The 72,089-nt window shown below is 48.5% G+C and overlaps 2 protein-coding genes across 2 annotated transcripts in view; one reads left to right on the forward strand and one right to left on the reverse strand.

Annotated features, from left to right (window-relative positions):
* Positions 1–4,868, forward strand: part of LOC141126738 (FH2 domain-containing protein 1-like) — a 94,154-nt gene extending 89,286 nt beyond the window's left edge. The window contains exon 12 of the mRNA XM_073612702.1: positions 3,352–4,868. Within this exon, the coding sequence (XP_073468803.1) occupies positions 3,352–4,113 (762 nt within the window). The 3' untranslated portion in view covers positions 4,114–4,868. The remainder of the gene's footprint in view (positions 1–3,351) is intronic.
* An 18,128-nt stretch (positions 4,869–22,996) lies between these two features.
* Positions 22,997–54,402, reverse strand: TRIM3 (tripartite motif containing 3). The gene is given in 13 exon segments (XM_073612701.1): positions 22,997–23,449; positions 24,949–25,010; positions 25,013–25,088; positions 34,235–34,305; positions 36,288–36,468; positions 36,574–36,741; positions 36,829–36,932; positions 38,097–38,820; positions 40,436–40,616; positions 41,508–41,659; positions 41,750–41,984; positions 51,780–51,924; positions 54,296–54,402. Coding segments are annotated over 12 exon segments (2,220 nt in total). The 5' UTR covers positions 51,893–51,924; positions 54,296–54,402; the 3' UTR covers positions 22,997–23,296.
* Positions 54,403–72,089: the final 17,687 nt, after the last annotated feature.

A 72,089-nucleotide genomic window follows, 5' to 3' on the forward strand; every position in this document is an offset into this window, starting at 1 on the left:
CCTATGGTTTTAAAGGGCCAAATCCCATTTTATCTGGGGAGAGATCCTCTACCAGGTGTGTGGGAGTATCTTGGACCATCAGGTGTCAGTGGCCCAGGTGTGCAAGACCACCATTTGGTCTTTGGTTAATACAGTTACAGGGTTTTTACCAGGTAGATGTAAAAAACTTGGAGGATACTGCCTTTTGGCCTCAGCGTATTACAAACAGCAGAGTAGGTCCTTCTCTGGTGGCAGTTTCTGTGCTGGTGTCTACCTCCCCTCAAGGGTATTGCTTTGGGATGTCCCGAATGGTAGTTATTATTATAATAACCGGTTCTGTGTCCTGTGAATTGCCATTGGGGCATTTAAAAAATGAGACCCCATTCTTAATACCATTTTATCAAACACTCCAGCTGTGGATTTTTTTTTAAGAATAGAAAGAAGAAAAAAAAAAATGGATTTTTCCTTCAGCTTACCTGTAAAATACCTTTCTTGGAGTACATCACGGGACACAGAGGTCCCTCCTCTCTTGTCTGGGAAATGTATTACTTGCTACAAAACTGAGATACTTCCTATGCAGGATGGATTATATTGGAGGACTTCTTGTTTGATTGAGCTACCAGTGTCCATTCACCTATAAGTGGCATATAACCCAAACAGTTATAATAACTGCCTCTGTGTCCTGTGATGTACTCCAAGAAAAAGAATTTTACAGGTAAGCTGTAGGATAACTGCTTCAACTCTTCTGGGAAGGCTGTCCACAAGGTTTAGGAGTGTGTCTATGGGAATGTTTAACCATTCTTCCAGAAGCGCATTTGTGAGGTCAGGCACTGATGTTGGACAAGAAGGCCTGGCTCGCAGTCTCTGCTCTAATTCATCCCAAAAGTGTTCTATGGGGTTGAGGTCAGGACTCTGTTCAGGCCAGTCAAGTTCCTCCACCCCAAACTCGCTCATCCATGTCTTTATGGACCTTGCTTTGTGCACTGGCCCAAATCATTTGGTGGAGGGAAGATTATGGTGTTGGGTTGTTTTTTCAGGGGTTGGGCTTGGCTCTTTAGTTCCAGTGAAAGGAACTCCTTAAAGGGGTTGTAAAGTTATTTTTTTTTTTTTTTTTAAAAATAACAAACATGTTATACTTACCTTCACTGTGCAGCTCGTTCTGCACAGAGTGGCCCCGAACCTGCTCTTCTGGGGTCCCTCGGCGGCTGTTTCAGCTCCTCCCCGCAAGCATTTACCACCTTAATGCGAGCTCCCTCGCACGGTGGTGAGTGCTTGCGGGCGCGCTCCCGTGATACAGCCGGCGGCTATAGCCGCTCGCTGTATCACTCGGCCCCGCCCCCCGGCGCGCCGCGTCATCGGATGTGATTGACAGCAGCGCGAGCCAATGGCTGCGCTGCTTTCAATCCATCCACTGCAGCCAATCAGCGACCAGGCTGAGCTGCAATGAAGATGACGAGCACGAGCAGCGAAGATTCGAGGCGTCAGGTAAGTAAAACGGGGGGGCTGGGGGCGGCGGTACTGTCAAAAGTTTTTTCACCTTAATGCATAGAATGCATTAAGGTGAAAAAAATTTTTACCTTTACAACCCCTTTAAGGCGTCAGAATACCAAGACATTTTGGACAATGTCATGCTCCCAACTTTGTGGGAACAGTTTGGGGATGGCCCCTTCCTGTTCCAACATGACTGCGCATCAGTGTACAAAGCAAGGTCCATAAAGACATGGACTTAGCAAGGGTGGTGGGAAAATCTACTTTAAGTGCAAAAATTCACATTATCGTAGTAACTAAAATTAAATAATAAACTAAATAAAAATTAAGTCTAACAATCTAAAAAATAAAAAATTCCAAAGTGCTATAATGGTGGGAAACTCCCAACTAAAAAGTTGTTGCACTTGAAGTTAATCTGTAATGGCAGAATGGCAGTTAATATTAATGGCAAATATCTATAGGAGGGATTTTCATTTTATACAGTATGTCTTATTTTCAGTTTGATTTGTATATGTGAAGTTGCAGAGACCGGTATTGTGGTAAAAATGAAGTCTATTGAGATTTCCATACATTAAAGTATTCTACCATTATTGTTAAGTCATTGATTAGTAAGTTAGCGCTGCACTTTTTAAAACACTTCTTTGTGGTGTGGGAACACGTAACAGTGCTCAGCAGCAGGCCTTTTACTGACACTTTTTAAATTTATACTAAAGATCGGCATGTGGAATTATTAAACATCAACCGATTTCAGTTGTCCCCCACCAGGCCGGCTCCCCTATGGACAATGTGCCTGGCTGCTGAGTTCATCTCCCCATCCCTGCACTGATGGACACTCATAGGCGGCACTGGTTGGAAGCACTTGTTACTGACTGGCACTGACAGGTGGCACTGATTGGAAGCACTAACTGGCACTCATTGGCACTGACAGGTGGCACTGATTGGAAGCACTGACAGGAGGGAGTTTCGCACTGAGCAGATTGTGCCGCTTGTAAGAGCCGCTTAGTGTGTGACACTGTCATGTAATGTAACTGCATGCAGGGAGAAAGACCAACTGTCAAAATTCAGAAGTGATGTCGGGGGTAGACAAATCCAGAAAATGTATCTCATGTTGACTAAAAGTGTGGGTCAGCTTGATATTCAGATGGTTATTAAGAAATTCCATAAAATGATGGAGAGAGGTAAGATCCCCACTCCAAATAGTACATCTTCAAAATAACTTTTGTAAAAGGATAGAGCAGGCCACGGTTTACCATAAATTACATCATGTTCCCACCTTGCCTGTTGCTTGTGCACCTTTTTTCTATCGCACTTTATTTTTTTTTTTCCCTTTCACTCAATCTTCTATTAATATGTTTGGATTCAGAACTCTGTGAACAGCCAGCTTCTTTAGCAATGACCTTTTGTGACTTGCCCTCCTTTGTGGAGGGTGTCAATGACTGTCTTCTGGACAACTGTCAAGTCTGCAGTTTTCCCCATGATTGTGTAACCTACTGAACCAGACTGAGAGACCATTTAAGGGCTCAGGAAACTATTTTACAGTTGTTTTGCGTTAACTAGCTGATTAGAGTGCAACACCATGAGTCTACAATATTCAACTTTTTCACAATATTCAAATTTTCTGAGATATTGCATTTTAGGTTTTCATTAGCTGTAAGCCATAATCATTAAAAGAAAGAAATGCTTGAACTATATCGCTGAGTTTCACTTTTTGAATTGAATTACTGAAATTATCTTTTTGATAATAGTCGAATCTAATCTTTTGAGATGCACCTGTAATTTCTTCCTCCTTTCCCCCCTTTTTTTTTTTTTTTTTTTTTTTTTTCTCCGATTTGGAGAAAAAATATACAGGATAATTTTAGTAAATAATATCTTCTGTTTGTGCAGGACAACAAGGAAAGGGAGAAGGCAGAACACCGTAAGGAACGCCTGGAGAAACGACGTTCTATTGCCAGCTGTTCATTACAAGATAAAGACCTTCAGGATGTAGAATTGGAGTTTTTACTTCTTCGACTTCCCCGCAGAAGACGTCCTAGTAGAGGACCACGCCCTCTCCCTCGTAGCCACTCCACTGAGGTTCTTAATTCCTCCCCAACCAAATCTCCAGCTTCCACCGCAGCCAAAGTTTCAGAGCCAATTGGAGAAGAGGATTCTCCTGTGCCTGAGAAGCCACAACAAGGGCTAAGGAGGCCAAGGGAGGACAGCACAGGGAGTGATGGACAACAGGATACTCCTGGGAAAATGAACAGGAGGCACACATTGGCATGCCTTCCATACAGGGGTGAATTAGATATGCATTCGATGTTTGTTACCTCTCCCAGTGGACGTTCCCAGGAGTTCTCTCGCTATGATGCGGAGTCAGACAACCTTTCTGTCTCAACTCCAAGTACCCCAACCACCAGCACTTCCCTCAGCCAAATCCTGAGGTCTTCAAATACTGACACTCCTGTGCGGAAGGACTCTTCTCCTACATCAGGCTCCCCAAATTCATTACGATTAGGAGGACTATTTCAAAGAAGAGGAAGTTTGAAAAGTTCAGAATCTCTAATAATGCAAGGAGTGGACATCTCCCCGCGAGGGGGCAATGAAGCCTCTGCCCTTGCCACCTTTTTCAGACGGGTTGACAATGCTCTGCGCTCCCCTAAATGAAGACAAACTCTATTCAGAAGGTTTTAAAGTTTAATTGGAAATGTGTGCATCTGGGTTGATAATTTCTGATAACCTCTGGAAAGACTATATCTCCTGGGTTGTAAACCCTCCAAATGTTGGATGTGGCAGTCGGCTGAGAAGGCTGGTGGAGATGGTCTCCACAGAGGGAGGGGCACACAATGTAGCTGTCGTGTGTTTGTTTTTTTTTTTTTTTAAATCTTGTAAATTTCATAATGGTGCATATCTCCTATACAAGGAGCTAGGCATTTGACACTCACCAGTAGAGAAGACCTGGACCCAGGTAGTGTCAGAGTGGGGCTGTAAGGAAGGGTGGGTTAGAGCAGTGGTCAACTCCTGTCCTCGGGGCCCACTAACAGGCCAGGTTTGCAAGATAACTGAAATACATCACAGGTGATATCATTTGCTGCTCAGTGATTGCAGTATAGTCTGCATCTCCCCAAGGTAATACATAAAACCTGGCCTGTTAATGGGCCCTGAGGACAGGGTTGATGACCACTGGGTTAGTGGACTGATGCCCTGATAGCAGCACTTTGTATGGAGCCTGGGATGTTACTGGAAAAGATATGAAGAAGCAGCATTTTATCTGTGATAGAAATTCTTTAATGGGCCAAGCCAGATTGTTCTGCTTTAATCTTACTGTTCCCATCATGCACTTAACTAGCGTCAAAATGTTTGTTTTAATGTGCAGACAGGATGGCTTGTTAATGGATTTAATAAAGGGGATTTACACTGGAGTGATCGTACAATCGCTGTATACTGCAGGTGATGGTAGAACCTGATGACCCTTGCCTTCTGGTGCATTAAAGAGGAGCACCAGGCTCCTTCAGAAAAAATACAATTACTGTAGCTGCTGACTTTTAAGGGAAACGGGAAGTGAAGACTTGGGGTCTCACAGCCTGTTTCTTACTGTGCATGTTGCACTGTGTCTTGTGAATGGTCCTGTAATCTTCTGGGACCTGTGTGTCTCAGAAGACTGTGGGGAAAGGAGGAGGGAGGGTGACCTTCCCTTTTGGGTGGAGCTCCACTTTTTTTTAAGTATTTTCAGTCTTGCAGCCAAGAGGGGAGCGATGTGTATTGAGGCCAAAAAAGCTCCTTTACTACAAGGAGCTATAGTCGTACGTCAGTAAAACATCTGGATCCATATAGAACAAGAGGTATTTCATATTAAAACAGATCTCCACTCAAAAGTGGAAGCTCCACTTGTTTGCTTCCTCCCCCGCCTCTGCTGCCATATTTGGCACCTTTTTTTTTTTTGGGGGGGGAGAGTGGGTACCTGTTTTTTGCTGCAGCGAGGTCCCCTGGAAGTTTGGCCCCTGTCCTCCTTCCACTGCCCTTGGGCCATTCAGAAAGAGCAATGCGATTTGCACAAATGCGCAGCAGGGAACCAGCTGTGAAGCTGCAAGGCTTCACTGCTGATTTCCCTTCCAAGGAATGGTGGTGGCAGCACCCGAGAGCCGACTGAAAAAACAGCTGGGGTTCCGATCTCACGGGATCCCTGGACAGGTAAGTGTCTATATATTAAAAGTAAGCAGCTACAGTATTTGTAGCTACTGCCTTTTCACTTTTTTTCTTTGAAGCATTATTATTATTTATTATTATATAATTTTTTTTTTTTTTTTTTAATAGATGCTGTTGACAGTTTTTAGTATATCTCCACTATGTTACATCTGAATGCCTTTGTTGACACAATTAATTTTTTTTTTTTTTTTTTTTTAAACTATGTTGAAGTTTTCACAAGGTATCAGTACAGATGGTTGAGATAAATAGTATACTACATTGATAATGTATGCTATGTTACTCATTAAGCAATCTGTATCAGTTGCATCTACGAATACATAACTACTTTGTGTTAAGTTTCAATGAATTACAGTGCTACTTCCATTCCCCGGCACCCAAAACTGGGCACTCACTGTGCCATGGGACTAGAGGCAGCCCTATCAACTGTCAATATCCAGATTACTTGTATAACCTTGTATAAATCCATGGTTCCCAGTTAAGGCAAAACGTTGAGGTAGTAAGGTTGGCTTTGGCGAAGGAGGCCTCCATTTGGAAGTGATTGTTCAGCAGAATGATAAGATCTGATCCTGTGGGAGGATGTGGCGATTTTCCATTTTTTCGCTAGAGCTAAATGAGCTGTGATTAGAATGTGAGTTGCCAATACTCTGACATTTTTCGGCCAATTGGGGATGTTGAGACCCAAAAGAAGGTCCAGCGGGGATACCGGTAAAGGGATTTTGCATAGCTTTGAGATGAGGGCAGAGACTTCTTTCCAGTATCTGGATGTTAGGGCAGTCCCACCATATGTGCTGCAGGGTACCCTTTCCTGTGCAGTTTCTCCAGCATTGAGATGAAGTAGATGTTTGCCAATCTGGCTGGGGTGAAGTACCACTTATGGAACAGCTTTTTCCCAATGGGAGATACAGCGTGCTGCTCGAAGAGGAAGGGTCAAGGCTTTGTGCCATAGTGGGGGCTGTGGTGGAGAGTCCATGAAGGTTGACCAGAAGTTGATGGACGAAGAGGTGTGGTCTGCGGAGGTCATTGTCAATAGCTTATATACCCACGCAATACCTTTTTAACTGCTGGGTTAGGGGTGTTGTAGAGTTTCAAAATACCCTCTAGTGGGGAGTCACAATCTATGATATCCAGAGTGGAGAGGATAGATCGCAGGCGTAGATATAAGAAAAATGTATTGCCAGGCAGGTCAAATGTTTGTTGCAGTTGAGAGAATGGGTGGGGTACTGAAATGGACATAAGTTGTCCCAGGTTGGCGAGTCCTTTTTCTATCCATGTTTTGAGGGGTAAGTTAGGTGAGATCAGTTCCAGTGCTTGGATGTGGAGTTTGGAGAGGATAGAATTGGGTATGCCATTGGATTTCTGTGTAATGGCCGACCACACTCGTAACGCTGCATTTACAGATTGTAGGAAGTGACGATGAGGTTTCGAGGTGAGTACCGCAGCCATCAGAGTGTGCTTTCGGATTTGCATTAAGAGCTACGGCTTCAATTTGGGTCCATGTCTTGGTTGAGGTGGATGACCACCATTCTCGTAATTGATCCAGTACCACTGCTTTGTAGTATGCTTGGATGTTGGGGGCTCCCATCCCTCCATTTTGTACAGGGGATAAAAGAATGTTCTTTTTGAGTCTGGGTTGTTTATGTTGCCAAATATGTGCGTTGATTATTCCTTGTAATTGCGCTAATTGTTTGGGTAGCAAAGGTAAAGGGAGTGTACGAAACGTATACAGAATATATGGCATTAGATACATTTTGGCTTGAGCTATTCTACCAGCCCAAGAGATAGTAGTATAGTTACTCATATCTTTGGAGATGCGCAGAAGCTTCTCTTGTAGTGCGGCATAGTTTACTTACTGTGACTTACTCGGGAAAGTTAGTTGAATTCCAAAGTACGGGAGTGATGAGCTCTTGGACCATGCGAAAGGTGTGTTTTTCGAGATGTGGCATGTAGTTTGAGGGTCAATCACCAGGTTCAGCATGGTGGATTTATCGTGGTTTATTTTGTAAAGAGACTGAACTGAAGTGTTCTAGTGTTTTTTGGACACTGGGAAGAGAGGATTGGGGATTTCTTAGGGTGATAACATCATCCGCGTAGAGACCTATTTTATGTTCAACATCTCCTACTTTGATGCCCGAAATTGCTGGTGTGGATCTGATGGTTTGCGCAAGAGGTTCCATTACCATGGCAAAAATCAAGGGGGGAAAGTGGGCACTCTTGCCTTGTACCATTAGTGATAAGAAAGGGGTCTGATGTTATTCCTGATGTCCAGACTCGGGCATTGGGGGAGGAATAAAGGTTGAGTATAGCCTTGAGGACGTTCCCTCTTGGTCCAAATTTGTACATTACTTTTTCCATGTAGTTCCAATGCACCCTGTCAAACGCCTTCTCTGCATCCAGTGAAAGGAAGAGAGAAGGTGTTTGACAGTGCTCTACCCACTGTATTAAATCGATGAGGCGTCTAGTGCCATCTGATGCTCGTCTGCCGGGTACAAATACGACTTGGTCAGGATGTATTATTAAGGGGAAAATTTTGGATAGGCGTTGAGCTAGGAGTTTCGCATAAAGTTTGGTATCAGTGTTTTAAGAGTGATATCGGGTGGTAATTGGCTGGGTTATCAGAGGGTTTGCCTGGTTTGGGTATGGTGACTATTAGGGCTTCTAGGGCTTCCTTGGGGATTTTGCTTGTAAGGGTATACTGGTTAAGAGTGTTGCATAGGTGTGGGGTAATAAAGTCAGAGAAGTGTTTTATAGTACTCGTTTGGGAAGCCATCGGGGCCTGGGGCCTTGTGGAGAGGCAATTGTTTTTAATGGCTGTACAAACTTCCTCAGGAGAGAAGGGCGTAGAAATTGATTCTAATTGTTTGGTGGATATAGAGGGAAGGTGAATAGACGAGAGAAACACAGCGATATCTTCTATTTTTGGATTGGTTGCTTGGTCTAAGTAAGATTGTAAAGTTTGGCGTAAAATGCACTGAACTCATATTTTTTTTTGTATCTTAGATTGTTGAGATTTAGGGAAAGTATGTTGAATGGTGTTTGTTTGTTGGCGTGTTCTAATGCTGTAATTTGTTGTAATTTTTTCTGTGGTGGCCGCATGTTGCTTTTTAGCTTGTGCTCCGTATTTTATAAAGAGGCCACGTGAGAAAGCTTTATGCGCATGCCAAACAATAGATTGGTCATCAAGCGAATGCACATTATCATGTTATCAAAGTAGGTCTCAATCTCGGATCGAAGCTCTCCTTCAAATGATGGGTTGGTATGGAAGGATGTGTTTAGTCTCCAAATGTTGTGACGTGTAGTCTTTTTGCCATTGAATAACGTAATGGATATTGGCGCGTGGTCAGACCAAGTGATTGTACCTATGCGCGCTTCAGTGATCGATTGAAGGAGAAATTTATCTGTTAGGAACATGTCGATCCGAGAGCAAGACTGCTGTGGGCTGGAGAAAAAGGTGTAATCTTGCTCTATATTATGGGTACATCTCCAGGGGTCGTAGAGGTCTTCATTGTGTAGTAGAGAGGACAAGGCGGAGGGTCTTTGGTTGGATTGGACGTGTCTAGGGAGTTGTCAACGATTTAGTTGACGTCCCCACACAGTATCACTGGGTTGGTTCTATACGGGGCCAATTTGGAGGTCGGGGTGTTGTAAAATTTCTTTTGGCCAGTGTTAGCGGCGTAGAGGTTGACTAGGGTGAGACGTTGGTTCTCAATCGTTGTGGAGAGAATCAGGTACCTACCATCGTCGTCTACCTCACAATGATGTAACTGAAAGGAGACGGAGGAGCTTATTGCGATCATTACTCCCCTTTTTTTGGTGGGGCACTGGCAAAAAAGCAGTGTGGGTAGCGTTTGTGTGAGCATTTTAGGGTGTTGTCTTTGGCAAAATGCCTTTCTTGTACACAAAATATGTCAGCGCAATGGGACAGTGCCTTTTTCCACAGGAGGTTGCGCTTAAAGGGGGAGTTTAGGCCTTTTACATTTAATGAGGTGATTTTGACGGCCATGATAGTGGAGAGTGCCCTGGGATGGTGATGAAAGGAGCGAGATTCCACACACACTCTCATTTCCCAAAGTTGCAGAAGAAATGTCTGCATATATACAGTTTTATCAAAAGTGTCACGTGTGTATTCTTTTAAGTGAAATATGTATGGCAGTTATTACCACTCCTGTGGGTTAAAGTGACTGGTGATTTAAACATGAGAAGCATAATGAGTGCAATAAATCGCATCCAAGGTGTCTAGTGCTATATTCCCTCAAAAGGAAAAAACAGTATTAACCACTGCTAAGAGCATGAAGCGGTCTGTGTCTAAACACTAGAAAACACAAAGTTGCAATAAATACATCACACGTGACATGCAAAAAATTCTAAAGTGTCTAGTGCTAAATAAATAAATATTAAAATGTTGTTCTACAAACGTTGCAAATAACAAAGTGACAAGTGCCCTATGAAGAGGTCACTCTGAAAAGTGCTAAACACACGTGCCATGCAAATGGTTCTATGATAGTAAACAGTTCATATGGGTAAGTCCCCGGTGCACTATAAGTGAAAAAAGGCGTCCTTTGTGGGATTCCTCAAAGCATACAACAGGTGTTAATCCAGTGCTGGTGTCTCGCGTTGTGATTGTGCAGAGACTCACCAGCTGTATATCCCCTGCAGGGGTAACGAGTAGTCACAGTATGTGCCACTGTGCAGCAGTGCTTGGCAAGACCAGGACCAGGATGATATCATAAGGACATAAGAAGAAAGGATTCCATAGTGTGAAACCGTTTAAAACCACTATTTATTAGGTCAGATAAAAAGGGTACTCACATTGTAATGGAAAAAATGAGCGGTGTACAATGCTTACAAAGATGTTCCTAAGCGTCAGCTTTGCAGGGAGATGTCAGCAAGGCGTTCAGTCAAAGGCCACGCCCTACGTACGTTTCCTCACTCGGACTTCTACGGGAGCCTTTGGTTACCACTTTTTATATCTACAGAGGAGGTCTAGGGCTAGAATTACTGCCAATTATCTGATGTTTGCGGCGATACCTCACATGTGTGGGACGATTGTTTAGCTGCAGGCATCATTCTGGTACAACCACTTGAAGTCAAATGATGCATCAGGTATGTGATTTGGTGGCAAATGGTTAAAGAGGTGATGCTCAGTTAGAGCGTCTGCACACATCCGCCTGAGTAGTAACATCACCAATAAAAAAAAAAAAAAATGTATATATTTTTTTATATATATATATAATATTTTTTTTTTTATTGGTGATGTTACTACTCAGGCAGAGGTGTGGGGTGAGGATGTTTGCAGACGCTCTCAAACTGAGAATCACCTCTTTAACCATTTGCCGCCAAATCACATACCTGGTGCATCATTTGACTTCAAGTGGTTGTACCAGAATGATACAAAAAAGGATAAATGGCGCTAGAACATACAAACATGCATATAAAGAGTCCAAAGTAAATGTGAAGCACAGCCAAAGGTGAGCACAGCCAAACCACACACACGTGAAAGGGATCGGTGTGGAGAAGCACTGCAGCAAGGAGCTGTTGCCTAGTTACTGACTCCATAGCTCCCATAAAAGGACACCTGTTGTATCAGCCTATCAGATCTGAAGAAAATGTGGAAGCATTGAAACGCGTCATCCAACACGTCCATACGTCACTTCCGCTTTGTTGGTTCCTGGACTAAGTGCCTTGCGTTCCACGCTTGTCTTCCGGTTCCTGTCTACTGCGACGGCTCTGGCTCTCCATGTCCGCTTAGACACTGGTTGTCTTTGCGGACACCTCCATCGTTTTGCAGCCCAGCACCCAGCGATGACCCCGGTGACTACTTGCACATCCTAACGTGGACAGCGCTTCCAGGAGAACCTGCACCATGCACTTTGCCCACATCTGAGGAGGACGTCCCTGGACCCATTACTTGTCCTTGCCTTAACCTATTTCATCTTTGTGAGTAGCCATTTGGCTGTTTGTCCATTTATAATTATCTCATTAAAGTTTCATGATACTGCACTTAGATTGGCGCTTCTTGCTGTTTTTTACATTGTACCAGAATGATGCCTGCAGCTAAACAATCATTTAGTTATTTTCTTTTTTTTCTAGAAAATTGCTTAGAACCCACAACCTATAGATAGTCACACTGTATTTGCGCAGCAGTCGTTTTGGGAAAAAAATACATTTTTAATGAATTTTTTAAAAAATAGTAAAGTTAGCCCAATTTTTTTTTTTTTTTTTTAATAATGTGAAAGATTTTACGCCGTGAGAATCGTGATCTTTTTATTCTAAGCAAAAAAAATTGTGATTCTCATTTTGGCCAGAATCGTGCAGCTCTACTATACAGGAGCTCACTTTTGTGATGTCTTTCTTGGACCCACTGGCTTGTTCTAGTGAGTATTGGTGTTTGTGGTGTGCAATAGAGATGGTCAGCAGTAAAGAGACACTTGGTGGTGTGATATGGGTTTTATTTGCAGTGAGCTGTTCAGTCGTGTCTTTCCATATAACATTTTATAATACAGTGGTGCATTAATCAGCTGCCTAAGTTTGTCATCTCCCTGAATCTTATCTGCCAATCATTCCATGACACCTCCTCACACACCCATCAGCACTTCCCATCATCAACTCATACTACCTTTATAATAATCCAGCAAGTCTGTGATGCTGGGCTGACCAGAGTCATCAAAGCTCACCCAACGTAAGACCAATTTTTTTGCCTCCAAATCAACTATCGGCCAAGAAAAAAAAAAAAAAAAAAGTATTTATTGTGTATCGACTGTGAAACCGACATGAGCTGTGTCCAGGTCTTCATGGCCATGAGAGGTGTCCCAGCACCCATTTGACCTATATCTAGTATAAACGGGCCCCTGTGCAATGGCCTAAGAACAGGCACCTTGTACGTAAATCTCACAGAGGGCCTCTCTGCTCATTGGAGAAGAGGCCACAGGCAGAACCTGATGGAAGCCCCAATATATATTTAAGCTACATATCATTTGTACTTATAAGGCTGCTGTTGTGGCCATGTGCCAGGCATCTGGTAGCACCATGACACTGACAGGGCAGACTATGACTTGATTTTTGAAGTTCTTTATGACTGTCATATGTATGGCATTGTTCATCATTTGACAAGTTGGTGATCTGCCAATAGTAGATTCATGCTGGATGTGCCACCGTTTTATCTGCTGCCTGCTTGTCCAGGTCAGAGAAACAAAGGATAAAGACAGTGCTTGAACATTCAAAAGCAAGTCATGCCCCTGATTATTTCTCTTTTTTTTTTTTTTCCCCCTCCTGACAGGTTTCCTTTTTAGGCTTAATGCCCATGGATGCCTAAAAATGCTGTATTTTTTGTTTTAACTGATCTAAATGTAGCTTCTTGTTTTTAATGGGCCTGTACACACAGCCGTGTAAACTGGAGCTATAGATCAATGGGGGGAGTTGTATTGCTGCACAGTAATTTTATGTACATTCCAACTATTTTTTTTTTTTTTCCCAATAGCCAGAAATGTCTCTTCTGTGTCCCCTTTCTGATTTGACTTTATATTGTCACTTGGTTTTCTCTGACTTCATGGCTAAGCAGTGGCCAATAAGGGTGCAGTGTTTGGCACTTCACCATCAAGTCAAAGATGGTCTGCTACCCAGTAACACAATTTAAACTAAATCCGAGAGGGGCACTAAATATATTTTGTTCAGCCTATGTAAAGAAAACCTGTCAGTAGAGAAATACAAGATGTTCTAGTGCTGAGCCCCTTTAGAAAATGCTAGTGCCTTGCTTGTCTATGGCACCAATACCTCCCAACTGACCTGGAACTAACAAGCAGATCCGAATAGTCATAACTCCAAATCTACACTTCTAGAAGAAGACAGCAATAGAAGCGTTCTTGATGGCAGGTTGTTTTTAATGCAACCCGCTTTATCAATATGTCCCAGCAAAGGCATGCCTATGCAAGATGAATGCAAATACTCAACTTTTCTGCAGCACTGACTGTCGTCCTGATAGTGAGAAGTGATCCCCAGAAGTCTGATGGGAAACTGACACTTGCTGGACAGAAGATCTCCTGATTCTCGCATGGACCTCCACATCACTACTGTATCACGTAGTAGTTAGTAAGCAGAGGAAGTAAGACTACAAACTACTACACTGCAGCAAGAGCTGCGGGGAAACCATGAGATTGGAGAGCGACACTTGCAGGATTGCCAATCTTCTGGGTTGCCTGTAGATTCCTTCCTCTGACTACCAACTGCTACCTTGTTACAGCAGTGACAGAGGTCAATGGGAAGAACCCAGAAGATGGGCAAACCTGCAAGTGTTGCTTTCCCATCTAGTGGGTCCACAGCTTTTTTTTTTTTTTTTTTTTTTTTTTTTTCCTTCTTCCTTCTCCTTCCAACCTGGTAAAAACCAGTGAGATACATTTCCAATCTCAAAAGTCACCTAGCAGTTCTCAATGGTTTCTCCCTTTAAACTGCACCTACTACAGAGCACAGCAGTGATGTGGATGTCAACAAAATAAATCGATGAGAGCCGGGGTTGTCTGTCTCCTGGGTCCCCAACCCCCACCCACCTTGGTGGTTTCTCTCTCCAACTTTCATCTACTACAGAGTACAGTAGTGACATGAAGGTTAGCAAGAAGAATAAGTGAGAGCTGTGGGGGACCAGGAGATAGCCAACCCTGCAAGTGTCATTTTACATGTCACTACTGTACTCTGTAGTAGATGAAAGTTGGGGGGGGGGGTGGTAAAAACCCAGGCAACCCTGCCGGTGTCATTTTACATTCTCCTGGTTCCCCACAGCTCTCACGTGTTGTTCTTACTGACCTCCACGTCACTGTTCTATCTTATGGTAGATGAAAGTCGAAGGGAGAAGCAACAGGGTATTGCGGGGGACCTAGGAGATTGTAAAATAACACTTACAGGGTTACCTACCTTCTGGCTTTCTCCCTCCGACCTACTACAGGATATAACAGTGACATGGGAGGTTTAGAAGAACCAGTGAAAGCTATAGGGGGCCCTGGAAATGATCAGTCCTGCAAGTGTCTGATGCCAATAAACTTCAGGACACACCATTTTTATTTTTGGCATTGGGGGGGGGGGGCCCTCCAGATCCATACTAGACTCTAAGGGTCTGGGGTGGACCCCCATGCCGTTTTTTTTCTAAGGCAATTTTTTTAATTTAACATGCAGCTGTCAGTGGGGAACCCCGCTGACAGCTGATGACTCATCAGTTGTTAAAGATGCGGTGGCTGGCCTCCTCCTTAGCAACCAGCTATATACAGTGTGTTTACAAACAAAAAAAAAATGCATGAAAACAGAGGGTTTAAGGCTTCATGTACATGGGACGTTGTTCAACCTCTCCTGAACGATTCAACTTGACAGCTAGAAACCGGCGTCTAAAACAGACGTTTAGCCATGCGTTTACATGCCACGTTTGCAAACTGAACGCAAGTTACCGCGTTTACAAGCTGTTACAGGCATTTCAAATGCCTCTAAACCCATTTTTTTTGTGTTACAAAAAATGCTTCTAAACTCAACTGTCCAGAAACTACTATAAACAACTCTGTGTACATGTACTGATAAGATAACATAGAGGAGAGTTCAGGGGCAACTAAAAAAAAAAAATGCCCAACTGCTCCTAAATGTCCATTTACCAGCAGCAGTGTACATGAGGCTTAAAAACGCAAAACGTGCCTGAATAGCCACATAGATGTGAACCTAGACTAAAGGTATGCCTTTGTTGGAAGGTTTTGATACAGTGATAGGGTTGCGTTTAGGAAAGAAATACAGGAGCCGCTATTGCTGACTTGCCTGAAGGTTCCATGTGCTGTCTGATTTTGGCTTCATTACTTATTGGGGTCGCTGACCTTGAGCATGTAGGCAGCCTGGGAATTTACTAGCTGCATGCTGGCTCCAGGTCAATGACTTTCCAGCTAGAGAAGTCAGGACAGCCCTGGAACTTGCACCTTAAAAAAAAAAAAAAAAAAAAGTCAACAATGGAAATTCCCATTGTTCTGTCATTCTAAGGTTACTTTATGTAAGTAACTCTCCATCCTAAAAGGCACACAAACCCCCTTCTTAAAAAAAACAAAACTCTCCCTTGTGCTCATTCATATGTATTAAGTAATAATGGTTTAAACAGAACTTTTGTACAGAAAAGGAACAGAAAACTATGATCGGGGTAAGTGCAGGGGGTGATTTTCTGGGGAAGCAAAATGTGCAAGTTCTGCCCTAGTGTGATAAATGCTACAAGCAGCAAGAGCGCCCCCAAAGAAGGTGGCCAAACTCCAGGCAAACAGCTAAACGCACACCGTTTCAGATTTGCATTTGAGTTCAGCCAGTGTTGTGACCTCGCTTTTTACTACTAAAGTTATTGAGCACTCCTCAGTCACCAGCCTGCGATTAGCCAATCAAGAGATTGTAAGCACACAGATGCTCGCTCTTTCTATAAAGTATGATTGTGCCTTTGGCTGACAGTGCCACGCTGGCCCCTTAGACCCCATTCACATTATACAGTGTGTTCTTACAACTGAAGCAGCCTGTTCATTTTGAATGGGCTTCCAGAGCACCTAAACCCATGGAAAATGGACATGCACTAATAATAAAGAGCACTATAATGCAGAGGTTTCACATCTGTGTGCTGTGCTGCCTCGTTGTGTTTTTAAAATGAATGGCACCACAACATAATATATATAACTCAGGCCTGTGCGTTACCCTTTTGCCACCACAGCCGTTTTTTCTTTTTTTGCACACATTAAATACAGATTTTTAGGCTTGAAAAGTAAGATTAACCATAAATGATGGCCCTAAAATAAGGGTGCTCTCACTTTGGCGTCTGTGGCAATACCCAATACGTTTGGTTTAATTGAAGTGTGCATTTGCACACATGGACTTTTTCTTTTGGGGTTTCTTAAATTTTATTCAACTGTAATTGACACTTTTTTTAAACCTTATTGCTATCACAAGGGGGCTGACAAGCCCCTTAAGGGTCTAAGAGAACCTGTCACCTGCACTATGCTATCACCTAATGTCACCTCTGCACTCTTTTTGAAACTAAACAGATTATTCTCAAATAACTTCTTCCCCTGCCTCAGATCGCAGGGACTGACAGCTGTGAACCCAGAAGTGATCAAAGCCTAATGATTCCAGGTTCATTCTAAGTAGAGGAGATCATCAAACACGGAGGCTCTCTCTGCTCTGCCAGCTGCCACCTGGAATACATGAGCCTAGGATACACGGGGGAAGCAAATTATCGCACATGCAGAAATGATCGGGTGGCTGTAAGGCTCCATTCACACTTGGTGACTTTGGCATGCAACTTTGGATGGGTGCGACATGTTGTCTCTCTGCAAAGTTGGACCTACTGTTGCATGTATAAAATTCAAGTACGACATTCATGCAATCTTTCAGTGTTATCATTGAAGTCTGTGACCCTCAAGTTGGATGAAAGTTGGACCAAAGTAGAGCATGAACTGCTTTGAAGTTGCTGCGACTTTAAAGGAGTTGTAAAGTCTCAGGGTTTTTCACCTTAACCACTTATGGACCGCCGTCATTATACAGTAGCTAGCTGCCATAACCCCAGTGTACTCTTCGTCAGATAAAAGTGATCTCAGCTCCAGATTCACCGCACGATCACTTTTTTTGGCAGCGGTAGAGCTCCCTCCGCCGCCGGAGGCGATCGGGTCTGCTCTCCTGCTTGGTATGGAGCTGAGTGAGGGGAAGATGTCCCCCACCCGGCTCCATACCAATGCAGGGCAGAAGCTACGTCAAAACGTGACTTCCGCCCATCGCTCTTAAAGCAACATTTTTATTTTATTTTTTTTATTGCATTTTAGTGTATATTAGATTCGAGGTCTATTTAATAGGTCCTGTCAGGCTTTTTTATTTATTTATTTTTTTTATTACAAGGAATGTTTACATTCCTTGTAATAGGAATAAAAGTGACATTTTTTTTTTTTTTTTTTTTTAAAGAACAGCGAGTAAAAAAAAAAATGTAAACGAGTCCCGCCGAGCTCGCGTGCAGAAGCAAACGCATACGTGAGTAGCGCCCGCATATGAAAACCGTGTTCAAACCACACATTTGAGATATCACTGCGATTGTTAGAGCGAGAGCAATAATTCTAGCCCTAGACCTCCTCTAACTCAAAAGATGCAACCTGTAGAATTTTTTTATACGTCGCATACGGAGGTTTTTAAGGGTAAAAGTTTGTCGCCATTCCAGGAGCGGGCGCAACTTTGAAGTGTGACATGTTGGGTATCAATTTGCTCGGTGTAACATTATCTTTCACAATAAAAAAAAAAAAAAAAAAAAAAAAAGTGCTAACTTTACTGTTGTCTTATTTTTTTAATTAAAAAAAAGTGTATTTTTTTCCAAAAAAAAGTGCGCATGTAAGACCGCTGATTAAATACGATGTGACAGAAAGTATTGCAACGACCACCATTTTATTCTCTAGGGTGTTAGAAAAAAATATATATAATGTTTGGGGGTTCTAAAGTAATGTTCTAGCAAAAAAAAAAAAAAAGGAAGGATTTTAACTTGTAAACAACAAGTTTGAAAAATAGGCTCGGCCTTAAAGTGGATAATGCATTCTATGCATTAAGGCGAAAAACCTTCTGTGGTGCAGCAGCCCCCTTTTCTTACCTGAACCCAATCGTTCCAGCAATGAGCACGAGCCCCACTCTCGGGTCCTCATCGGATAGATTGATAGCAGCAGGACCCATTGGCTTCCGCTGCTGTCAATTACATCCAGTGACCCGGAGGGCAGGGCAGGGCCGAGTCCTGCTGTCTGTGTCAATAGACGCAGCAGCAGGACTTGGGAGTGTGCCTGCACAAGTGCCCCATGGAATGTGGCTCTCCATGGGGGCATTTGATGAGGAGGAGCCAGGAGTGCCGCCGGTGGACCCCAGAAAAGGAGGATCGGGGCTGCTCTGTGCAAAACCCTTGCACAGAGCAGGTATGACATGTTTGTTTTTTTTTTTTAAATGAACCTTTAGAATCACTTTAAGTCACATATGACTGGTTATCATTAGAAAACACTTTGATGTCTAAAAGTTGCATAACAAGTTGCACAAGTGTGAATGGGGTGTAAAGCTGAATCACTTCCGGCAGAAAGCAGTTGGAGATGAAAATGTAAACCAACTCCTGCCCGCTTTAGCTGCCAGGAGTTTGCGTACAGGCTGGCACTGCTGCCGACTTATGATATCCTCATTGTGGTGTGTAAAAATTCACCTGAAAGCTTTCACATTTTTGCTGATCTGACGCTTTCATTTGTATTTACTTATCAGCCTAGGGCAGAGATTGCATTTTGCAGTCCAGAATCACCGTTAGAAAACTGACCTTTCCCCCCCATCCAAGTAACCGGATTCCATTACTTGGCTGATAACTCGCACAATTGGCCGAGTTGTGAGTTGGCACATAACTTGCAAACAGCCATTAAGAATTCCAAATAAAAATTGTAAAAAAATATTAATAAAAAAAAAAAAGTGGCATGCAAAATTCTCCTCCGACTCCTCCGCTGCAAAAGAGGAAGGGGCGGAGAGGAAGAGGAGGAGCTGTGCCCTAGAAAAGGCAACCTCCTATTTGTAAACCGTCTCCGAATAGAAACGTTATTATAAATATTAACATATAAAACAGGACAATAAATTACATGACTACACACAGCACAAACACAGACCTGTGAGTTTAGTGTCCCTTTAACTGTTCCTGTACCCCATTCTTCTGCTCCAGCTGATCCATCTCTCTTCTCATTGTGCCTGTCCCCTCTCGTCACCTCCTTCATCCAACCTCTCCTATCCACGCAGTGTCACACGAGCAGGAAAATCAAACTGCGGCCCATGGTGTCACTACTGGGCTTAGGAAGCCAAAATATTCAGTCTAAAAATATAATTGTACAGCCTTTCTCAAGAACTACTCATGTTTGCCTCCTTATTTAACCATGTACTATTAATGCACATGGGTTGTGGTGTGCTGCAGCCTACTGTATTAGTGCATTGGGGTGCATTTTACTTAGTGTAACGTACAGAGGTCACAGGGACCTCACTTTTCAGCTTGAAAGTCAAGGGTGAAAGGGCAGCTAAAGCCTCGCCTGCCTTCCAGGTTTAAGGCAGCATCCGTCATTAAAGTGGTTCTAAACGCTTAAGGTTTTTTTTTTTCTTCAGGTAAAGAAAAAAAGAAAAAACCCTTCACTGTGCAGCAGCCCCCTCCAAATACCTGAGCCTCATCGCAATCCAGCAATGTGTACAGGAGCCTCAGCTCTCTGAGGACTTTGCCGCTGTAGCTGAGCCATTGGCTCCCGCTGCTGTCAATCACATCCAGTGATCCAATGAGAAGAGAGAGGGGGGGCTGGGCAGAGCCACAACTCTGTGTGTGGATGAACACGCAGAGCAGCAGCTCGGGAGGGAGCCATTGCAGGCTGCTTACTCTGGGGGCACCCAGACTTGGAGGGGGTCTTGAATTGCAGCAAAGCCACATTGATTCAAAAAGTGACAGCGGCTGCTGGGGAGGGGAACCCCCTGCATGCTGTCGGGGGAGGGGGACTCAGCAATATATTACATCCTAAATTCAGCTTTAACATTTTGCTATAGGTAGAATTAGCATTTAAAGTGGAACTAAACTCTCCTATCCTTCTGCCATCTTGGCTTCTGTTTGATCAGCAAGTGCCATGGTGCTGCACATGTGATCAGTTATGACGCCAGCCACTTGGTTTGACAGTTTGGTTGAGGACATAAGCAAATGTGACAGTAAGGGTCAGTTCATACTGAGGCAGCTTGAATTACAGCGCGACTTGCGTCGCTCCGATTAGAACAGTTCCATTGCACAAAAGGGGACGCTACTTGTCAGGCGACTAGGTCGCCTGACAAGTCGTACCAGTGTGAATCGGGGCTTAGCGTTCTCAGCGTTTTTTAAACCGTTAAATGGATGGGTTTAGTTCTGCTTTAGGCAAGTGAAGCATCACCATGACATGCACAGAACTGGAACCTTCTAAAGGAGAAAGATTGCATATCTTTAAAAGGCACTGAAGTTTTCCTGCTCATGTAGCACTACCCTCTGTATGATAAGCTGCCGTTGTCCCATATCCCTCATTTCTCACAATCCTAACCTACATCGTCACTCCCGCTCGTATCCTCAGCTGGAGCCATACACACACACTCCCCATCTATCACGCCACCATCCAACGCTCCACCACAATCTACACCTCTGTGACAGAAGTCACACGTTACCGCTATCCTTCCACAGTGACCGATTGACCTGCCATTGCCGCTGAGAGACCACTCACCTGTGGCGGATCACCTCCCACCTCTACATCGTCACCATATCATAAAGACAGGGCATAGCACATCACTCATTGCAGTCTCTAGTACTTGTGGCACTGTGATGAGTGGCAAAATTATATGGCAACATAGTGTAAAAAAAACAAAAAACAAAAAAAAACACATACAAAACAAAAAGAAAAAAAAAAAAAAAAATACAAAACAACTTGAAAATGCAACATTGAAAATTCAGGAATCTCAAATGCTAATAGGCCCTGGCCAGCGCTATGCACAGCAGCAAAATGGATTACATGACATTTACTGCAGGGGATGGATGGGCTAGCGCTTAGGCCACCAAATTCTCAGTATGCACGCTTAAAGAGGATTTCCATTAAAAAAAAAAAAAAAAAAAAAATCTGATCCGGTTACTTTTTACGAGGCTGTTCTTCGCCCAAAATGCATTCCTCAAATTTTGGCACCATGAATTAGGCTTTGGCTACTAACTGGTTCTTAAAATGCAGTATGACACCCCAAGGGAATAGTCTACTCCACTAGCACTACAAATGTGAAATGCTAAAATTTGTTTTTTCAGCCAAGCTACCGTTATCACCAGCCTAGTTACAAACCGACCAAATGTCACTTCCTGGGGTTGGTTTAAAATGCGTGCCAATGTGCAATGATGAGTGTGCTGTAAAGTGATGCTGGTGGGCACAAACTGCACGGATAGCCAACTACGGGTTGCAGGAAAGAAATTTGCTGGATTCCCCCGTCAACCTAGACAGTACGTGTGCGGGAATCTCTCCTGCTGAGCCATTGTCTTCTCACGGCGTGGGAAGCCAGTGATTATTGCTAACAGCCGCTAGTAATAAAAATCGCAAATAAAATCCGGCAGGCTGGTCGATCGATCAACTTGCTACATTCAGCCTGCCCATACACGGTTCAAATCCCTAGCTCGAAATTCGAACCATCTATGGCCGGCATTAGTTCTGACAGGACAGAACACTTTTTGTGGCAACCGGAATGAAGCCAATGGCTATGATGGGGATTCCCCAGCGTGTTTTTTTTTTTTTTTTTCATGGAAATCACTTTTAAAGTGTGGCGGTGCAGCATTTGGCACAAACTTTGTATAGATCAGGACAATCTGTGCACTGACATACATACTGAAAAGGTTAAGACATAAATAAAACAAATATGTAAAAAAAAATATGAAAGTCCACAAGTACAAGTGACCTGGGGTTACAGTCACCTCGGAAATGCTGAAGATGAGGACCCCCCCCCTACAGGGGTGGATGAGAGACCACCGAGTCTCCGGCCTTGAAGAAACCATGTATGCAGAAGAGGCCGCCGTCTTGTGTAATAATGAAGAAGCCCCTGAAGGGGTAATAAGTGAGTGAATCTTGGGTAGACCCTGTTTATCCTTCAGGCATTTACATTCAAAAACCCGGCTTCCCCTTGTACCTCCTGGTAGAAGAAGGGAACACCTTGGAACTCCCTCTACCTAGAAGACACTGGGAGATGCCATGGGATGAAAAGTGTATAAAGCCACAGAACCGGTGTGTATTACTGGCTTATTAGGGTGGATGTGTGGAAACCGGTCCCTGAATGACTGCTCCGATATACCTTGCGGCAAGGACCTGTCACGTTTGTGGGTAATTCAGTCTCAGTTCATCAGAAACCATAACCGGTCAGTGCAAATGCCCCACAAGCAGCCACCTTTACCACTGCAGCAATCCGGTAGACATCCAGGGTCATAGTGTCCTCGTAAGGGAGAGATCCATTGGTGGAGAAGCTTGGTTGGACCCAATGGATTCCCTCATCCGTCATCCATGAGTGCAAAAAGCCAGCGAACAGCTCTGAACCACCATTATGCAAAGCGCAGTGATAAGTAAAGTCCGTAGGTCAGTGCCCACTTTGGCCTGTAAACAATGAAGTATAGACCATGGATGGCAGAGAGTCCATAATTCTCTGTTACCGATTGACATTCAGCAGCGGTCCTTAGCAGATTTGTTGGGACCATAAAAGTTCTCAGTACAGGGAACTGCAGAGTTGGCAGAAGACCCTCAGGGATATATAGAAAGCAAGCAAAAAGTTTGTGTTTTTTTTTTGGGGGGGGGGGGGGGGGGGGGGGGGGGACATTAACAGAACAAAGCCTGGGCGCTTCACAAACAGCTGGGCAGGGCAGCAAAGGTCATTAGACGTCATTTGTGCTAAAAATGAGCTGTTTGGCAGGAGGACAGAAGGTTACAGCCGTTTGTACACATCGCATCTGGCACTAGAACGAGCAGCTGGCACTGGCGGCTTAGAACAGACAAAGAGGAAACACCGCTTTGGGCTGAATATAGCGCTGGGCAGAGAGCTTGAAGACATCTCGGACATGGCAAGGACAGTAAGGTATGGTGCCAGCTGAGTCTCCTGTCCCTAAATTAGATTACTGGAGATACCGGTACACCTTGAAACAGTGGTTTCCTGAATCGGCCACCACCACATGACCTTCAGAGGTGAGGGCCAGACCTTGTGGCCCGTACAGAGGGTCTGCCATGGTGTTTATGTAGGACAAGAAGGAGCCAGAACTGTCAAACACCTGCATGGAGCATGAAGGAAAAAGTGAAAAGAGGTTATTAGCTTCTTTGTAGCACCCACAGACCTTTCCAAGCTAAATTCTAGTTGAAGGTTTTAGGAGTATTTAATTTTGCCCATCCTGGCACCAATCACAAACAGTTAACACTTAGCCAAAAGATAAACTCAAAGAGCTAAAAAAAAAAAAAAAAAAAAAAAATAATAATAATGTAAAAAAACACCCCCCCATAAAAGAATATGTGTAATTACGTGGGGTGAGCACAGCTTTGGTCCAAACTTGGGTATAGAGCTAACACAAAAGGAAGCGGTCACTCCCCCAATGCCACCTTATCAACTTCGGCCTAGGCAATCCTCTCCCGGTAGCTGCATCTACACCGGGATGCTCCTGACATCACTGACCTAATATGGACAATGTCACTGACCTATTATATAGCCCAAGTTCGGACCAAACCCAAGCTCATCTCGAATGCTCACCTGTCCTACAGTAGGTGCTCCAGCAAGTCAAATAGAGCCCACATCATTTCCTTGCTGGAGGACGTGTAGCATTATACAATCCTTTCCTCTCCAGCCTGGCTGCCCCTGCCATGTCCCTTTTGGTGATTTCAGTTCTTGCAATCATAGATTGCGCAACATCACATGGGGGTATTACCTAGGACAGTCTGGATGCAATTTTAAACCTTGTGCACACAGGCCATTGTTTTTTTCTCTTTTTCACCAGGGGAGAAAAAGAAAGTGCTGTTAAAAATACACCTAAAGCTGCGTTTTGCAAACGTGTTTCAGTGCACCAAAATGTCTGGGCATTCATTCATTCCACTGGCCAAAATATTTATTTATTCTGGACACCGGAATAAATGAGTGTTCAAGCGCTAAATTTGCCCAGCACTTAATTGCCTTTAGGCTACTTTCAGATTAGGACATTGTGGGCGTCGGCGGTAAAGCGGAGATAAATATATTTCTATTCTATTCTATTTATAAATCTATATTTAGCGCCGCTATTCGTCCGATAGCGGGGCGGTTTTAACCCCCCACGTTTCACACCGTTATAGCAGGTGCTTATTCATAGCTGTGAATAAGCACCTGCTATAACGGTGTGAAACGCGTCAGTGATTTTATCCTTGCTGCATGGATTTATTATAACAATAAAGAAATCGTTTTCATTGGAGTGCAGCCATCCGGACCTTTTTGTTCAATTTTTGCATGTATGAAACAGGTTTTATTTGAAAACAGCATGTTGTCAAATATAAAAACTGATACCAACCCTCGTATTTATCATTTGTAAGAGGGCAACTATTATATTAAAGTTAGGATCCACACTTACAGAGGTGCTATGACCATGCAGTGTGCCTTTTGTTTGCAGGTTTGCTAGCAAACTGTATTTGACTGCAACCGTTGAAACACTGAAAAGGGGGTAAAACAAATCTCTCAAAACTTCCTCCCAGGAAACGGAAACGCTCTCACTCTGACCAGGAAACGCTCTCACTCTGACCGTTACAAGATCCGCACCTGAATCCGGCTGTTGCCCCAGTCAGCCACAATAATGTTCCCATTAGAATCCACAGCAATACGGTGGGAGCATTAAACTGACCATTTCCCTCACCGTGCGAGCCAAACTTAAAGAGGAACTCTCCTTCTGCATTGTAAACCTACAAAGGGAAAAAAAAAAAAAAAAGGAAATAGGAGGAGAAAACCCACATGTGCGACCAACCAATAGCAATTATTCAAGAGGAATGAAAATACAATTTACTCAACTGCTTCTCAAGATTTGTGGATCATCACACCTATATGAGCTTGTTGGACACCCCCATTCCAAAGCATGGGCATGAATATGAAATTTCCCCCATTTATAGTTATAACAATTTCCACTTTTCTGGGAAAGCTTAGCTTCCTTAAAAGAGAAGTTTTTTTTTTTTTTAAATTCCATAATCATACTTACCTAGGTGGATGCAGCATCGGTCCCCCGCCACCTCTACACTGAGAACTGAGCGATCGCTGATGGCTCGGTTGTCTCAGCTCCCTGAGCAGAGAGCAGCTGCCTGTCAGTGAGCAGCTCTTCGTTCTGCTGCCCCCCCCCCCCCTGCGCTCATTGGAGAGCTAAGTTGTAGAGGGGCGGGGAGTGGCAGTCTCAGGTTCTCAGCGGCTCGCTGAGAGGCTAAGACAGGTATCAGTCCAGGCACCTTGCAGATCCAGACTTTGTCGTGATGACGCAGAGCCTGGACTGATTCCAGTGACATCAGCAGAGAGCGGACTTCAGACAACTCTCTGCTGAAAACGGGTCACAGGAGGGCAAAACTAATTGCACTCCTGTGACCACTCAGGAGAAGCCCAGCCAAACAATCTATGGCTGGATTTCTCCTTTAAGGTTTTGGAATGTGTGCCCGTTCAGCCATAGGAACATCTGCAAGGTCAGGTACTGATGTTGGATGAGAAGACTTGGCTCAGAATTGGCATTTCATTGCAAGTCATGGTTAATATGTAGTTGGGCTATAACAGCCTGCGCTCCCCAGGGAAGGTTTCTCCAAGATTTTGGAGGTAGTCTGTGGGAATTTGTGCCCAATGGTGAGTCAGGTATTGATATTGGGTGAGAAGACCTGGATCACAACTGATGTTCCAACAAAGATGTTCAGTAGGGTTGAGGTCAGGGCTCTGTGCAGGACACTTGAGTTCCACCACACCAAGCTCCTCAAACCAGGTCTTTATGGAGCTGGATTTGTACACAGGGGCACAGTCATGCCGGAACAGAAAAGGGTCTTTATCAAACTCTTACCACAAGACTGGAAGAGCACAATTGTCTACAATGTCTTTGTACAATGTACCAATATAGCAGTACCCTTCGATGGAACACCTGAACACAACTATTTGTAGGAGTTTTGGCCATATAGTGCATCTTCTCATGTATCAACTTGCATGATAAATAACAAACCATTATTATAATTCTCAAAATTTAAAGTGTATGTAGAGGCAAAACACAAATATGTAGTACATCCATGCAAAACAATGACAACTCTAGCAAAGACTGGTTAGACTTTTCTCAGCAGAGCTATAGGGGAAAAAAAAAAAGTCCATTGTCCTAGGACACAGGCAAAAAAACTGAGGCCAGCTTCTTGCTATGAAGCCTCTTGCTATGGGGGCACACGAGCAGTCTAGTCCCGAGCTGCTCTCCTGTGAATGCAGCTCGGCCCTGCCCCCTGTTCTCTCCTTGTTGGTTCACTGGCTGTGATTGAGGAGCCAATGGCTTCCGCTGCTTTAAGGAGAGAGAGAGAGAGAGAGAGAGGAGAGAGAGAGAGAGAGAGAGAGAGAGAGAGAGAGAGAGAGAGAGAGAGAGAGAGAGAGAGAGAGAGAGAGAGAGGAGAGAGAGAGAGAGAGAGAGAGAGAGAGAGAGAGAGAGAGAGAGAGAGAGAGAGAGAGAGAGAGAGAGAGAGAGAGAGAGAGAGAGAGAGAGAGAGAGAGAGAGAGAGAGAGAGAGAGAGACACTGCTCTCATGCACATTGCTGGATCAAGATGGTGCTCAGGTAAGTATAAGGGGGAGCTGCACACAGACTATTTTTTTACCTTAATGGATTAAGGAAAAAGACTCTGACTTTAGAACCACTTTAATGGATGAGAATGAGATACCTGTGTCAGTGTAATCCTGCAAAATATCTAAATTCCTTTGTTCCTCAGTGGACAAGAAATAAATGCCTGTTAATCTGCTAGAAATCCTGCAAACTCCTAATTTCTTGTAGTGAGCTGACAACACTGCCTCTGCTGCACTGTATTTCCAAGCAGTGTTGTTGGCCCTGCTAACTTCTCCTCTGCTGGACTAAAGAATACCTCCATATTACATTATGAACATGGCAAGAGGGAGGTGAACAACTAAAATAAATCTTGCAAGCTACCAGAACCAGTTAAATTATAATCTAAATAATATTCAGCTACTGACACTGTTCACAGTCTCATATAATTGTGCTACATAAATATTTTAAATCAGAGTGTCGCGATAAATAATAAACATACAAAATTATACCATAACTTGATGTGCAAATGTGTGTTACAAAGATACACGTAGCATAAATGCAAATTAAGTCCTATTGTGCTAATAAAATATCTATTGTGCGTAAATCAATTTGGGTAATCATAACACGTTACATTCATGCAACAAAGTGATATTGTTCGACTGAAACAATGACCTAGTAAATAGTAACGTCCCACGTGCCTAATATTTAATGTCCATAGTAAATGATCCTTGGAAAGTTCCAAATGAAGTGAATGAAACCACCCCTGGGCTCTGCATAATGTGGACCTTGCAGGTTGTTATTATTATTATACAGGATTTATATAGTGCCGACAGTTTACGCAGCGCTTTACAACATCAGGGCAGACAGTACAAGTACAATACAATTCAATACAGGAGGAATCAGAGGGCCCTGCTCATTAGAGCTTACAATCTAGGAGTCCTGACCAGTTCTGAGAGTATATCCTCGATGCATATAAGAGTAGACAACTAGATGGTGTTTTAGCATTTAAAACCAGAATTTATTCAAAAAATTCCCGTCCAGAGTATTCACACGTTTTGAGCTTCTTGTAGTGCACCAATCTATATCCAGCAGAAAAGTCTACAACCCAATGGAAGCCGTAGGTCCGTTTGATCACAGCAGGTTGTTCTAACGCTGCTGCTTCTGCCTACACCGTCATGTCCCCTCCCCAATGCGTGTCAACACAGGGAATTGCGTGTCTTCCTGACAATCACAGCAATCCCCCTGAGGAAGACACGCGATTCCCTGTGTCGACACGCATTGGGGAGGGGACAGGATGGTGTAGGCAGAAGCAGCAGCGTTAGGACAAACTGCTGTGATCAAACGGACCTCCAGCTTCCATTGGGTTATAAACTTTTCTGCTGTATATAGGTTGGTGCACTACAAGAACCTCAAAATGTGCAAGTACCCTGGATGTTTTTTTTTTTCAATAAATTGTGGTTTTAAATGCTAAAACACCATCTAGTTGTCTTCTCTTATATGCATTGAAGATATACTCTCAGAACTGGTCAGGAACCTGCAAGGTCCACATTACACAGAGCCCAGGGGTGGTTCAACTGTGTGTATTGACTAAACTGGGATTGTGCGGTCACACTCACTAAAGGTGAAGAATAATTAAAAGGGGGGGGGGGGGGGGGGCACAAGAGTGTTGGCACTTATTATTAAGTTTGGAGCACTATCACAAGGATCTACTTTTAATCACTTCATTTGGAACTTTGCAAGGGTCATTTACTATGATCCTTGCAATTTTGAGCACGTATTAGGCACGTGGGACATTACTATTGTTTACTAGGTCATTTTGTTTGTTTCAGTAGCACAATAGCACTTTTATTGCATGAATGTCACGTTTTACAATTATCCAAATTGATTTAATCACAATAGATATTTTATTAGCACAATAGCACTTTATTTGCATATATGCTACACGTATCTTTATAACATGCATTTGCACATCAAGTTATGGCAAGAGGGAGGTGTTCAGTAGTTCAACAGGGTAGAACTTAGGCAGGGCCAATAACACTTTTTTTGAGGCAGCATCATCAGCCAGCAACAGGAAGCTCACTAGATTTCTGGCAGCTTAAAACGTTTATTTTTTTAAAATCTTTGCAGTGTTTTTAGAGCTAAACCCTGGGAGATGCACGTGTATTGGAGAGATGTACCAAAATTATAGGATTTTGCACTCCGTGCAGTATTTCTTGGTAGTCCATTTAGGGACACAGGGAGTTATATTGTGGAGTATACCACCACTTACAGAAGGATTTGGACATTGGCAAACAAAAATTCTGTAGGCCAGCCCAGTAGAACCCCTCCTCCACCCAGCATGCCTCTGTTTGTAGGACCCAGCATCTCAGCATGATCATAAATGCAATGGGGTGTAATCTGTGTCCCTCACTGCACTCTAAGAAATATCCTTTACGGAGAGTACAAAAAGCCTCTTTTTTTTAACTCAGCCATTGAAGGAAGTCATATACTGTCGGGATGTCCAAAAGTAGTCCAACTGGATGGGTGGTGAAAACAGTGAAATCCGCTAACAGTTAAAAACAGATGCAAATATTCAGCGCAAACAAACCTACTAATAAATTGCAGCTGAACACTCAAGGCCAATTCCACAACGCCTCCAAACTAACGGGGGGAGGAGCCACGCATAACATCACCCGTGGCCATCTTCTTTGACATGTACTTTGACTTATCAAGCGCTCATTACTTACACTTGGTACAAGCGCCAGGTTTGTAAGTGGTACATTTTTAAATAAAGAATTGCATAGCAGAGAGCATTCAGCGTCCAGCGGATCGGATGAAAACGGACATGCTGTCCATTTTCATCCGATCTTCTCATAGAAAACAGCGGGGCTCTGACAGGTCCGCCCCTGCATAGTAAGCGGAGACGGACCTGTCATCTGCCTGCTCAGCAGGGATCAACTGAGCGATCCCCCCGTGTGAAAGGGGTCTAAGAAGAATACTTCTATATTAATTTGCATTGGATTCTCTGAGAGATTTTTCCTTGGATCACTTGTGGATTTTTTTGAGTAGACTAACATATTGCACTTTTTGTAATATTTTGCAATATGTGTTGGAAGCATTTGCACTTTATGTTTAATGCACCTTGAGCTGTGATATTAATATATTGCAGCGTTGGAGATCTTTTATATATACACACACTATATTTTTTTATAATATATACGGTATATATATATTATACATACATATATATACATACATACACACACACACACACACACACACACACACACACACAGTTGCGTTCATAAGTTTACATACTCTGGCAGAATTTTATTTCTTGGCCATTTTTCAGAGAATATGAATAACACAAAAACATTTCTTTCACTCATGGTTAGTGTTTGTCTGATGCAATTTATTATCAATCAACTGTGTTTTCTCTTTTTAAATCATAATGGCAACAGAAACTACCCAAATGACCCTGATAAAAAGTTTACATACCATGGTGATTTTGGCCTGATAACATGCACACAAGATGACACAATGGGGTTTGAATGGCTATCAAAAGGTAACATCCTCACCTGTGATCTGTTTGCTTGTAATTAGTGTGTGTGTATAAAAGGTCAATGAGTTTCTGGACTCCTGACAGACCCTTGCATCTTTCATCCAGTGCTGCACTGATGTTTCTGGATTCTGAGTCATGGGGAAAGCAAAAGAATTGTGAAAGGATCTGCGGGAAAAGGTAGTTGAACTGTATAAAACAGGAAAGGGATATAAAAAGATATCCAAGGAATTGAGAATGCCAATCAGCAGTGTTCAAACTCTAATTAAGAAGTGGAAAATGAGGGGTTCTGTTGAAACCAAACCACGGTCAGGTAGACCAACTAAGATTTCAGCCACAACTGCCAGGAAAATTGTTCAGGATGCAAAGAAAAACCCACAAATAACTTCAGGTGAAATACAGGACTCTCTGAAAACATGTGGTGTGGCCGTTTCAAGATGCACAATAAGGAGGTACTTGAAGAAAGATGAGCTGCATGGTCGAGTCACCAGAAGAAAGACATTACTACGCAAATGCCACAAAGTATCCCGCTTACAATACACCAAACAGCACATAGGCAAGCCTCAAACCTTCTGGCACAAAGTCATTTGGAGTGATGAGACCAAAATTGATCTTTTTGGCCATAACCATAATGCTACCTTTGGAGAGGAGTCAACAAGGCCTATGATGAATGGTACACCATTCCTACTGTGAAACATGGAGGTGGATCGCTGATGTTTTGGAGATGTGTGAGCTACAAAAGGCACAGGAAATTTGGTCAAAATTGTTGGCAAGATGAATGTAGTATGTTATCAAAAAATACTGGAGGAACATTTGCATTCATCAGCCAGGAAGCTGCGCATGGGACGTACTTGGACATTCCAATATGACAATGATCCAAAACACAAGGCCAAAGACCTGTCATAGGCTACAGCAGAATAAAGTGGAGGTTCTGTAGTGGCCATCTCAGTCTCCTGACCTCAATATCATTGAGCCACTCTGGGGAGATCTTAAACGTGCAGTTCATGCAAGACAGCCCAAGAATTTACAGGAACTGAAGGCTTTTTGCCAAGAGGAATGGGCAGCTTTACCATCTGAGATGATAAAGAGCCTCATCCACAAATACCACAAAAGACTTCAAGCTGTCATTGATGTAATAAAAAATATTATACCGCGCTACCTGGTGAAATATAAAGCAGCAGCTCAAAATAAGTGGGATATACACAAAACAGTAAATATTATAAAACGTGAGCAGCGCTACAAATAAGTGAACAAGCATATAGAGTGATATATATGTAAACAAAAAAGCCCTGAAGGACTCGGAGATAGCATATATGAAAAACAATTAAGGTCACAAAAAAAAAAAAAAAAAAAAAAAAAAGGGGGGGGGGGGGGTAAAAATATGTCCAAATAGCGATAAAATGTAAGTAAATGGATATTCAGTCCAGATAGAAGCCCTGAAGGATTCGGAGATAGCATATATGAAACACAATTAAGGTCACAGAAAAAAAACAAAAAAGGGGGGTTAAAAATAAGTCCAAATAGTGAAAAAAATGTGAGTAAATGGATATTCAGTCCAGATAGAAGGGGGAAAGGAGTCCAGCTAAAGATGTACGGATAAAAATAATTCAATCACAAAACACCAGCATGTGAGGGGATCCACCACCGTGTGTATTATGCGCTTTGGCAAGCTTTAGTAAGCTTGTACAGCAACCTGATGGTCAATACAGGAACCATCACACCACGGCTTCCAATGAGGGACCAGGACTCAAAACAAGGCAGCTCAATCCAACCCGACATTCAATAGGCAGGACCCAGAAATATAAAACTACGGCTCTCCATAGTGTGAAATCATTAAGACCAAGATTTAATGTAAATAAAGATTGCACTTACGTGTGAACCAGAGATAAAAGCATATAAAAACACTGCAGCCGGCCGGCTAATGGACACCCGTTCAGGATGAGGTATGAGATATACCGTGATGACGTCAGCGCGTCTACCATCCGACGTACGTTTCGTCTCACGAAGACATCGTCAAGGGGCGACGCACTGACTCATCGCACATTTATAACAAGAGAAAACAAAACCAAGCCTCGTTGCGAGACATCGGTGGCAAAGCTCAACTTCCTGGTAAAAACAGGAAGTGATTGAAAGATGTTAATGTCTATATCTGGCTCTAAATTCAAAATAGAAATCAGATTAAAGTGATAAAATACATTAAGTTAAAATGGATGTTATTCCCAATTTTGAGAAGGAACTGAACATGGAAACAGATTACAAAAGTAATGTACAAAACTGTTAAATATTCCCTACGCCATCTAGTGGAGAAAAAAGGGGGAGGAAATCCAGGAAACCTTAAAAAGGGGCCAAATGTGTTATATAGGTGTTGAATGACTAAACAACTAAAGAGAGGAGATAAAATAAAAATAAAAAAATGTCATTGATGTTAAAGGGGGCAATACACGGTATTAATAACTGGGGTATGTAAACTTTTGATCAGGGTCATTTGGGTAGTTTCTGTTGTGATTATGATTTATAAAAGAGTAAACACAGCTGATTGATAATAATGGCTTCAGCCAAACACTAACCATGAGTGAAAGAAAAGTTTTTGGTTTTATCATTTATATATATATATATATATATATATATATATATATATATATTTTTTTTTTTTTTCTTCACAGTGATATAGTAGGTGAGGTCGAAAAAAGACAATTCCAACTCATGTGTGTGATTATGTGTCAGTATTACATTGTATATCCCTGTATGTTGCGGTAGTTCAGGTGATTATCTAATAGTTTCTTAAAACTATCGATGCTCCCTGCTGAGACCACCGCCTGTGGAAGCACATTCCACATCCTTGCCAATATCATTTTCACAGTGATATAACTTGTGATTGCTATACGATTTATGCACGTATTATTTAACACGTTCAAGCTTTATGATTGCACATATTTTTTAATAATATATTGCTAGAATACAGATATAGAGGCTAGGATGACAAACTAGCACAGCTTGTTGTTTCATTAGTGCTGTAGGTTTAACACAGAGTTACCAGTGGGAGCTGTCTGATATAATCTCTCTCTTTGCACTCTCCAATAACAATAAAATACGGCAAGACAGATTACCTGCATTAGCGCAATGTGGATTCATTCTGAATGGCACCCCAACACACCTTTCTGACAGGTGGGTATTGCAGTACGCTGCGCTATCACAAGTGTTACATGCATCTTTTAAGTGCGCCATGGTGTAATACACAGCCCACTCAAATGAATGGCCTGCCTTAACGCAACGTACCTTAAAGCGGTAGTAAAGTTTCTTCGAAAAAAAAAAAAGGGATTTATCCTGCAAGGTAATATCATAATGTGCTAGCGTGTATTGCATACTAGCACATTATGAAATACTTACCTTAAAACAAACAGGGCTTCTATCTTCACCCTGTTTTTCTTCTGGGTTCGCAGGCTCCGGCCATCTGATTGGCCGAGCAGCGATGACATCATCCCCCGGCACGGCACAGATATGCCGTTCAGAGCGCATATGCACCAGTGACGTCACTGGCTTCTGCCTGCTGGAACATCTCCTAAACAGAGCACGTTTAGGAGATATTACATTTTACCTACAGGTAAGATTTATTATAAGCTTACCTGTAGGTAAAAATAGGCAAAATGAGTGAACTACCAATTTAACATGCAGCATACCGCGACAACACACGACAACAGGGTTAACCCAGCAAATATGATAATTCCTTGGGGGCACAGTGGGGTGTTGATTAGCTTACCTTAACAGAATGGTTGTGGAAATCCGTCACCACAATCTCATTTTTGTTGTTAACTGCCACAAAATGTGGCCCTATAGAAAAAAAAATATATATACATTTATAACAAAGTAAAAGGCTGTTAAAAAAAAAAAAAAATAAAAAATTGCCAGGACTCTACTTCATTTGCTCCCTTGTCCAGACTCCAATTAGAGAGCAGCCGGTTAACAAAATTCCACCTACCACCAATATCTATAGTCTTATAGATTACTGGCTACTTAACCCCTGCCCAAGCCTATTTCTGTCATTTGTTGCTTACAAGTTAAAAACTGTATTTTTTGGTAGAAAATTACTTAGAACCCCCCCAACATTAAATGGCAATTGTTGCAATATTTTATGTCACACAGTATTTGTGCACCGGTCTTTCAAACGCAATTTTTTGAGAAAAAACACACTTTCATGAATTAAAAAAAAAAAAAAAAAAACTTAACAGTAAAGTTAGCCTAATTTTTTGTATGAAAGATGATGTTACGCCGAGTAAATAGATACCCAACACGTCATGCTTTGAAATTGCGCGCACTCGTGGAATGGCAACAAACTACGGTACCTGAAAATCTTCATAGGCGACGCTTTAAAAAAAAAAAAAAAATGTAAACGGTTCCCATGTTAGAGTTACAGAGGAGGTCTAGGACTAGAATTATTGCTCTCACTCTGATGATCGCGGCGATACCTCACATGTGTGATTTGAACATTGTTTACATTTGCGGGCACGACTTACGTATGCACTTTCTTTGCTGCGAAAGCAAGCAGGGACGGGGGCGCTTTAGAATTTTTTTTTTTTATCTTCAAGATTTATTTATTTTTTTTCACATTTCCCCTTTAAAAAAAAAAAAAATTCCGATCACTTTTATTGCTGTCACAAGGGATGTAAACGTCTCTTGTAACAGTAATAGGCATGTGGACAGGTACTCTTTATGGAGGGATCGGGCGTCTTAAAGACCCCCAAATCCTTCCTTTGCACTTAAAAGTATTGGTGATTCTGAATACTTTTTTTTTTTTTTAATCTACGCCATTGGCAGCCAAGTAAACGGGAAGTGACATCGCTTCCGGGATTTTACAGCACCCCGGTTTAGCCCCTTCAAGCTATGAACGCAAATTTGCGTATGGTCGGCGAGAAGGGGTTAAAGAGTATCTACACCCAAGAACAAAAATGTTTTTATTGAAGCTCACCAGTCCTTAGATGCGGTGGCTGCATTCATTTTCTTTTTTTTTTTTTTTTTTTTTTTTTTAGGACAAGTACATTTTCTGAAAGTACAGAAAAACACCCGTTGATCCTTGCTAAACAAAATCCAGTGACGTAGTCACTTCATGTGGACTGAACTGAAATAGAAACAATCAGCTTTCTCAATCAACTTCTGTAAACTACAATGCAACACCCCTCTTGAGATGAGGAGAGCAGGAGGTGTTTCTAATTCGAATCAGGAAAGCAGCCTAGCACCCTAATGCCCTGTACACACGATAGGATTTTCCGACAAAATCCATGTTTTTTTTCCCCGACGGATGTTGGCTCAAAGTTGTCTTGCATACACACGGTCACGCAAAGTTGGACGGAAATTCCGAAGGTCAAGAACGCGGTGACGTACAACACATACGACGAGCCGAGAAAAATTAAGTTTAATAGCCAGAGCGGCTCTTCTGCTTGATTCCGAGCATGCGTGGAACTTCGTGCGTCAGAATTGTGTACACACGATCGGAATTTCCGACAACGGATTTTGTTGTCGGAAAATTTGAGATCCAGATCTCAAATTTTGTGTGACGGAAATTCCTATGGAAAATGTGCGATGGAGCCTACACACGGTCGGAATTTTCGACAAGGTCCCATCGAACATTTTTCGTAGGAAGATCCCACCATGCATACGGGGCATAAGACAAAGTGCGTGCCATTGGTGAAAATACCAGGTGAGAGTTAAACTCTGGAACTCTTCAGCTAGCTTCCCAACCCATCTGCAGCCCCATTAACCCTCCCCTCCTCCTTCCCACCAAGAACCTAGATTTGTTTTATCCTGATCACAATTACCGTCTAGTGTTCCAGACTGATGCTTGTCTCCTGGGCTTCGGCCTCCAAACCTCCCCACTAATTTTCCATTGGACTGGAAGATGAAGATGCAGCAGGATTTGTTATCCACTACTATCAGATGACCGTTACGGTCTACGGCTACTCCTTTGGGTCCCATTAGACGGCCAACACCAATTTTGTTCTGTAGTTACAAGACAGCCAGATGAAACAGGTGGAAAAGAAGCCAGAAGAAGCCATTTTTGGTGTATGGACAGCAGCGACACAAAAGCCCAACCTGTAAGCATACCTTAAACTTTCCCTCTGGAGAGAAAATGCTGACCCAGCGATTGTCATAATCCGCCACAATGATGTCACCATTTGTGTCCACAGCCACACCTGTTGGACGCTGCAACTGCCCTGGGGACCGTCCTCGAATCCCAAAACGCAACTTAAACTGGCCCTCATTGGAGAACACCTGCCATGGGGAGAAAACATCAGACCTAGTAAAAGATGATACAGGAGAGGAAAAACCCAACTAAAAAATGGCAAAATCCAACCTCACCTGTATGCACTGATTGTTACTGTCTGCAACCACAATGCGATTGTTACTGGAGGCACAGATGCCTTGCAGGTTGGAGAATTCACCTTTGTCTCGACCACGGGTTCCTGAAAGACACATCTGCCATGAAACCAAAAATCCTGTATATCGCAACCTGACACCATATATGTCCAATATTACAACTATGTATTATACAGTACATATTAAATATATACATAGACAGATTTCTGGCATTCATGGTATCGTAGCAAAATCATATTTCAAGCTTTCAAGTATCTGTACTTTTCCTCGGTTTGTATGTGTATTGCAAATATGCTTGACAGCCCAAAACAATGTTAGTGGGGTTTTAACTTAGACATCCTTATTACACCTAAAGAAACTTTTCTAAAGCTCTACAGCCAAACCTACATTCATACAAATGTCTGAGGAGCACCTAACCCTTCAGTCTGACTAAGATGTCATTACTACATGAAAAGTATCCATTATACCAAGATTTAAAGTACAAACTCTTTTTTCTGAAACTGGTCTATCATATAACCAAGATTCCACACCCTAAAGATCCTACTGTTATCACTAAAATCACCCCATAGATTCCTTTACTATCATGAAGGTTCCCTTTAGATCCCTTTGCATTGAGATATATAGAGGGATGTTTGGCAGGATCTTCATGGTCCTGCTGCTACCACGAAGATCCCCCCATAGATCATTCTACCGCCAGAATCTTTCAATATGTCCTCTTACTACCAACAAGATCCCCCCCCCATGGGTCTATCTGCTACCCTCACAGGATCATATGCATACATTTTTCTGCTACCACCAAGATCCTTGTGTTACTACCAAGATCCTCCCATAATTTGCTCTTGTACCTAAAAGAACCTCCCCCCCTTTTTTTTTTAACAGAAAGTTAAGAACTCCCCTTCAATGCTTCCACCACCACCAAGATGCACCCCCCCCCCCCGATCCTTCTGCTACCACCAGGATCCCCCTGTAGATTGCTCTGTCACCTACAAGATATTCTCGTAGATCTCAACCTAGTTCTTCCCTTAGGTCCCTGATCAATCACAAAGATTTGCCTAGAGTATACCTGGATATCATCAAAACCCTTCAGTGGATCATTTAGCTCATATAATCTATAGATCTTCCAGCTAAAGTCCAGATATCCTTCAAAACAGAAACTAGATAAATAGAGATCATCTTCCATTCACCTTATAAATTCCAAACCAATTTCCTTATCTTCCCTTCACCCTTAAAGTCTCCCTCCAGTCACTTACCAACTCTCAGGATCATCTCATCTTCAATTGGGTTCTCCTTCTTCTTGTTGGTGCTATACATGCTTGATGGTCTCCTCACAGCCTTCTGCCGTATGTGCCCTCCACTGGGCGACTTAACTCTGCGCTTGACATCCTCTGGTGAGGCCGGTACATCCCCAGGTTTTACGGCTCTCACCCTAAATGGACTCCCGCGTAGTGGTTGCCCATAAAGCCGCAGGGAGAGTTGGTGCTCTCCTTCATGACGTGGAGTATAGAGCACCTCATAAGTCCCATTCTTATTGTCCGTCACCTCCCCGTCCTGGGTGGCTCCATCTGGACCAGTCAGCTGAGCTTGTAGGATGGCATTGCCACTCCGGAACAACTCTCCATCTTTGTCTTTAGTAGTGACCGTGACAGAAGTTTGTTGTCCCACCAAGGCCTGGCGCAAGCCCTCCCCTGTTGCAACTGAGGAATGAGCCACAGTGCTAGTAGTAAGAAGGGCCCCTAAATTCTGAAGGGATCGGCGGAGGCCATCAGTCTCTACCCGGAATTCAAGCTGTGGGTTCTGCTGAGGGTGTAAAGGGAAGTCACGAGAAGCCAATTCATTCAATCGCTCGCTCATCTGCTTCCTCACCAAGAGAACTTCTGTCTCTGAGCCGTGGCCAAGAGCCTGTTCCGTAAAACGCATGCTGCTCTCCATGTTGTCTAGGCCTTGTCTTAATGCTGAAAGCTGTGCCTGAAGAACCTGGGGGTTGGAGAGACAACATGCAAGATGAGAAAAAAACTTAATCATTAAAGAACCAATCCTAAACCTTGTGGACAGCCTTCCTAGAAGAGTTGAAGCTGTTATAGCTGCAAAGGGTGGGCCAACTCAATATTGAACCCTACGGACCAAGACTGGGATGCCATTAAATTTCATGTGCGTGTAAAGGCAGGCGCCTTTACACGCAATACTTTTGACAATATAGTGTATGTTTACAACATGGAACCCGTATAACCTGGGAAATGCAAAGCTTCTGTTCTTGCCGATAACGGTTCACACGTGTGACCTGTCTGGACAGGTATTCTCTAATGTCTGCACCCTTAATCACACTTAAAGGTGGACCTAAACCAGACGGCTGGATTATAAACGTGGTGTCGTTCGAAGACATGGGTCACATATTGGGTGTCAATTTTTTTTTTATTTGTGTTGGGATCATTCCAATCCTCAAGATTTACTGTCTCCTGCCTGCCCTTAGGGTAGCCAACTCCTTTTCGGGACACAAGAAGTCATATACTGTTGGTCCGTTTCCACCGCCTGCCAACAGTGACTTTGTCACCTCCAGCAGCCTGTCCCAACACCTGGTTCCTAGCGGTTGGGTTTGCGAGTACTTGAGGCCTTGCTGAACCTTGAGCTATGATGCTTTCCCACTTTGTGGTGCAACATTTCTGGTTGTAGACACAGGAGGGACCAGTCCTGACAGTTTATGACTTCTTGAAGAACTATAAATCCAACCGCTGGAACTAGATGTAGGGACGGGTAGCCAGAGGTGACTGTAGGAAGGCAGTAGGAACAGACTTGCAGTAGATGGCTCCCTAGGTTTCTCAATAAGTGAGCAGTAAAATGTTTTTCCCTCTTGAGGACTACTGCCCTCATTTCCTGCGGGGACACAGCCAGCAACAGAAACCAGGCTGAGGTTTTAAAAGAGAAACATAAAATAAAAAAAAAAGACAGAAACTCACCCCTTAGACCACTGATCGCTGTTCTCAGTCTTCAGTGAGCAGAGAGCTGGTGACTGTTAGTCACCGACTCTCAGCTCTGCCCCGCCAGTGCTCACTGGAGCGATAAGCTGTGAAGGGGGAGGTAGCGGCTGGCTCAGGTTCTCAGTGGCGCACATTAAAGTCAGGATCCCTCCAGAGCCTGGAACAGGTGAGTGACATAAACTGACAATGGACTTTAGCCCACTATCAGCTAAATGTGGGTCACAGGAGTGCAGAACAAAGTGCACTCCTGCGACCCACAGGAGAAGCAGGGCCAACAGAGCTTTGGCCCTACTTCTCCTTCAACTCTTTCCCACTCTATCCAAAACTAAAAACACTGGAGGTTATTTACTAATACTAGAGAGTGCAAAATCTGGTGCAACTCTGTATAGAAACCAATCAGTTTACAGGTTCTATTGCCAAAGCTTAACTGAACAAGTGGAAGTTTGAAGCGGATTGGCTACCATGCACAGCTGCACCAGACCTGCAGTGCACCAGTGTTAGTAAATCTAGGTGGAGTTTGACATTCAAAGGCCACCCCCCTTTTTTTTCTTCTTTCTTAATTGTCTGGTTGGATACTGACATGCATCCCCCCCCCCTCCCAAAAAAGACATGCCCACCTTCTGCTTGGTGATAGAGATGGCCTCCAAGTCTTGCAAGAGAGTATTCTTCCTGTGCTGCAGGGCGCGCTCCAGCTCATCAAATGTCGTACAAATCTCATTGACGGCAGCGTTCTTCCGTTCGCTCAGCTGCCGACTGATGTCAGTCACAAGGTCGATGGCGGAGGTCAGCTGAGGGATTCTACCAGAGAAAGGAGGAGCTTTGTTAAAAGGAGCCCATGTGTCACTCCAACAGTTTCTACCCACACGCTGCTGAATCTTGATTTTGGACATTAAAGTGTCGGTCCAGCCAAAACTCTTTTTTTTCTCAGCTTAGATGGAGTGGGGAAGGGTTAGAACCCCTGTATGGTTTTTATCGCTATCCAGAGCTCTGTTAATGAGCTTTCCCCTCACTTTCTGTCATGTTGATAGCGTTTCACCAGTCAGGTGAGAGAAAATATCCAACAGCAGCAAAAAAATGCTTTGTAGAGTAGGAGAAGCTAGAACCTGTCAGACTTTTTATTTCTGTGTCCCTGTTGCCGATTATGCCCTACTTCCTGTCTGGCATTATATATTTTTTTCTAGGCAGCATGCACCTTTTTTTGATAGGTACCCCCCCCCCCCCACAGCCTCCTATAGGACCAGTCTCACTGCTTATGCATGCAAAGTGGGGAGCTGGCTGTAATTGATCAAGAAGCCAGTTCCCAAATCAAAGATGGTGGCACCGTGGACTTACAGTTATGACAAAAATCAGCTGTGCATCGACAGCGCTGGTCTCCGTGGACTGATAAGTACTCGATAGTGAAGTGGTGTGAACAGATCAATAGGGCATAAGGCAATTTGTCTTGTCTATGCATTGGGACTAGGCTGGGCAAGGCTGCCTAGTGCAGCCTAATGCACTCGGTGCAAATAGGACCTGGGTCTTGGTAAATGCAGTCAGTGACCGCATAAGATCACTGCAGAGACTTGTCAATGAAGCAACAGACCTTTCTGTGAATAGCTTTAGGAGATAGATCCTGCTGCCTCCAAAGATGGTGGATCTACCTCAGACACGGCCCACCAGAGAGATGACCTGAGCACCCTCCGCCTTTACCTGCCCTTGATGTTGTCCAGCTGGCTGCGGAGCGACGCTTTGTGTTGCTCTAGAACGTCTTTCAGGGGAACAGTGCAATGCTCTCTGTGTTCTCCCTCCGTGCATTCTACACACATGGCGGTCTCGCAGGGTCCGCAGTAATACTCCATGGTCTGCAGGAGGACAGGGAACAGACTCAGTGACCAGAGGAGGAAGAGAGAAAAGTTTTTCTATGTTAGATCTGCAGAGCGCGCTGCACCTACCTTGCCCTGGTGGTTGGGGCAGGAAAGCGGGGTACCAGAGGGGTGTCCCTCTCCTGGCAGCACGCTTTGCTCCTGGCGGCCACTCTCCGGGCTGCGCTGGAGAACCTCCATGAGGTTTGTGATGAAGAAGTTGTTCTGCAGGGCGGACACTCCCCGTTCTGGAAGGATGGAGGTCTGGCGGCATACCGGGCAGGAAAGGGTCAGGCTCTGCGGTGGGATGTAGCTCTGCAGGCACCTGTGGAACCAAACAAGAGAATGATGAGTGTACAAAAAGGCTGCCAACCTTATAACACAATAGACCGTAAAGTATTGTGGCTATCAATCAATGATTAAAAAATAAATAAAATACAGTGGAACCTCGGATTGTGAGTAACGCGGTTAATGAGTGTTTCGCAATACGAGCACTGTATTTTGAAAAATCCTAGCTCTGTTTGCGTGTGTTGTCTCGCAAAACGAGCAGGATTCAGGCCAAAGCGGTGTGCAGTACCGCGTTTGACCGGAGGTGGGGGGGCGCCGGAGCCGAACTGCGCCGATCGTAGCCATTCGGAAAGACTCAAAAATACTACGTTCCCGAGCCTTTCCGAGGTCAGCAGAGCTGCCCTCGGGCCTTTCCAGCTGTTTCCGAGGCTCTCCGGCGCCCCCCGCCTCTGGCCACATTCGGTATTGCATTCCATTGAAGTCAATGCGGAACAAATTATTTTCATTTCCATTGACTTCAATGGGGAAACTCGCTTTAATATGCGAGTACTTTGGATTACGAGCATTCTCCTGGAACGGATTATGCTCGTAATCCGAGGTTCCACTGTAATTCAGATTTTTTTTATTTCAAATTTATCACATTTTAATAAAGTGCTTTTGGAGTAACAATCTACCTAAAGATAGTTTTCTATTTATGATACATTAATCATTTTTTAAAAGTTTATTCAGCATGAAATGGAGCTTAGTTTTGTAGCATGAGGCTGTATATTCTGCAATATTTACATTTTTGGTAAACTCATTCAATGAATCCAAGCTGAGATAACATGCACTGCATTGATGCATTCACATAATGTCACGGTAACCATGAGATAAAACAAATTTCAGCAATCTTCCTTTATCCCATTGTTATGCAAATATATGTACACTACAAACTGTATGATTGAATCGGTTCTGATATCGCTGTTTTACTAACCTGACAGCTTATTATTCTAAATAAGAAACCTTCATTTTGTTTGCAAATATTTAAAGAGTACCTGTCATTTCAGATCCATAATGGCAGCGCCTGTTAGCGGGCATCCATCACCTGCTGCCACCACGCCCCTCACTTTGTTGTGTCACTGCCGCATCACCAGCCGCCCCATTAAAGTGAATGGGACTGTCGGTGAGTCAACAGCGGGTCAGAGGAGGAGCCGCTGCGGGACAGAGATGACAGTTGCTCTTTAAAAATTATGATTTTAATCAAGTCTTTTTACTAGTGATTTAAATCGTAATTTAAATTGACTTGATTTAAAATCAAATCCACCCTGCAGTAAAGTACAACAATAAAGGTAAACCTGGTCAATGGATCAATAAAAAGTGATAGCAGGAATTCATTAAAAAAAAACTAAAGATGTGGTACTGTGCAGCTTTTATAAAGAATAAAATACATAGAATTATATTCATGCTATGATAAACAGAAGTAGTACTGCTCATATATAATGAGTACGCAGACACCAACAAGGATACCCAGCATACAGGACAAGAGAAGCAGTACTGTGCAGGGTCCACATACACAGAATAAGGAACAGATACTGAGAATTACACCCTGCATACAGGACAAGAGAAGTAGTACTGTGCAGAGTCTGTATATACAGGAGGGGTGCAAACTGCACTCGTGACACATCAATACTCATGAGAAGTAAAAGTCCAGAAAAGGGAAGTCTGGAGATGATCCTCCTGTGTTGGTATCTATAAATGTCCCTCATTGTCTGAACTTCCCTTAGTAACTTCCTGTGTTAGGGAGAAGCATGCTATACTTGTACCTCCTCGGTCAGAGAGTTCCTTAAGTTAGAGGAGATGACAGAACTTCAGCAGTGACCTACACGTGGCTTCCTGTTTAAAGCAGAACTCCGACCTCCGACAACGCTGCCCCCCTTATTCTGAATACAGAGTAGAGTTGCCATTATCGTGTGGGAGAAGATAATGTTGCAGGGGGTGTGGGTATCGGCATTGTCACTGCCGATTCTCAAACCTATAGCTGGTCAATCGACACCTGACCACTAGGGTTGACACATCATGCCTTTAATCCAGGACACATATAAAATTACACAGGTTCTGAGGCTGATTGAATGCAGATAAGGAACCAAGTGAGTTTAATTACCACCTTAATCAGCCAGAGAACCTGTGTAATTAATGTGTGTCCTGGATTAAAGGGATGATGTGGCAACCCTACTGACCACACCTAGCCTAACCCCTAGCGCTGCCGCTGTTCCTGGGAACCACCTCCTTTGAGCTGCAGCGCGAGACACGAAATGAAGAAGGCTATGGCTCAGTGAGAGCAGGTAAAACTTTTTTTTTTTGATAAGTACCACGTCTGCAGTCTCTGACCATCTCCTGTAATGTGTCCGTAGTCTCTGACCATCTCCTGTAATGTGTCTGCAGTCTCTGACCATCTCCTGTACCGTGTCCTCAGTCTCTGACCATCTCCTGTACCATGTCCTCAGTCTCTGACCATCTCCTGTACCATGTCTGCAGTCATTGACCATCTCCTGTACCATGTCCGCAGTCTCTGACCATCTCCTGTACCGTGTCCTCAGTCTCTGACCATCTCCTGTACCGTGTCCTCAGTCTCTGACCATCTCCTGTACCATGTCCTCAGTCATTGACCATCTCCTGTACCATGTCCGCAGTCTCTGACCATCTCCTGTACCATGTCCGCAGTCTCTGACCATCTCCTGTACTGTGTCCGCAGTCTCTGACCATCTCCTGTAATGTGTCCGCAGTCTCTGACCATCTCCTGTACCATGTCCGCAGTCTCTGACCATCTCCTGTACCATGTCCGCAGTCTCTGACCATCTCCTGTAATGTGTCCACAGTCTCTGACCATCTCCTGTACCATGTCCGCAGTCTCTGACCATCTCCTGTAATGTGTCCGCAGTCTCTGACCATCTCCTGTAATGTGTCCGCAGTCTCTGACCATCTCCTGTAATGTGTCCGCAGTCTCTGACCATCTCCTGTACCGTGTCCGCAGTGTCTGACCATCTCCTGTACCATGTCCCCAGTCTCTGACCATCTCCTGTACCATGTCCGCAGTCTCTGACCATCTCCTGTACCATGTCCGCAGTCTCTGACCATCTCCTGTACCATGTCCGCAGTCTCTGACCATCTCCTGTACCATGTCCGCAGTCTCTGACCATCTCCTGTACCATGTCCGCAGTCTCTGACCATCTCCTGTACCATGTCTGCAGTCTCTGATCATCTCCTGTATCATGTCCGCAGTCTCTGACCATCTCCTGTAATGTGTCCCCAGTGTCTGACCATCTCCTGTATCATGTCCCCAGTCTCTGGCCATCTCCTGCAATGTGTCTGCAATCACTGACCATCTCCTGTATAAAAATATTTTTTAAAAACAAACAGTCACTTCGGTCACAGTTTCGGTGCCGTTTTGGTATCGGTTTTCGGGATCAAGGAAGATTTATTTTCGGTATCGGCACCAAAAAACCCATTCGGTGCACCCCTAGTTTATATTGCCGATAATGTCACTATGGTCAACCCCACACAACACAATAGGTTTGATTTACTAAAACGGGAAAGTACTAAATCTGGTGCAGCATCACAAAGAAGCCAATCAGCTTTTTTTGTCAAGGCTTAATTGAACAAGCTTAATTTAGAAGCCGATTGGTTTCTATGCGAAGCTACACCAGATTTTGCACTCTCCACCTTAAGTAAATGAACCCCAATGTTTATGTTACACTGGTCAAATTTCTGGTCAAATCAGTGACACTATGAAGAGAACACATCACATTTGTCTTCCGCGTAAGCCCATGTGACTTCTTCTACAACATCACCATGATGAACACAATGCTTCCATGAAGGCACAAGTATCAGCCTTCTCCTCAACGTATAATACGTTGTAATGCATGCCGATACAGTGGAACCTCGGATTACGAGCATAATCCGTTCCAGGAGAATGCTCGTAATCCAAAGTACTCGCATATCAAGGTGAGTTTCCCCACAGAAGTCAATGGAAATGAAAATAATTTGTTCCGCATAGACTTCAAAGGGCATGCAATACCGCATGCGGCCAGAGGTGGGGTACCAGAGAGCCTCGGAAACCTCGGCAAACCTCGGAAAGACTCCGTTGGCCGAGGTCAGCCGAGCTGTCCTCGGGCCTTTCCGTGCATTTCCGAACGACGCTGACCCGCTGCGATCTGCGCCACCCCCCCACCTCAGGCCAAACGCAGTACTGCACACGCTTTGGCCTGAATCGCGGTCGTTTTGCGAGGCCACACTCGCAAACCAAGCTACGATTTTTAAAAATACAGTGCTCGTATTGCAAAACGCTCGTTAACTGTGTTACTCGCAATCTGAGGTTCCACTGTACTCTGTTGCATGCCATTGCTGAGTCTATCATCTACTAGGACCCCCAGGTCCTTTTCCATCCTAGATTCCCCCAGAGGTTCTCCCCCCAGTGTACAGATTGTATTCATATTTTTGCCACACAAATGCATTATTTTACATTTTTCTACATTGAACCTCATTTGCCATGTAGTCGCCCACCCCATTAATATGTTCAGGTCTTTTTGCAAGATTTCCACATCCTGCGGAGAAGTTATTGCCCTGCAATCTCACTCCTCATCAACACACTATATGAAAATTCCATCAAGACACAAAGACAAGATTTCCTCACATTGGCAGGATACATGGCATTTCCATTAAGACAAAACAAATAAATACCGTATATACCTTTGTATATCAGGATAAAGATCCTTATTTTCAAATTAATTTTTTTTTTCAGTCCAAAAAAATGTAATAATAGCCACAGTATACATAAAGATCCTTATATTAAAACAAGTGAATTGAGCTTTTAGTATGACAATTCTGTGACGATACAAACATAATAATTTCCAAATCAATATTCAATACATTTGTTCAGATATTAGAGTCTTCCTCCATACTAACACAAGGGCCAACTGTTTCATGAAGATAGGAGTCTCATCAACACAACGGTGTACGTTTCTGTGACACCATCAATGCGTTACTTCATATCAACACAGTGGACTACACATCTATGAAGCATAATCCAAAAAAGCGGCGTTACACCAACGAGTGAATGAAGACAATATTAAATAATATGTGACTGCCCCTTTAAGAGATGCATATGCACCTATTAAACCAGAATATATAATTTTTTTTTCTTACACCCTAGAGAATAAAATGGTGGTCGTTGCAATACTTTATGTCACACCGTATTTGCGCAGCGTTCTTACAAGCGCACTTTTTTTTTGGAAAAAAATACACTTTTTTTAATTAAAAAAAATAAGACAACAGAAAAGTTAGCCCATTTTTTTTTTTTTTAATATATTGTGAAAGATAATGGGACGCCGAGTAAATTGATACCAAACATGTCACGCTTCAAAATTGTGCCCGCTTGTGGAATGGTGACAAACTTTTACCCTTAAAAATCTCCATAGGCAACATTTAAAAAAAATTCTACAGGTTGCATGTTTTGAGTTAGAGAGGAGGTCTAGGGCTAGAATTATTGCTCTCACTCTACCAATCGCGGCGAAGCCTCACATGTGTGGTTTGAACACCATTTACGTATGTGTTCGCTTCTGCATGTGAGCTGGTCGGGACGGGGCACGTTTAAAAAATGATTTTATTTTTTTCTTATTTATTTTACCTTTTATTTATTTATTTTTTTTTTAGAACAGTCTAAAAATAAAAAAAGTGTCACTTTTATTCCTATTATAAGGAATGTAAACATCCCTTGTAATAGACAAAAAAGCATGACAGAACCTCTTAAATATGAGATCTGGGGTCAAAAAGACCTCCAATCTCATATTTACACTAAAATGCAATTAAAAAAAAAAAAAAAATTGTCACTTTAAAAAAATACCCTCTCCCGCCTCCGATAAAAGTGATCTCGTGGTGAATCCACAGCAGAGACCACTTTTATCTTGAAGCGGACCGCTCGCTGAAGAAGAGGATACCGGGGTTATGGCAGCTATCTGCTGCCATAACAACAATACTCCTCTTCAAAGGACCGACTTATAACGATGGCGGGCGGTCCAGAAGTGGTTAACGTGATAAAAAAAAAAAAAAAACACAATGTCTTCTCTTTTCAATGTGTTGTAGATCAAAGCTTCTCAACTCCAGTCCTCAAGTTCCCCCAAACAGGTCATGTTTTTAGGCTTTCCATTATTTTGCACAGGTGATTTGATCAGTTTCACTGCCTTAGTAATTACCCCAGCCGTTTCATCTGAGGGAAATCACGAAAACATGACCTGCTGGGGGTACTTGAGGACTGGAGTTGAGAAACATTGCTGTACATCACAATTCTTTTAAGAGCTGCCTTGGTGTAAAAGTACTTACTCACTGGATTGACTGACCCCCAAGTTATAAAGAGGTCAAATAAGGATTTACGGTTCTAATGTCCGCTACCTGAATTTCTCAGTCACTTTATGGGACCACAACCTTTAAGAAGTTTCAAAATGCCACTCGTCTCCATCTGAATTGGCAAACTCCTAAAGATGGGCTGAAACGCGTTAAGACGGAGTCCACAATCGTAACTTCCGGTTTCCTGCGATGTCACATCCAGGCCGACAACTTCCGGCAATTGGAGTGCACGCCGACTCCGGTGAGAGCGGAGGAGTCTTTTCTTGTACAATGTCTTACAGGCTGATTTGGTTGGTACCTTGGCAATGAGAGTGTAATTTTAATGGGAATTTTATAATTATTTTACTAAACAATACTATGCTATGGCTACTCTCAAACTAAAGGCGTTTTTCAAGCGTTTTAACGATAAAAATAGCACCCGAAAACCGCCTCCCATGCCACCCCAGTGTGAAAACCCGAGTGCTCTCACACGTTACAAAAAGTCCTGCAAGTGGCATCTTTGGGGCGGTTTGGGAGTGCTGTACACAGCGTTCCTAAACCGCCCCTGCCCATTTGAATGCATGGGCAGAGCTTCCGAATCGCCTGAAAAGCGCTTTGGAAGCGGCGCAACACTGGTGGTTTTAACCCTTTCTTCAGCCACTAGCGGGGGTTAAAAGCTCCCCGCTAGCGGCCGAAAAGCGTCGCTAAAAGGGCGGTGAAGCTCCGCTATAACTAGCGTCGCTTTACTGCTAATGCGGCATGGCCCCAGGGTGAAAGTAGCCTATGAGATGTGTTCCTTTTGGATTGTTCTATGGCTGGCTTGCTGGTTTGAGATGGGATAGTGATTACTAGACATCTTATTGGAACGGTTGGAGTTGGAGGAGAGATGCATCTCTATCTCTGGCTAAAGGTTATATACTTGAGTGAGTACTTCACACAGAGGGGGTCAGCACAAAGAGGACTTGTTAAGATTAACCACTTAAGGACCGGGCCTCTTTTTGAGATGTGTTGTTTACAAGTTAAAAACAGTTTTTTTTTTTTTTTTTTTTAGAAAATTACTTAGAACCCCAAACATTATACTTTTCTAACACCCTAGAGAATAAAATGGCGGTTGTTGCAATACTTTCTGTCACACCGTATTTGCACAGCGGTCTTACAAGCGCACTTTTTTGGAAAAAAAAAAATATTAGGACAACAGTAAAGTTAGCCCAATTTTTTTTTATATTGTGAAAAATAATGTTACGCCGAGTAAGGTGATACCCAACATGTCACGCTTCAAAATTGCGGCCGCTCGTGGAATGGCGTCAAACTTTTACCCTTAAAAATCACCATTGGTGACGTTTAAAAGAAATTCTACAGGTTGCATGTTTTGAGTTACAGAGGAGGTCTAGGGCTAGAATGATTGCTCTCGCTCTACCGATCGTGGCGATACCTCACATGTGTGGTTTGAACACCATTTTCATATGCGAGCGCTACTCACGTATGCGTTCGCTTCTGCACACAAGCTCGGCGGGACGGGGAGCATTTAACAAAAAAAAAAAAAAGTATTATTTTACCTTTTATTTTTTTAATTTTTAAACTGTTCTTAAAAAAAAAAAAAAAAATCACTTTTATTCCTTTTACAAGGAATGTAAACATCCCTTGTAATAGAAAAAAAAAAGCATGACAGGACCTCTTAATCATGAGATCTGGGGTCAAAAAGACCTCCGATTTCATATTTACACTAAAATGAAATAAAAAAAAAAAATTGTCATTTAAAAAAAAAAAAAAAAATGGCCCTTTAAGAGCTGTGGGCGGAAGTGATGTTTTGACATATGGTATGGAGACAGGTGGGGGCCAGCTTCCCCTCACTTGTCTCCATACCCAGCATGGGAGAACATCCAATCGCTTCTGCTGACGGCTCCAGTAAGCGGCGGAGGGCACCGGAGGGTGGGGGGCCCTCTCCCGCCGCCGATAAAAGTAATCTTGCGGTGAATCTGCTGCAGAGACCAGTATTATCGGAAACCGGACCACCAGCCAAAAAAAAAAAAAAGGGGAGGATACAGGATTTATGGAAGCTAGCTAACAACGATATTCCTCTTCAAAATTAGGACGTATATTGGCATGCGGCGGTCTGGAATTGGTTAAGAATTTTTTGGCACTTGGTGTTTGCATACAGATATTTTTTTAGCTGTGAGCGTATTATTATAGGTGCATAGTTGAGGAACTATAATCTAGTACACATCTATGAAGATATCATTGTCTTACTTCACATCAACACCAAGGTGAAAACATCCATAAAGACATAATCACCCTCCTTCTCTACACCTTTACAACGAAGTCTGACCCTTCCAAAAAAGCACTTCAATCTGCTTAGATCAGAGGTTCTCAACTCCTGCCCTCAGGGCCCACTAAGAGCCGGTTCACACAGGGGCGACTTGTCAGACGACCTAGCCGCCTGACAAGTCGCCTCCCGTTCTGTACAATGGAACCGTTCTAATAGGAGCGACGCAAGTCGCTCCGACTTAGAAAAAGGTTCCTGTACTACTTCGGGAGCGACTTGGGGCGACTTGCATAGACTTCTATACAGAAGTCGTTTTGCAAGTCGCCGCGGAAGTCGTTTGCAGGTCGCCTCGCTGAGGCGACCTGCAAGTCGTGCCGCCCCTGTGTGAACCGGGGCTAACAGGCCAGGTTTGCAAGATAACCAAAATACATCACAGGTGATATCATTTGCTGCTTAGTGATTGCAGTATTCTAGTCTGCATCTCCCCAAGGTAATACTTACAATCTGGCCTGTTAGTGGGTCCTGAGGACTGGAGTTGAGAACCACTGGCTTAGAACATCATGACCTATGGGATATACATTCCATACTGGCCAAAGAGCCAGCCTTCAGTTTGAGGACCACATAAAGTAACCAATGAAAACTGCCTGTCAGGTCTGGGCTCAGCCCTTCCTTCTCTGAGCTGGCCGCTCAGCAGTCAGCTAATTGACAGCTCCTATCTCTCCACAGTTACTCAGCTGTTGATGATATCCTGCTCATCAGTCCTGCCTACTTAAGCCATCCAGCCCAGAGGAGCTCTGCCTTCACCTTGGTCTACATCACAGAGACTATCTCCTACATTCCTCTTAAAAGACTTGCTTGGCTGACATCCATTCTGGCTCCAGATCCTGCTTGCTGTTTTACTACGCTCATCTCTGGCTCCCTGACGTTTGGCTTGTCTGATTATCCGTTCCGGTTCCTAAATTCTGGCTATGTTATGACTACGTTTGTTCCATTTACTTTTATTATTAAACAAGTGTGATTTAACTGTACTTCTGTCTCGGTCTGATTTCATGGTTTCTGACACTGCCTGTAGGCCCAGTGAAAGTATCCATCAATAAATCAATACTAGCCAGATCGGTTAAGTAGTACATGCCATCAGAGGTATGCAGAATGTTGTTTAGACAAGTAATAAACAGGAACAGTCTTACTTCCTCCTCGGGAACACACACTTACCTCTCACAGAAGGTGTGCAGACATGGCAGGACCTTAGGAATGTGATAGCGCTCCAAGCAAATACTGCAGATGAGGAACTGCTTGTCAATTTGACGCACCACTGGGCTCGCCATGACCGTATTTACACAGTGACCTGTTTAATAACCTGAGCACAAAAAGGCAAGAGAATGAAAGAAAAACCTGAGACAAATGAGACACAGAACAGATGTACATGGTGGAGAGAATTGAAGAGAATGTTCTAAAAGGTGGACAGCTTGAGAGGAGAGGAGGCTGCACAAGGCAGAAGGATGGAAGGAGTCTTTTCTGTCTCGTACTGCCTCCTTCCTCTCCTTTTGTCTCTCTTCCTTGTTAAACCTCTTCTACTTTGCATTGCAGATAGGTGGATGGAGAGAGAGAGAAGGCTATAGAGCAGTGGTCATCAACCCTGTCCTCAGGGCCCACTTACAGGCCAGGTTTTATGTATTACTTTGGGGAGATGCAGACTAGAATACTGCAATCACTGAGCAGCAAATGATATCACCTGTCATGTATTTCAGTTATCTTGCAAACTTGGCCTGTTAATGGGCCCTAAGGACAGGAGTTGATGACCACTGCTCTATAGGACAGATGGATAGAGGAAGAAGAGGCTGCACTGGGTGAAATGATAGAGGAACTGGAGGCTCTACAGAACGGATGGATAGAGGAACAAGAACTGTCTACAGAACAGTTAGATAGAGGAACAAGAGGTGGTACTGGGTCAAGGGATGGTGGAAGTAGAGACTCTACAGAACGGATGAATAGATGAAGAGGAGGCTCTAGATAGAATATAGATAGGAATCTACAGAACGGAAGGCACTACAGGTTAGATGAAGAGAAAAAGAAGAGACTCTACAGGACAGAGGGATACAACCTGTATAGGAACAAGGGTTATGGAAGAAGAAGCAGCTCTACAAAACAGTTAGGGGGTAGAGGAGGCTGAACAGAACAGATGGATAAGGGAATAGAATAGATAAAAATTGGAGGCTCTACAAGCTTGGATGGGAAGAGGAAGAGGAGGCTCAATAGAGACAATTGATAGAGGAAGAAAGGACTCTACAGGACAGATGAAGAAAAAGAAGGAGGAGGCTGTACAGGACAGATGAAGAAAAAGAAGGAGGAGGCTGTACAGGACAGATGGAGGAAAAGAAGGAGGAGGATATACAGGACAGGTATGAGGAAAAGAAGGAGGAGGCTGTACAGGACAGGTATGAGGAAAAGAAGAAGGAGGAAAAGAAGGAGGAGGATGTACAGGACAGGTATGAGGAAAAGGAGGAGGAGGATGTACAGGACAGGTATGAGGAAAAGAAGGAGGATGTACAGGACAGGTATGAGGAAAAGGAGGAGGAGGCTGTACAGGACAGGTATGAGGAAAAGGCTGTACAGGACAGATGGAGAAAAAGAAGGAGGAGGCTGTACAGGACAGGTATGAGGAAAAGGAGGAGGAGGATGTACAGGACAGGTATGAGGAAAAGGAGGAGGAGGATGTACAGGACAGGTATGAGGAAAAGGAGGAGGAGGATGTACAGGACAGGTATGAGGAAAAGAAGGAGGAGGATGTACAGGACAGGTATGAGGAAAAGGAGGAGGATGTACAGGACAGGTATGAGGAAAAGGAGGAGGAGGATGTACAGGACAGGTATGAGGAAAAGGAGGAGGAGGATGTACAGGACAGGTATGAGGAAAAGGAGGAGGAGGCTGTACAGGACAGGTATGAGGAAAAGGCTGTACAGGACAGATGGAGAAAAAGAAGGAGGAGGCTGTACAGGACAGGTATGAGGAAAAGGAGGAGGAGGATGTACAGGACAGGTATGAGGAAAAGGAGGAGGAGGATGTACAGGACAGGTATGAGGAAAAGAAGGAGGAGGATGTACAGGACAGGTATGAGGAAAAGGAGGAGGAGGCTGTACAGGAAAGACAGACGGAGAGGAGGATCTATGGGGCAAATGGAGAGAGCAAGAAGGAAGCTGTACAGGACAGATGGAGGAAAAGAAGGAGGCAGTTGTACAGGACAGATGGATAGAAGAGAAAGCTCTACAGGAAAGTAAAGGAGAATTTTGGGCGGATGTATAGAATGCAAAGATGACATATAGGACACATAGGATGAAAGGGTGAAAGACAGACATGGATGGAGGCTAGATTGAAAGGAATATTTTATATATACACACGAGATGTATGGGAGGCTAGTGATGGGTGGAGGACACACACGGATGGAGGTGGGAGATAGGTGGAGAACACACTGACATGTTTGAAGGTAGGTGATGGATGGGGTCTGGATGGGCATGGTGAGATATATAGGAGGCTGGAGATGGGTGGAGGACAGTGACAGGTATTAGAGGCTGGTGATGGGTGGAGGACACACTGACAGGTGGAGGTCGGGGTAATTATGGGTGGATGGAGACAGTGACAGGTGGGTGGGAAACACTGAGGGTGGAGTCGGATGGTGCGGGGTGTGGTAGGTGAGGGATCGGTGGATGGGGGAGGGGTGGGTCGGTCGGTACCGGTGGGTCTCCTCCGCTCAGGCCTCCCCGGCTGCCATTGTAGCGAACAGCTGAGAGCGGCGACGTCAGTGCAGCGACTCCCATCACACGACCCCGCCTACGTCACTGGCCCCGCCCTCAGACGCCGTGACCTCAGCCGCTCGGTCCCCATTGGCCGCTTGGATATAGTGGGAGAGCGGGAACCCCGATAGGAGAACTGTGACAAAACCCGCCTCCAGGACCATGACTTCCGGTTTGAGCGACGTCACCCTCTAATATCGCCCCACCTCACCCCTTCACCTCACCTCACCTCCGTCCTACCCTCACCTGTATGTATTCCATCACCCCTCCCCCATCCTCATCTATCCCCAACCACCTCATTTCCCCTTAGTGCCCACCTTACCACCTCATCTCAGCACCCCACTCCTAACCCCCCCCCCTCATCTCAGCACCCCACTCCTATCCCCCCCCCTCATCTCAGCACCCCACTCCTAACCCCCCCCCTCATCTCAGCACCCCACTCCTATCCCCCCCCCTCATCTCAGCACCCCACTCCTAACCCCCCCCCTCATCTCAGCACCCCACTCCTATCCCCCCCCCTCATCTCAGCACCCCACTCCTAACCCCCCCCTCATCTCAGCACCCCACTCCTATCCCCCCCTCATCTCAGCACCCCACTCCTATCCCCCCCCCTCATCTCAGCACCCCACTCCTATCCCCCCCTCATGATCTCAGCACCCCACTCCTATCCCCCCCTCATCTCAGCACCCCACTCCTATCCCCCCCTCATCTCAGCACCCCACTCCTATCCCCCCCCCTCATCTCAGCACCCCACTCCTAACCCCCCCCTCATCTCAGCACCCCACTCCTATCCCCCCCTCATCTCAGCACCCCACTCCTATCCCCCCCCCCCTCATCTCAGCACCCCACTCCTAACCCCCCCCCTCATCTCAGCACCCCACTCCTATCCCCCCCCCTCATCTCAGCACCCCACTCCTAACCCCCCCCTCATCTCAGCACCCCACTCCTATCCCCCCCTCATCTCAGCACCCCACTCCTATCCCCCCCCCTCATCTCAGCACCCCACTCCTATCCCCCCCTCATGATCTCAGCACCCCACTCCTATCCCCCCCTCATCTCAGCACCCCACTCCTATCCCCCCCTCATCTCAGCACCCCACTCCTATCCCCCCCCCTCATCTCAGCACCCCACTCCTAACCCCCCCTCATCTCAGCACCCCACTCCTATCCCCCCCTCATCTCAGCACCCCACTCCTATCCCCCCCCCCCTCATCTCAGCACCCCACTCCTATCCCCCCCTCATGATCTCAGCACCCCACTCCTATCCCCCCCTCATCTCAGCACCCCACTCCTATCCCCCCCTCATCTCAGCACCCCACTCCTATCCCCCCCCTCATCTCAGCACCCCACTCCTATCCCCCCCTCATGATCTCAGCACCCCACTCCTATCCCCCCCTCATCTCAGCACCCCACTCCTATCCCCCCCCTCATCTCAGCACCCCACTCCTATCCCCCCTCATCTCAGCACCCCACTCCTATCCCCCCCCCTCATCTCAGCACCCCACTCCTATCCCCCCCTCATCTCAGCACCCCACTCCTATCACCCCCTCATCTCAGCACCCCACTCCTATCCCCCCCTCATCTCAGCACCCTACTCCTATCCCCCCCCCATCTCAGCACCCCACTCCTATCCCCCCCTCATCTCAGCACCCCAATCCTATCCCCCCCCTCATCTCAGCACCCCACTCCTATCCCCCCCCCTCATCTCAGCACCCCACTCCTATCCCCCCTCATCTCAGCACCCCACTCCTATCCCCCCCCCCTCATCTCAGCACCCCACTCCTATCCCCCCCCTCATGATCTCAGCACCCCACTCCTATCCCCCCCTCATCTCAGCACCCCACTCCTATCCCCCCCCTCATCTCAGCACCCCACTCCTATCCCCCCTCATCTCAGCACCCCACTCCTATCCCCCCCCCCTCATCTCAGCACCCCACTCCTATCCCCCCCCTCATCTCAGCACCCCACTCCTATCACCCCCCTCATCTCAGCACCCCACTCCTATCCCCCCCTCATCTCAGCACCCTACTCCTATCCCCCCCCCATCTCAGCACCCCAATCCTATCCCCCCCCTCATCTCAGCACCCCAATCCTATCCCCCCCCTCATCTCAGCACCCCACTCCTATCCCCCCCCTCATCTCAGCACCCCACTCCTATCCCCCCCCCTCATCTCAGCACCCCACTCCTATCCCCCCCCTCATCTCAGCACCCCACTCCTATCCCCCCCTCATCTCAGCACCCTACTCCTATCCCCCCCCCATCTCAGCACCCCACTCCTATCCCCCCCCTCATCTCAGCACCCCAATCCTATCCCCCCTCATCTCACCACCCCACTCCTATCCCCCCCCCTCATCTCACCACCCCACTCCTATCCCCCCCCTCATCTCAGCACCCCACTCCTATCCCCCCCTCATCTCACCACCCCACTCCTATCCCCCCCCCTCATCTCAGCACCCCACTCCTATCCCCCCCCCTCATCTCAGCACCCCACTCCTATCCCCCCTCATCTCACCACCCCACTCCTATCCCCCCCCCCCTCATCTCAGCACCCCACTCCTATCACCCCCCTCATCTCAGCACCCCACTCCTATCACCCCCCTCATCTCAGCACCCCACTCCTATCCCCCCCCCTCATCTCAGCACCCCACTCCTAACCCCCCCTCATCTCAGCACCCCACTCCTAACCCCCCCCTCATCTCAGCACCCCACTCCTATCCCCCCCCCTCATCTCAGCACCCCACTCCTATCCCCCCCCTCATCTCAGCACCCTACTCCTATCCCCCCCTCATCTCAGCACCCCACTCCTATCCCCCCCCCTCATCTCAGCACCCCACTCCTATCCCCCCCCTCATCTCAGCACCCCACTCCTATCCCCCCCCTCATCTCAGCACCCCACTCCTATCCCCCCCCTCATCTCAGCACCCCACTCCTATCCCCCCCCTCATCTCAGCACCCCACTCCTATCCCCCCCCCTCATCTCAGCACCCCACTCCTATCCCCCCTCATCTCAGCACCCCACTCCTATCCCCCCCCTCATCTCAGCACCCCACTCGTATCCCCCCCCCTCATCTCAGCACCCCACTCCTATCCCCCCCCCCTCATCTCAGCACCCCACTCCTATCCCCCCCCCCCTCATCTCAGCACCCCACTCCTATCACCCCCCTCATCTCAGCACCCCACTCCTATCCCCCCCTCATCTCAGCACCCTACTCCTATCCCCCCCCCCATCTCAGCACCCCACTCCTATCCCCCCCTCATCTCAGCACCCCAATCCTATCCCCCCCCTCATCTCAGCACCCCACTCCTATCCCCCCCCCTCATCTCAGCACCCCACTCCTATCCCCCCTCATCTCAGCACCCCACTCCTATCCCCCCCCCCCCTCATCTCAGCACCCCACTCCTATCCCCCCCCTCATGATCTCAGCACCCCACTCCTATCCCCCCCTCATCTCAGCACCCCACTCCTATCCCCCCCCTCATCTCAGCACCCCACTCCTATCCCCCCTCATCTCAGCACCCCACTCCTATCCCCCCCCCCCTCATCTCAGCACCCCACTCCTATCCCCCCCCTCATCTCAGCACCCCACTCCTATCACCCCCCTCATCTCAGCACCCCACTCCTATCCCCCCCTCATCTCAGCACCCTACTCCTATCCCCCCCCCATCTCAGCACCCCAATCCTATCCCCCCCCTCATCTCAGCACCCCAATCCTATCCCCCCCCTCATCTCAGCACCCCACTCCTATCCCCCCCTCATCTCAGCACCCCACTCCTATCCCCCCCCCTCATCTCAGCACCCCACTCCTATCCCCCCCCTCATCTCAGCACCCCACTCCTATCCCCCCCTCATCTCAGCACCCTACTCCTATCCCCCCCCATCTCAGCACCCCACTCCTATCCCCCCCCTCATCTCAGCACCCCAATCCTATCCCCCCTCATCTCACCACCCCACTCCTATCCCCCCCCCTCATCTCACCACCCCACTCCTATCCCCCCCCTCATCTCAGCACCCCACTCCTATCCCCCCCTCATCTCACCACCCCACTACTATCCCCCCCCCTCATCTCAGCACCCCACTCCTATCCCCCCCCTCATCTCAGCACCCCACTCCTATCCCCCCTCATCTCACCACCCCACTCCTATCCCCCCCCCCCCTCATCTCAGCACCCCACTCCTATCACCCCCCTCATCTCAGCACCCCACTCCTATCACCCCCCTCATCTCAGCACCCCACTCCTATCCCCCCCCTCATCTCAGCACCCCACTCCTAACCCCCCCTCATCTCAGCACCCCACTCCTAACCCCCCCCTCATCTCAGCACCCCACTCCTATCCCCCCCCCTCATCTCAGCACCCCACTCCTATCCCCCCCCTCATCTCAGCACCCTACTCCTATCCCCCCCTCATCTCAGCACCCCACTCCTATCCCCCCCCCTCATCTCAGCACCCCACTCCTATCCCCCCCCTCATCTCAGCACCCCACTCCTATCCCCCCCTCATCTCAGCACCCCACTCCTATCCCCCCCCTCATCTCAGCACCCCACTCCTATCCCCCCCCCTCATCTCAGCACCCCACTCCTATCCCCCCCCCTCATCTCAGCACCCCACTCCTATCCCCCCTCATCTCAGCACCCCACTCCTATCCCCCCCCTCATCTCAGCACCCCACTCGTATCCCCCCCCCTCATCTCAGCACCCCACTCCTATCCCCCCCCCTCATCTCAGCACCCCACTCCTATCCCCCCCCCCTCATCTCAGCACCCCACTCCTATCACCCCCCTCATCTCAGCACCCCACTCCTATCCCCCCCTCATCTCAGCACCCTACTCCTATCCCCCCCTCATCTCACCACCCCACTCCTATCCCCCCCCTCATCTCAGCACCCCACTCCTATCCCCCCCTCATCTCACCACCCCACTCCTATCCCCCCCCCTCATCTCAGCACCCCACTCCTATCCCCCCCCCCTCATCTCAGCACCCCACTCCTATCACCCCCCTCATCTCAGCACCCCACTCCTATCCCCCCCTCATCTCAGCACCCTACTCCTATCCCCCCCCCCATCTCAGCACCCCACTCCTATCCCCCCCCTCATCTCAGCACCCCAATCCTATCCCCCCTCATCTCACCACCCCACTCCTATCCCCCCCTCATCTCACCACCCCACTCCTATCCCCCCCCTCATCTCAGCACCCCACTCCTATCCCCCCCTCATCTCACCACCCCACTCCTATCCCCCCCCCTCATCTCAGCACCCCACTCCTATCCCCCCCCTCATCTCAGCACCCCACTCCTATCCCCCCTCATCTCACCACCCCACTCCTATCCCCCCCCTCATCTCAGCACCCCACTCCTATCACCCCCCTCATCTCAGCACCCCACTCCTATCACCCCCCTCATCTCAGCACCCCACTCCTATCCCCCCCCCTCATCTCAGCACCCCACTCCTAACCCCCCCCTCATCTCAGCACCCCACTCCTAACCCCCCCCTCATCTCAGCACCCCACTCCTATCCCCCCCCTCATCTCAGCACCCCACTCCTATCCCCCCCTCATCTCAGCACCCCACTCCTATCCCCCCCTCATCTCAGCACCCCACTCCTATCCCCCCCTCATCACAGCACCCCACTCCTATCCCCCCCTCATCTCAGCACCCCACTTCTACCCCCCCATCTCACCACCCCACTCCTATCCCCCCCTCATCTCAGCACCCCACTCCTATCCCCCCCCTCATCTCAGCACCCCACTCCTATCCCCCCCTCATCTCACCACCCCACTCCTATCCCCCCCCTCATCTCAGCACCCCACTCCTATCCCCCCCTCATCTCACCACCCCACTCCTATCCCCCCCCTCATCTCAGCACCCCACTCCTATCCCCCCCCTCATCTCAGCACCCCACTCCTATCCCCCCTCATCTCAGCACCCCACTCCTATCCCCCCCCTCATCTCAGCACCCCACTCCTATCCCCCCCCTCATCTCAGCACCCCACTCCTATCCCCCCCTCATCACAGCACCCCACTCCTATCCCCCCCTCATCTCAGCACCCCACTCCTATTCCCCCCCCCCCTCATCTCAGCACCCCACTTCTACCCCCCATCTCACCACCCCACTCCTATCCCCCCCTCATCTCAGCACCCCACTCCTATCCCCCCCCTCATCTCAGCACCCCACTCCTATCCCCCCCTCATCTCAGCACCCCACTCCTATCCCCCCCGTCTCACCACCCCACTCCTATCCCCCCCCTCATCTCAGCACCCCACTCCTATCCCCCCCTCATCTCAGCACCCTACTCCTATCCCCCCCCTCATCTCAGCACCCCACTCCTATCCCCCCCCCTCATCTCAGCACCCCACTCCTATCCCACCCCCCCTCTCAGCACCCCACTCCTATCCCCACCCCCCATCTCAGCACCCCACTCCTATCCCCACCCCCCATCTCAGCACCCCACTCCTATCCCCCCCATCTTAGCACCCCACTCCTATCCCCCCCTCATCTCAGCACCCCACTCCTATTCCCCCCCCTCATCTCAGCACCCCACTTCTACCCCCCCCCCATCTCACCACCCCACTCCTATCCCCCCCTCATCTCAGCACCCCACTCCTATCCCCCCTCATCTCAGCACCCCACTCCTATCCCCCCCTCATCTCAGCACCCCACTCCTATCCCCCCCTCATCACAGCACCCCACTCCTATCCCCCCCTCATCTCAGCACCCCACTCCTATCCCCCCCCCTCATCTCAGCACCCCACTCCTATCACCCCCCTCATCTCAGCACCCCACTCCTATCCCCCCCCTCATCTCAGCACCCCACTCCTATCCCCCCCCTCATCTCAGCACCCCACTCCTATCCCCCCTCATCTCAGCACCCCACTCCTATCCCCCCTCATCTCACCACCCCACTCCTATCCCCCCCTAATCTCAGCACCCCACTCCTATCCCCCCCCTCATCTCAGCACCCCACTCCTATCACCCCCCTCATCTCAGCACCCCACTCCTATCCCCCCCCCCCTCATCTCAGCACCCCACTCCTATCCCCCCCTCATCTCAGCACCCCACTCCTATCCCCCCCCTCATCTCAGCACCCCACTCCTATCCCCCCTCATCTCACCACCCCACTCCTATCCCCCCCTAATCTCAGCACCCCACTCCTATCCCCCCCCCTCATCTCAGCACCCCACTCCTATCCCCCCCCCTCATCTCAGCACCCCACTCCTATCCCCCCCCTCATCTCAGCACCCCACTCCTATCCCCCCCCTCATCTCAGCACCCCACTCCTATCCCCCCCCTCATCTCAGCACCCCACTCCTATCCCCCCCCTCATCTCAGCACCGCACTCCTATCCCCTCCTCATCACAGCACCCCACTCCTATCCCCCCCTCATCTCAGCACCCCACTCCTATTCCCCCCCCCTCATCTCAGCACCCCACTCCTATTCCCCCCCCTCATCTCAGCACCCCACTTCTACCCCCCCCCATCTCACCACCCCACTCCTATCCCCCCCTCATCTCAGCACCCCACTCCTATCCCCCCCTCATCTCAGCACCCCACTCCTATCCCCCCCCCCTCATCTCAGCACCCCACTCCTATCACCCCCCCCATCTCAGCACCCCACTCCTATCCCCCCCTCATCTCAGCACCCCACTCCTATTCCCCCCCCCTTATCTCAGCACCCCACTTCTACCCCCCCCCCATCTCACCACCCCACTCCTATCCCCCCCTCATCTCAGCACCCCACTCCTATCCCCCCTCATCTCAGCACCCCACTCCTATCCCCCCCTCATCTCAGCACCCCACTCCTATCCCCCCCTCATCTCAGCACCCCACTCCTATCCCCCCCCTCATCACAGCACCCCACTCCTATCCCCCCCCTCATCTCAGCACCCCACTCCTATCCCCCCCTCATCTCAGCACCCCACTCCTATCCCCCCCTCATCTCAGCACCCCACTCCTATCCCCCCCCCTCATCTCAGCACCCCACTCCTATCACCCCCCTCATCTCAGCACCCCACTCCTATCCCCCCCCTCATCTCAGCACCCCACTCCTATCCCCCCCCTCATCTCAGCACCCCACTCCTATCCCCCCTCATCTCAGCACCCCACTCCTATCCCCCCTCATCTCACCACCCCACTCCTATCCCCCCCTCATCTCAGCACCCCACTCCTATCCCCCCCTCATCACAGCACCCCACTCCTATCCCCCCCTCATCTCAGCACCCCACTCCTATCCCCCCCCCTCATCTCAGCACCCCACTCCTATCACCCCCCTCATCTCAGCACCCCACTCCTATCCCCCCCCCCCTCATCTCAGCACCCCACTCCTATCCCCCCCTCATCTCAGCACCCCACTCCTATCCCCCCCCTCATCTCAGCACCCCACTCCTATCCCCCCCCTCATCACAGCACCCCACTCCTATCCCCCCCCTCATCTCAGCACCCCACTCCTATCCCCCCCTCATCTCAGCACCCCACTCCTATCCCCCCCTCATCTCAGCACCCCACTCCTATCCCCCCCCCTCATCTCAGCACCCCACTCCTATCACCCCCCTCATCTCAGCACCCCACTCCTATCCCCCCCCTCATCTCAGCACCCCACTCCTATCCCCCCCCTCATCTCAGCACCCCACTCCTATCCCCCCTCATCTCAGCACCCCACTCCTATCCCCCCTCATCTCAGCACCCCACTCCTATCCCCCCTCATCTCACCACCCCACTCCTATCCCCCCCTCATCTCAGCACCCCACTCCTATCCCCCCCTCATCACAGCACCCCACTCCTATCCCCCCCTCATCTCAGCACCCCACTCCTATCCCCCCCCCTCATCTCAGCACCCCACTCCTATCACCCCCCTCATCTCAGCACCCCACTCCTATCCCCCCCCCCCTCATCTCAGCACCCCACTCCTATCCCCCCCTCATCTCAGCACCCCACTCCTATCCCCCCCCTCATCTCAGCACCCCACTCCTATCCCCCCCCCTCATCTCACCACCCCACTCCTATCCCCCCTAATCTCAGCACCCCACTCCTATCCCCCCCCCTCATCTCAGCACCCCACTCCTATCCCCCCCCCTCATCTCAGCACCCCACTCCTATCCCCCCCCTCATCTCAGCACCCCACTCCTATCCCCCCCCTCATCTCAGCACCCCACTCCTATCCCCCCCCTCATCTCAGCACCGCACTCCTATCCCCTCCTCATCACAGCACCCCACTCCTATCCCCCCCTCATCTCAGCACCCCACTCCTATTCCCCCCCCCCCTCATCTCAGCACCCCACTCCTATTCCCCCCCCTCATCTCAGCACCCCACTTCTACCCCCCCCATCTCACCACCCCACTCCTATCCCCCCCTCATCTCAGCACCCCACTCCTATCCCCCCCTCATCTCAGCACCCCACTCCTATCCCCCCCCCTCATCTCAGCACCCCACTCCTATCACCCCCCTCATCTCAGCACCCCACTCCTATCCCCCCCCCTCATCTCAGCACCCCACTCCTATTCCCCCCCCCCTCATCTCAGCACCCCACTTCTACCCCCCCCATCTCACCACCCCACTCCTATCCCCCCCTCATCACAGCACCCCACTCCTATCCCCCCCTCATCTCAGCACCCCACTTCTATCCCCCCCCCCTCATCTCAGCACCCCACTCCTATCACCCCCCTCATCTCAGCACCCCACTCCTATCCCCCCCCTCATCTCAGCACCCCACTCCTATCCCCCCCTCATCTCAGCACCCCACTCCTATCCCCCCTCATCTCAGCACCCCACTCCTATCCCCCCTCATCTCACCACCCCACTCTATCCCCCCTAATCTCAGCACCCCACTCCTATCCCCCCCTCATCTCAGCACCCCACTCCTATCCCCCCCCTCATCTCAGCACCCCACTCCTATCCCCCCCCTCATCTCAGCACCCCACTCCTATCCCCCCCCTCATCTCAGCACCCCACTCCTATCCCCCCCCTCATCTCAGCACCCCACTCCTATCCCCCCCCTCATCTCAGCACCCCACTCCTATCCCCCCCCCTCATCTCAGCACCCCACTCCTATCCCCCCCCCTCATCTCAGCACCCCATTCCTATCCCCCCCCTCATCTCAGCACCCCACTCCTATCCCCCCTCATCTCAGCACCCCACTCCTATCCCCCCCTCATCTCAGCACCCCACTCCTATCCCCCCCCCTCATCTCAGCACCCCACTCCTATCCCCCCCCTCATCTCAGCACCCCACTCCTATCCCCCCCCTCATCTCAGCACCCCACTCCTATCCCCCCCCCTCATCTCAGCACCCCACTCCTATCCCCCCCCTCATCTCAGCACCCCACTCCTATCCCCCCCTCATCTCAGCACCCCACTCCTATCCCCCCTCATCTCAGCACCCCACTCCTATCCCCCCCCTCATCTCAGCACCCCACTCGTATCCCCCCCCTCATCTCAGCACCCCACTCGTATCCCCCCCCTCATCTCAGCACCCCACTCCTATCCCCCTCATCTCAGCACCCCACTCCTATCCCCCCCTCATCACAGCACCCCACTCCTATCCCCCCCCTCATCTCAGCACCCCACTCCTATCCCCCCCCTCATCTCAGCACCCCACTCCTATCCCCCCCCCTCATGATCTCAGCACCCCACTCCTATCCCCCCCTCATCTCAGCACCCCACTCCTATCCCCCCTCATCTCAGCACCCCACTCCTATCCCCCCCCTCATGATCTCAGCACCCCACTCCTATCCCCCCCCCTCATGATCTCAGCACCCCACTCCTATCCCCCCCCTCATGATCTCAGCACCCCACTCCTATCCCCCCCTCATCTCAGCACCCCACTCCTATCCCCCCTCATCTCAGCACCCCACTCCTATCCCCCCCTCATCTCAGCACCCCACTCCTATCCCCCCCCCCTCATCTCAGCACCCCACTCCTATCACCCCCCTCATCTCAGCACCCCACTCCTATCCCCCCCCTCATCTCAGCACCCCACTCCTATCCCCCCCCTCATCTCAGCACCCCACTCCTATCACCCCCCTCATCTCAGCACCCCACTCCTATCCCCCCCTCATCTCAGCACCCTACTCCTATCCCCCCCCCCCATCTCAGCACCCCAATCCTATCCCCCCTCATCTCACCACCCCACTCCTATCCCCCCCTCATCTCACCACCCCACTCCTATCCCCCCCTATCTCACCACCCCACTCCTATCCCCCCCCCTCATCTCAGCACCCCACTCCTATCCCCCCCCTCATCTCAGCACCCCACTCCTATCCCCCCCCTCATCTCAGCACCGCACTCCTATCCCCTCCTCATCACAGCACCCCACTCCTATCCCCCCCCTCATCTCAGCACCGCACTCCTATCCCCTCCTCATCACAGCACCCCACTCCTATCCCCCCCTCATCTCAGCACCCCACTCCTATTCCCCCCCCTCATCTCAGCACCCCACTTCTACCCCCCCATCTCACCACCCCACTCCTATCCCCCCCTCATCTCAGCACCCCACTCCTATCCCCCCTCATCTCAGCACCCCACTCCTATCCCCCCCCTCATGATCTCAGCACCCCACTCCTATCCCCCCCTCATCTCAGCACCCCACTCCTATCCCCCCCCTCATCTCAGCACCCCACTCCTATCCCCCCTCATCTCAGCACCCCACTCCTATCCCCCCCCTCATCTCAGCACCCCACTCCTATCCCCCCCCCTCATCTCAGCACCCTACTCCTATCCCCCCCCCCATCTCAGCACCCCACTCCTATCCCCCCCTCATCTCAGCACCCCAATCCTATCCCCCCCCCTCATCTCAGCACCCCACTCCTATCCCCCCCCCTCATCTCAGCACCCCACTCCTATCCCCCCCCTCATCTCAGCACCCCACTCCTATCCCCCCCCCCTCATCTCAGCACCCCACTCCTATCCCCCCCTCATGATCTCAGCACCCCACTCCTATCCCCCCCTCATCTCAGCACCCCACTCCTATCCCCCCCCCCCTCATCTCAGCACCCCACTCCTATCCCCCCCCTCATCTCAGCACCCCACTCCTATCACCCCCCTCATCTCAGCACCCCACTCCTATCCCCCCTCATCTCAGCACCCTACTCCTATCCCCCCCCATCTCAGCACCCCACTCCTATCCCCCCCCTCATCTCAGCACCCCACTCCTACCCCCCCCCTCATCTCAGCACCCCACTCCTATCCCCCCCCTCATCTCAGCACCCCACTCCTATCCCCCCCCTCATCTCAGCACCCCACTCCTATCCCCCCCCCCCTCATCTCAGCACCCCACTCCTACCCCCCCCCCTCATCTCAGCACCCCACTCCTATCCCCCCCCTCATCTCAGCACCCCACTCCTATCCCCCCCCCCCTCATCTCAGCACCCCACTCCTATCCCCCCCCCTCATCTCACCACCCCACTCCTATCCCCCCCCCCCTCATCTCAGCACCCCACTCCTATCACCCCCCTCATCTCAGCACCCCACTCCTATCACCCCCCTCATCTCAGCACCCCACTCCTACCCCCCCCCCTCATCTCAGCACCCCACTCCTAACCCCCCCCTCATCTCAGCACCCCACTCCTAACCCCCCCCTCATCTCAGCACCCCACTCCTATCCCCCCCCCTCATCTCAGCACCCCACTCCTATCCCCCCCTCATCTCAGCACCCCACTCCTATCCCCCCCCCTCATCTCAGCACCCCACTCCTATCCCCCCCTCATCTCAGCACCCCACTCCTATCCCCCCCTCATCTCAGCACCCCACTCCTATCCCCCCCCTCATCTCAGCACCCCACTCCTATCCCCCCCTCATCTCAGCACCCCACTCCTATCCCCCCCCCTCATCTCAGCACCCCACTCCTATCCCCCCCCTCATCTCAGCACCCCACTCCTATCCCCCCCCTCATCTCAGCACCCCACTCCTATCCCCCCTCATCTCAGCACCCCACTCCTATCCCCCCCCTCATCTCAGCACCCCACTCGTATCCCCCCCCCTCATCTCAGCACCCCACTCGTATCCCCCCCCTCATCTCAGCACCCCACTCGTATCCCCCCCCTCATCTCAGCACCCCACTCCTATCCCCCCCCTCATCTCAGCACCCCACTCCTATCACCCCCCTCATCTCAGCACCCCACTCCTATCCCCCCCTCATCTCAGCACCCTACTCCTATCCCCCCCCCATCTCAGCACCCCACTCCTATCCCCCCCCTCATCTCAGCACCCCAATCCTATCCCCCCTCATCTCACCACCCCACTCCTATCCCCCCCTCATCTCACCACCCCACTCCTATCCCCCCCTCATCTCACCACCCCACTCCTATCCCCCCCCCTCATCTCAGCACCCCACTCCTATATCCCCCCTCATCTCAGCACCCCACTCCTATCCCCCCTCATCTCACCACCCCACTCCTATCCCCCCCCCTCATCTCAGCACCCCACTCCTATCACCCCCCTCATCTCAGCACCCCACTCCTATCACCCCCCTCATCTCAGCACCCCACTCCTATCCCCCCCCCTCATCTCAGCACCCCACTCCTAACCCCCCCTCATCTCAGCACCCCACTCCTAACCCCCCCCTCATCTCAGCACCCCACTCCTATCCCCCCCCTCATCTCAGCACCCCACTCCTATCCCCCCCTCATCACAGCACCCCACTCCTATCCCCCCTCATCTCAGCACCCCACTCCTATTCCCCCCCTCATCTCAGCACCCCACTTCTACCCCCCCATCTCAGCACCCCACTCCTATCCCCCCCTCATCTCAGCACCCCACTCCTATCCCCCCTCATCTCAGCACCCCACTCCTATCCCCCCCTCATCTCACCACCCCACTCCTATCCCCCCCCTCATCTCAGCACCCCACTCCTATCCCCCCCTCATCTCAGCACCCCACTCCTATCCCCCCCCTCATCTCAGCACCCCACTCCTATCCCCCCCCCTCATCTCAGCACCCCACTCCTATCCCCCCCCCCTCATCTCAGCACCCCACTCCTATCCCCCCCCTCATCTCAGCACCCCACTCCTATCCCCCCCCCCCCTCATCTCACCACCCCACTCTATCCCCCCCTCATCTCAGCACCCCACTCCTATCCCCCCCTCATCTCAGCACCCCACTCCTATCCCCCCCCTCATCTCAGCACCCCACTCCTATCCCCCCCCTCATCTCAGCACCCCACTCCTATCCCCCCCCTCATCTCAGCACCCCACTCCTATCCCCCCCCTCATCTCAGCACCCCACACCTATCCCCCCCCCTCATCTCAGCACCCCACTCCTATCCCCCCCCCTCATCTCAGCACCCCACTCGTATCCCCCCCCTCATCTCAGCACCCCACTCGTATCCCCCCCCTCATCTCAGCACCCCACTCCTATCCCCCTCATCTCAGCACCCCACTCCTATCCCCCCCTCATCACAGCACCCCACTCCTATCCCCCCCCTCATCTCAGCACCCCACTCCTATCCCCCCCCTCATCTCAGCACCCCACTCCTATCCCCCCCCTCATGATCTCAGCACCCCACTCCTATCCCCCCCTCATCTCAGCACCCCACTCCTATCCCCCCTCATCTCAGCACCCCACTCCTATCCCCCCTCATCTCAGCACCCCACTCCTATCCCCCCCCTCATGATCTCAGCACCCCACTCCTATCCCCCCCCCTCATGATCTCAGCACCCCACTCCTATCCCCCCCCTCATGATCTCAGCACCCCACTCCTATCCCCCCCTCATCTCAGCACCCCACTCCTATCCCCCCTCATCTCAGCACCCCACTCCTATCCCCCCCTCATCTCAGCACCCCACTCCTATCCCCCCCCCCTCATCTCAGCACCCCACTCCTATCACCCCCCTCATCTCAGCACCCCACTCCTATCCCCCCCCTCATCTCAGCACCCCACTCCTATCCCCCCCCTCATCTCAGCACCCCACTCCTATCACCCCCCTCATCTCAGCACCCCACTCCTATCCCCCCCTCATCTCAGCACCCTACTCCTATCCCCCCCCCCCCATCTCAGCACCCCAATCCTATCCCCCCTCATCTCACCACCCCACTCCTATCCCCCCCTCATCTCACCACCCCACTCCTATCCCCCCCCTCATCTCAGCACCCCACTCCTATCCCCCCCTATCTCACCACCCCACTCCTATCCCCCCCCCCTCATCTCAGCACCCCACTCCTATCCCCCCCCTCATCTCAGCACCCCACTCCTATCCCCCCCCTCATCTCAGCACCGCACTCCTATCCCCTCCTCATCACAGCACCCCACTCCTATCCCCCCCTCATCTCAGCACCCCACTCCTATTCCCCCCCCCTCATCTCAGCACCCCACTCCTATTCCCCCCCCTCATCTCAGCACCCCACTCCTATCCCCCCTCATCTCAGCACCCCACTCCTATCCCCCCCCTCATCTCAGCACCCTACTCCTATCCCCCCCCCATCTCAGCACCCCACTCCTATCCCCCCCCCTCATCTCAGCACCCCACTCCTATCCCCCCCTCATCTCAGCACCCCACTCCTATCCCCCCCTCATCTCACCACCCCACTCCTATCCCCCCCCCCTCATCTCAGCACCCCACTCCTATCCCCCCCCCCTCATCTCAGCACCCCACTCCTATCCCCCCCTCATCTCAGCACCCCACTCCTATCCCCCCCCCTCATCTCAGCACCCCACTCCTATCCCCCCCCTCATCTCAGCACCCCACTCCTATCCCCCCTCATCTCACCACCCCACTCCTATCCCCCCCTAATCTCAGCACCCCACTCCTATCCCCCCCCCCTCATCTCAGCACCCCACTCCTATCCCCCCCCTCATCTCAGCACCCCACTCCTATCCCCCCCCTCAACTCAGCACCCCACTCCTATCCCCCCCCTCAACTCAGCACCCCACTCCTATCCCCCCCCTCATCTCAGCACCGCACTCCTATCCCCTCCTCATCACAGCACCCCACTCCTATCCCCCCCTCATCTCAGCACCCCACTCCTATTCCCCCCCCTCATCTCAGCACCCCACTTCTACCCCCCCATCTCACCACCCCACTCCTATCCCCCCCTCATCTCAGCACCCCACTCCTATCCCCCCTCATCTCAGCACCCCACTCCTATCCCCCCCCTCATGATCTCAGCACCCCACTCCTATCCCCCCCTCATCTCAGCACCCCACTCCTATCCCCCCTCATCTCAGCACCCCACTCCTATCCCCCCTCATCTCAGCACCCCACTCCTATCCCCCCCTCATCTCAGCACCCCACTCCTATCCCCCCCCTCATCTCAGCACCCCACTCCTATCACCCCCCTCATCTCAGCACCCCACTCCTATCCCCCCTCATCTCAGCACCCTACTCCTATCCCCCCCCCCCATCTCAGCACCCCACTCCTATCCCCCCCTCATCTCAGCACCCCAATCCTATCCCCCCCCCTCATCTCAGCACCCCACTCCTATCCCCCCCCCTCATCTCAGCACCCCACTCCTATCCCCCCCCCCTCATCTCAGCACCCCACTCCTATCCCCCCCCCTCATCTCAGCACCCCACTCCTATCCCCCCCTCATGATCTCAGCACCCCACTCCTATCCCCCCCTCATCTCAGCACCCCACTCCTATCCCCCCCCCCCCTCATCTCAGCACCCCACTCCTATCCCCCCCCTCATCTCAGCACCCCACTCCTATCCCCCCCTCATCTCAGCACCCCACTCCTATCCCCCCCCCCCTCATCTCAGCACCCCACTCCTATCCCCCCCCTCATCTCAGCACCCCACTCCTATCACCCCCCTCATCTCAGCACCCCACTCCTATCCCCCCTCATCTCAGCACCCTACTCCTATCCCCCCCCATCTCAGCACCCCACTCCTATCCCCCCCCCTCATCTCAGCACCCCACTCCTACCCCCCCCCTCATCTCAGCACCCCACTCCTATCCCCCCCCTCATCTCAGCACCCCACTCCTATCCCCCCCCTCATCTCAGCACCCCACTCCTATCCCCCCCCCTCATCTCAGCACCCCACTCCTACCCCCCCCCTCATCTCAGCACCCCACTCCTATCCCCCCCCTCATCTCAGCACCCCACTCCTATCCCCCCCCCCCCTCATCTCAGCACCCCACTCCTATCCCCCCCCTCATCTCACCACCCCACTCCTATCCCCCCCCCCTCATCTCAGCACCCCACTCCTATCACCCCCCTCATCTCAGCACCCCACTCCTATCACCCCCCTCATCTCAGCACCCCACTCCTACCCCCCCCCCTCATCTCAGCACCCCACTCCTAACCCCCCCCTCATCTCAGCACCCCACTCCTAACCCCCCCCTCATCTCAGCACCCCACTCCTATCCCCCCCCCTCATCTCAGCACCCCACTCCTATCCCCCCCCTCATCTCAGCACCCCACTCCTATCCCCCCCCCTCATCTCAGCACCCCACTCCTATCCCCCCCTCATCTCAGCACCCCACTCCTATCCCCCCCCTCATCTCAGCACCCCACTCCTATCCCCCCCCTCATCTCAGCACCCCACTCCTATCCCCCCCTCATCTCAGCACCCCACTCCTATCCCCCCCCCTCATCTCAGCACCCCACTCCTATCCCCCCCCTCATCTCAGCACCCCACTCCTATCCCCCCCTCATCTCACCACCCCACTCCTATCCCCCCCCTCATCTCAGCACCCCACTCCTATCCCCCCCTCATCTCAGCACCCCACTCCTATCCCCCCCTCATCTCAGCACCCCACTCCTATCCCCCCCCTCATCTCAGCACCCCACTCGTATCCCCCCCCCTCAT

This window comes from Aquarana catesbeiana, linkage group LG02, assembly GCF_042186555.1.
Source record: "Aquarana catesbeiana isolate 2022-GZ linkage group LG02, ASM4218655v1, whole genome shotgun sequence".
In the NCBI taxonomy this organism is placed as follows: Eukaryota; Metazoa; Chordata; class Amphibia; order Anura; family Ranidae; genus Aquarana; species Aquarana catesbeiana.